Consider the following 72,089-nt stretch of genomic DNA (forward strand, 5'->3'; position numbering starts at 1 on the left):
CCGTCGAGGCTCATGGTACGAAGAAGCGCAAGCACCCCGCCGAGACTACCACAGACAAGCTCAAAGCCATCGCCATGTCCAAGCCCCCCTCTCCGGGATCCCTCATTAAGCAAGTCCAGGTAATATCTCTTCTTGACGATCTTTTTCTCGATCTTGATCGTGTTTTTTCATCTAACACGCAGTACTAGTACTAGTAGTACAACTTTCTAGGTGATCTTGCATGTGATTTTTGTGTGCCAAATGGCGGTTCTAAATTCCTCTTTTGACCAAAACATGTGAGAGGTTGACACTGATTTCTTATAGATTATTTTCAACTACTTTATGAACATCAATGCTACCTTTGAAGAGGGTATATTTGCATCAGTAACTTGTGTTATCGATATTGCAAGTAATCCCTCTGCTCTCATGCCTTTGAAGACATGTTCTAGTGTCTTTGTTAACTCATTTTTGTGCGTATATGTAGTCATATATGGAGTAAAATATCAAAAATCATCTTATATTTCTGAATGGAGGTAGTAATAAAATATTTGGTTTATGTTTGAATTAGAACCAGGTCCGCGGTGGAGATGAAGTTCTCAAAGTCATGCCGTGTGAACTGGAAGAACTGAGGATGAGTTCTACTGCTAGACTATCCAGCTGCTGTGTCCTTGTCGCCACGTGTCCTGAACTAGTGTTTTCCTATAGCATTGTTGTCAGGCGTGTTCTCGAGGCTGTACTTGACCACAACAATTTCCTGGCTATGCCTTCGATTATGAAGGGTGTGGTTCTTGTAAAGCTTCCCGACAAATCTGATGCGACCTGTCTTCATCGTCATGTTTATGAGTGGAAAGACCACTCTGTTAGGTTCTCCAAGGTTGAGGAGATGGTGATGGTGCTGGTAGACATCTCTCACGAAGTCCATGGCCTAGTCAGTTATGCGGGGTTCATCCGTAGGTTGGTGGCAAGAAATAGTCTGCAGAGTTTAATTAGTGCAACTTTGCTTGTCTGTAGTAAGTACTATTGTTCAGTACTTGATTTGTGTTTGTGAACCCTGTATTGTTTAGTACTGCCACTTTTGGTGTGTGGTGAGTCCTGAGAACAGTCTATGTTAATGTCTGTCCACTCAATTTAGTCTGTATATTTTGAAGTATCCATATCATCTTTTTTGTGAGGACGGTTTATCAATTATGGTTACACTCCAATATCTGTATGCATTGCAGGGTTTATCGCACCCACCAGGATTTCCAGTCCCATGGATGTTCGGTCCATACGATGTGTCACGACCTTTGGACTGTCCTGCTTGTGGGAGTATGCGGGGGCCCTGCATGCCACGCGTAGTTGGATGACCAATCTTCTGTTTAGTACTTCAACATAGTGATTTTCTGGTAAGGATTCACTCGTGTCACATCAAGTAAATCTTATTGATTTACTATCTAAATCTTATTGATTTAATGTCATGTTTTCTTTCTTTTGCTGCAATTTTACGATGCAGGTTTTGCCATGTGGCATTCATCACAGAATAAACCGTTTGGTTTGCTCTACGATGGATATTTTTGCAGGTTTCACTTCTTATGTCGTGTCAGTAATGAAGGCAGTGTCCATCACTTATATTACTGGAAAAAATTGGATCAGTCTGTTGTCTGAGTACAAGCTGAATCCCTATGATGAACTGCAGTTTGGTTTAACAAACACGCCACAATTAGTCCTTCCCGCATTTAAAAGAAAGTAAGAAAAAGACTGGATCACGGTCACGGAGCCTAGTCAAGTTAGAAAGCTGATCATAGCAGATCAGAAACGATCGCCGCTGTCTCGCACATCGGTACCACCTTCAGCAACGAATTGAGCACCGCCAGTTGCTCTTGCACTGACAGCGGCAGCAGCTCAGTCTGATCCATCTGAGGATTGGGCACGGACCACGTCAGCGGATCAGGCTGATCTACCAGAGGATCGGGCATCGACACTGGCACCTGCTCCGACACCGGCACCAACTCTATAAGGAGCACCATCTCCGGCAGCGGCAGCGGCACTACCAGTCGCACCAGCACGGGCACCGGCAATGGCCTCGGCACCTGCACCAACACTTGCACTTGCATCTACTCCGGCCCATGCAGCGGCAACGGAACCAGCAGTTGCACCGGCAACAGACTGGGTTGCAGTTCGCACTTCATATACCAAAGTCCTTACAAAAACCGACAGGTCCACCTTCTTGGTAAGCATTGGCCGCCCAAGTGCTTCGTTCTTTTTTCTTTCCATGTTGTTTCACATGATTCACTGTGTTGATCTAACTGTTTGTGTATGTCTTCTTGTTTGCAAACAAAGAATTCCTAGAGCAACGAGGGAGTCGTTCAACAATCCGGGCGACCGTGGCCAAGTTTCTCTTACCATGCGCAGCCTTGGTGTGAATGAACCTGCTCAATATACTGTAAGTACAAAGAATGGTCGCATGATGATTGATGCTAAAGGATGGTCAAGTTTCAAATCTAAATCATATCTTGCGGTAGGGGATGATGTCAAAATCAAACTTTCTCGGCAAGGAGAGCTGGTCCAAATCAACTTTGAAATTCTTCAGTAGCAGCACGCAACTGCCGAACTGATCTATCCTCCAAGAGATTTTGATGTAATACTCTGGCATGGTGAAACAAGTGTCCTGTGTGTATAAGTAGTACGATAGTATCGTTGATAGAATTGCAACTCTGATTGCTTGTTAGGAACTGTCATTTGATTTCATTCCAACAGCTGTCGTGCTTTATTCAATTTTGTGTATTCGCCTTGCGACATCATCTAAAACCAGCGCCGTACCGACCGCTTGCAATATGAAAAGCGCTGAGGTAGAACACATGGGCCCCAAACATGCAGGCCCACCGGCCTGTGGCCCAAAGTCCAGAACCGTGAGCCTGTCTGTGTATTTCTCAGCTGAACGCCCATAATGCCCGTGCATTGCACGTAACATCAAGATGCATTTGTATGAGTATTTTATCTTGTGAGAGAAAAGGATGAATGAGGGAAGGCCTTATTTGCAAATGTGGAGAGGTGTGTGGGTACCTTTTTGCAAAATTGCCATAGTTTCCTTCCTATCCGTCAATTTTTTATAATTATATATGTTATATATATTCCCCTTGATTTTTCTTATGTATAAAGTTGTGATATAAAAGATCTTTATATTTCTTTACAGAGGGAGTATCTCTCTGTCAAAAATATATTTATGTGTAACTAGTTACTCCTGTCTTTCTACTTCCTTTCACTGATATATGGGGCATCCGGCAACGGGGTCCACGTGCCATATGCAGCAAATTAGAGTGCACAACTGCATGGTAGACACACCCCGGTCGTAGCGCCGCAGTAATGCCCAATGAGCCGTCAAATCACAAAACCCGCACCTTTCCAGCTTTAGCAGTAAGCTGGACGAACGCAACGGCAATATTTCACTGGGCCTGAATCCCCTTCTCCATCGTCTGCTTGTTCAGAGAAAACCCCCGCTCGGCGATTGCTTAGGGTTTTCTCATGGAGAACCTGGTACGAATTCTTCATCCATCCCCGATAAATCCAAGTCCCTTGGTCGCGGGTACTTCTAGGATGGCAGCCGCCACTGTTGATGCATTTTTCTTCCTACTGAATCTAGTGTGTTTCATTTATAGTACCCAAAGTGCGAGGACCCTACAGGTTTCTGCGCCCTCGGCGAGACAGCACACTTGTTCCTTCTCATCCTAACACAGGATTTTAAAACACGCACAGTATGTTCCTAGAATCCTCTTTTCTATCCGGGAGGGTGGGGTTTTTTGAACATGCTGTCGACTAATTTGGAAATTTGGATTGCTATATTTGGATAAAAGGTACTAGTACCATGGTCAACACTGACGTGAAGGAGGAAATTATTTCTAGATTTGGATATAGGGAATACATTGTGTTCTCACATTATTTTTCCTGCAGTGCATTCCTTGCTCTGCCAGAACACATCTACTCAAGATGCTCGGCCTTGCCATAACTGAATACACCAGTTTAATGGCCACAGTGAAGACAAGCCATGGATATAAGTTTCGAGTTGGGTTCATGAACCAAGAAGATCGCTGCTTTTTTTAGGCCGAACTTGGATAAACTTTCTCAAGTGTTACGGACTGAAAGTTGGCGCACGAATGTTGATGGAAATAGCAGAACCTGGTCTCATCTTCACCGCGATCTTCCACCCCGACGTCATTCCAATTGTTCATCCATGTTAGTTTTGTATCCGGTTCTTGCTTCTTGCCTCGATTACTTCTTAATCCACCTATTCTGTCTAACTAATCACAATTTAACTTTAGAAGTAGCAACGAATCTCTCACGAAGATGCTACTTCTAACTAACACTTTCTTATAATTGGTAGCACGTGTAGGTTTTTTCAGAGTTAAGCAGGCTACTCATTTGTTATTCTATAAGAACTCGGCTGTTACTCATGGCACTGAAGTTGACTTGGATGACATCCACAAGTTCCTACACTTTATTGATTGTCTTGAGGTCCTTGTGGGGCATTTCAATGGTGGAAGGCCACGTGGGATATGTGTGCCACTGCTGCACACGTTGAACAGGTCTAACTGTGTTGAGAAACTTATGGTACGAGCTGTTTTCTGTTATATATGTTGTTTATAAACTCTTACTTATGCACAGTTTTACAGTTGTGATCTTCTTGAAACAGGAACTGCTCAGGTCTATTGTTCCTATACAGATGGCTGACCATGGTCGGGTCAGACTTGCGCTTGGTCACAACATGATGTTTATGTCGACCTACTCCATTCCCCTTGGAGGTGAAAAGATACTTATTCATGGGTGGTCTCAAATAATGAAGGCCCGTCCATCTTGGAGAATAGGACAAAAGATTATGTTCCTGCTTTTCCATGGCTCTAAAGCGAATATCCTCTTTATTGACCACATTGCGAGATGAAGCTGCTTTCAGAAGGTTGTCGATGCGCGGGGTGGCGCCTGGGCCTTGTCCTGGGGCTTGGCGGCCTCACCCTTTGGTTAACTGTAGGCAAAGTAGCACTGTTCGAGGCATGCTTTGTACGGTTGAACCTGTATAAGTACTCATACTGCTTTCAGCTATGGTTGTTAAGTGCCCCTGCTGGTTTCAGTTAAGGTTGTTAAGTACTCCTGCTGCTTTTACAGTCTGTCGTGTTTCTTCAGTCCTGTCTTCCTCCAGCCGCCAAAACCAAACCAGCGCCGGCAGGGCCGCCTGCTTCTGCCTCCCACGGCTGGCTGCGCCTCAGCGCATGCATTGCCGCCCCACTGTCTCCTAAATCATTAACGCCAACCTCCGAGGCCTCACCATCGTCCTCCGCGCGCTTTGCTGCGCTCGCCGCGGCGCCGCCCTCTCGTGTTGTCAACATGGTCAACAAACAAGAGGAATCGGCAGAGGACTGTACGTGGAGAGGATGACATTAGGGGGCCACCATGTCCATGGCCGGACGCAAGGAAGTTCATCATTTTTTGTTATATATATACTCCATTGTCAGCGTATGGAAAAACAAAATGCTTCCTACTAGTGGTTTCCTGACATATGGGACCCACGACATTGTCAGCGTATATAGTCAATAGACAAGAGAACAACACAAGATCGGCTGACACCTGGGACATAGCTACTCGAGCAAATTTTTTTGTTATTGTTGAGATGGAGCAGGGTTTCAACTGGGCTGTGGCCCGTTTAGCCCAGGCTTATATTTTATGTTCACCACATGACCAGCCCAGCTATTTTTTGTTTGTGAAAATTAGCCCAGTTTATTTTTTCTGGAGAATACCCAATCCAGGCCTACTTATTTTTCTACGCCCTGATGGGCTGTAACTCTTTCAAGACGCCTGCAAATCTTGAAAGTAATATGAAATGGGCTGTAAATATAAAAAATAGATGACAAATTGGCAATTACTTTATAATTTCTGAATTTTTTCACATTTTCATATTCCAATTTCGCTGGGCTTTAATCTAATTCAAATATATATTCAAAGTACTTTAAATCTGGCTCGACATTTTGGTATTAAAAATAGTTTGGAACCCACAGAAATATGCGAAATTTCGTTTAAATTTTTAACCCTGGACCTGGCCAACAAAAAAAACGGGCTGCAATAAATTGCATAAGAAGTTGCGATGAGCTATATATAAATTATTAAAAAAATAGGGAATGGTCTGACTTGTGGGCCTATTAAGTTGACGTGTATGCAATATTTTTTTACTTATTATATACGACAACAAACGATTCTAGCAGATGTAACTATTGGATGTTAATCCAACGGCCGTCGTGTTTCTTCAATCTCTGATCTTCTTGCTCCAGCCGCCAAATCCAGCGCCTGCAGGACCGCCTGCTCCCGCCTCCCGTGGCCGGCTGTGCTGCCGCGCAGGCCTCACTGCCCCCTACTACTCCCACCGCTGACCAGGCCATCCCTCTACTCACCCACATCCCTCCACTGCTGTGGCTTCGCCGCCTCCGGGTCATTCCCTTCCTGGGTCTCGCCGTCGTCCATCGCGTTGGTGCTCTCGGCACGGCGTGGTTAACGTTGTCAACAAACGACAACATCAGAAGAGGGACATACATGGAGAGGCTGACAGTTGGGACCCACATGGTCCATGGTCGCACGCAAGCAAGTACCTCCTTATTACACCAAAAAGAATGAATACTCCCGCTAACAGCTCGGACCCACCAGTTATATCTTCGCACGCAAGGAAGTGCCTCCTTATTACACAAAAAAAGGATACTCCCCCTGCTAGCTGGGACCCACCAAAAGTGGGAGGCTGACTTGTGGGCCTACTAAGTTGACGCGTACGGAGGGCTTTGTCAACTTAGTAAACAAACGATTCTATCACCAGTGACCGTTGGATTGTTAACATCCAATGGTCGTCCTGCTTCTTCAACCTCTGATTTTCTTGCTCCAGCCGTCCAAACCACCGCGTGCTCTTGCCTCCCGTGGCCAGCTGTGCTGCCGCAGAGGCCTCACCGCCCCCTACTAGTCCCACCGCTGGCCAGGCCCTGTGGCGACGGCAGCTTCACACCGCAGCCGAACAGTGAACCCTCGTACTCCTCTCCGCATGGGCATCCACTGTCGCGTCTTCCCGGGCTCCGTGTCGTTCCCTTCCTAGGCCTCGCCGTCGTCCACCGCCTTGGTGCTCTCGGCATGGCGTGGTCAATGTGGTCAACGAACGACTTCCATCGGAAGAGTACTGTACGTTGAGAGGCTGATAGCTGGGTCCATGGCCGCAGCAAGGAAGTGCCTCCTTATTACGCGCAAAATAATTATTCCTCCACCTGACAGCAGGGACCCACCGGACGGGCCACTGTATTTCGCGAAAAAAATGTTTCCCCCCTGACTGCTGGGACCCACCAGCTACATCTTCGCACGCAAGGAAGTGCGTCCATATTATGGGCAAAAAAATGATTCGCCCTCCTGACTGCTGGGACCCACCTGCTACATCTTCGCACGCAAGGAAGTGCCTGACAGTCGGGACCCACCCGGTCAAAGCGTACGTAGTGTTGTCATTCTGGTCGCGAACGTGTATGTACATATTGGTCGATCGGTCTGTCTGCAGGCTGCAGTGATGAACCATGGCCGTGTAAGGAAGGGCACGTGTCGTAGTAGAGGCGCGCACGTAGCATGTACACGTATGTACAGCGGCCAGGGTGCAAGAAAGTAAATACGTCCACATACGTACATACGGGCGGGGTCTCGAACGCCTACTCGTGCATACGTACGGCCAGGGCTCGTATACATGGCTGGGTCGAAATGGAGAAACTGCGTCGTCATCGTGTTCATGGGGAGGCAACGGAATGCATCGTGTTCATCGGGAGGCAATGGAACGCGTGCTGTTCATCGGGAGCCAACCGGCTTGGACGGAACGGCCGATGGAAACGAGGCCTGGCGTACCGCAGAATGGAGGAAACGGCCTTGTGTTCGACCGGCCACAGTCGAAATGGGATCCTGTTCATCGGGAGGGGTCTGGCGTACCGCAAAACGGAGGAAACGGACCTCCTACGGTCGAAACAGGGTCCTGTTGATCGGGAGGGGTGTGGCGTACCGCAAAACGGAAGAAACAGACTTGTGTTGGAGCGCTGCGGTCGAAACGGGGGTCCTGTTCATCAGGAGGGGTGTGGCGTACCGCAAAACGGGACTCCACGGGATACTGTTCATGTCCACCGTCGACCTCCTCCAGCCTCCACGGGCTACTGTTCATCAACCGTCGGCCTCCTCCAGCCTCCACCTGCGACTGTTCATCCATGGGCTCCTATTCATCCAGCCTCCACCACGCGCTCCACCGGCTACTGTTCAACCGGCCCTCTCCACGGGGTCCTGTTCAACCACCCCTTGACGGGCTACTCTTCATCCAGCCCTCCATCGGCTACTGTTCAACCAGCCCTCCACCGGCTACTGTTCAACCAGGCCTCCACGGGGTCCTGTTCATCCAGCCCTCCACGGGGTCCTGTTCATCCACCGGCTCGATCGATCGGGGTACTGTTCATCCAGCGGCAACGACCTCTACTACCACGGGGTCCTGTTCATCCAACCAACTGTTCATCCAAACCGCCTCAACAACGCTCACTATTCATCCAGGGAAGGAGGCAGCAGTGTTCGATCGGTTTCAGTTAGCAGCAGTAGCAAAGGAATCACTCGGGTTCAGTTAACAACAAGGGATCGATCGATCGCTCGGGTTCAGTAACATGTAGCCTGCAGTGCAATGGCTCGGGTTCAGTTAGAGCCCAACACCTCGCACACATGCGCATACGTACGAGAGAAACGTGCATCACTCGGCCCCCGACCACCCACCGTAACTGGGAACTCCCCGATATTTTCCTCACCCTCGCTTCTACCATGTTTTTTCCGTCATGGACGACCCAAAGAATGTCATGCAGCTGCGTCTCCGGCCCGCCCAGGATGAAAAGCCCATTTTCTGTCATGATTTTTTGTCATAGAAGTAGGACCCCACCACATCTATGATGATACTGGGTTTTGTCACAATTATCGTCATAGAAGTGTCATAAATATGACAGAAAAAAATTCGTTCGGCCAAAAATGTCACGGATGTGTCTTTTTTTTGTAGTGCATGGCCGGTGTGTCACCGCCTAGCCTTCTATGAGCACTGACACTGGCAGCGGGAAAACGATGGGAGAAGAGGCGGGAAACCGATGGGAGGAGTGGCGGTAAATGGTAGCGTGTTTGGATATATAACAACATTAATATGGAAAACTTAGTAGAGAAGGAAGTGTGAGCCAGGACGCCGGTACGGTTGTAATCCATTCCCATTCCTTGCATACATTAATAGCCAACGAAGTCCTTTTGAAACAAATATCTGACACGTTTTTATCGCAAACGGTTGTATTATATGAACCGTGTGTTCCCGTAACCATTTAAGTGCGGCCACACGTCCCTCTATTCTTATGGGATAGTACCACCTCCGTCCTCGTTCATTGGTCATCTTTGTATTTTGTGCCAAAATTTAACCATACTCGGTGGCGTGCGCGCAACTGTTTCATTAGATGGGACGAGCGCGAGAAGTCCGTCGTGTAGGCTCGACGAGACGCGTGCGAGCAGTCCACCGCGCAGGCTCGATGGGACGCGTGCATCCTGTCCACCTCGCAAGCTCGACGGGACACGTGTGAGCAGAAAGGCTGCCCATGCTCACCGGGAAGCGAGCTATTTGACCTCCATCCATCAACCTCCCGCCCCGCTCACAACTTCTCCATTAATGGCGGCCGAGTCGCTGCTTAACACACGGTTAATTAAAGCACCTGGACGAAGGGTGTTTGCTTGTGATCCTATGGCCCCGCTCAATGTTAGCATTTGCTTTGTTTGTGTTTTCAACTCGCGTTTCAGCCTAATTTAAAATGCCACATAGGGCAACGGATAATACGACGACAAATAAAATGGCAACGGATAATACGACGACAAGTTTACAATGGCGTGGATAATAATTGTCTTACATATCCCGGATAATTTAAAATTCCACATGCGGCAAAGCCTGGAAGACATGGGGGCAAGAGAGGAAGAAAATCGCAAACAACGATCTGGGTCGCTACTATCTCTACTCCTCGATGGATCGCCGGGCGACGACATCCTCCAGCTCCTTCTTCAATTCCTCACGACTTTGCTTGACAGCAGCCACAGATTCCTCCACCTCCTGCTTGCGCTCGATCCGGAGCTTCCTCAAGTTACCCATCAGTTCCTCGATGATCGCTTTCAGCATCATCCCTGAGGCACTGCTCTGCTCATGCAGCATCTTCCAGCTGGCGGCCTCCTCCTCCTTCTCGACGAGCGTCTTGAGGAGCTTCGCATTGTCACCCATGAGTTGCTCGATGAGGCCAGTCGCCTTCTCAACCGAGGCATCGCTGATCTCGAGCAGCTTCATCAAGTCGTCGACCAACTCCTACTGCTTAATGAGGCCAGCGAGAATGTCATCGTCGCCGGCCAAGGACTTCAGCAATGCCAGCTCGTCACGATCGCTGACGCGGTGAGTGCGCTTGTGAGAGCCCTCGCGTGCCAGTGAGAGCTCGTTCGAGGGCTCCGCGGCGCACCGGGACATCCCTGCTGCGGCTGCCGCATGACGGTGGGACCTCTCTAGTGCTTCCGTGGCCTTGGTCTATGCTCCCTGGTTATATGTCCACCCGAAACTCCTCCTACCGGTCATGGTGAAACAACTTGACAGGAAAGACCAGTTTTGTGGGTGATGAGGAGAGGTAATGTGAAGTAATTTTCGAGTGTGTAGTTTTTATAGCCCGGTGCTAAGTGTGAACGCATATTGGTTTGATCAGTGTGAACATATTTGCAATTACTTATTTAGTTGTAATCTGCAATGTGACGAGAAACAAGGTCAAAATTTAGTGATGGTTCTGGGCCTACAAAGCCCGTTTCTGTTGTTCTGACTCATGCAAATAGTTCTTATGGATCAACCGTATGCCACTCATTGGAAGCCCGAAACGGTCCTCGGATGGCGTACGTGGGCCCGCGTTCTTGGATGTATGTGTACGTGTCTGCCCACTATCACACACAATCAAGATATCACCATCGTGTCTGATGGATGCGCCGTCGTGCCTCCCATGGGGTGCCAGAAGGTTGACCACGTGGTTGCTCACTGTTGAGGTGGCCGTGGCGCGCTCTGCTCATCGTTGAGGGGGGCGCAGCGTGCTACGCTCTAGCGTCCATGCGCGCGCTCTAGTCGCTGTTGAGGCAAATTTATAATGGCAACGGTTAATAATTGTCTTAAATGTTCAGGATAATTTAAAACGCGCCCAAAACACTCATGACCTACATATGCATACCATTATAATAAAATATAGGCTAAAAGGCTGAGTTGGCGGCCTTCCGACGACGGTCTTCTCGGACTCCATGATCAGCATAGCACCTTTGCGGCCGTTCATTCCAAGTGTCCCGACCCGCCTCCGCCTACGGAGCTGCTAGGGCTGGGAGGCTCTTGGGGATACTGGGACTCTTCCAGAAGAGCTTGACAACGTGCAATCGCGTGCATGACATCTCCATGGAACCGCTCCATTTCCATGTCTCTGGCCTGGTAACAAATTCTGTCCATCACCTGCATCCTCAAGATACGACGTTGGCGATGTTCTACTTTGTCAGGGACATCAACTTCGCCAAGGATGCGCTCGAGCCTGGCCACCACATCGTCGGCATCGAGGTTGACACGGCCACCGCCGGCAATGGTGAGGACGCTGGCTGGCTGTGTCTTGACTGAATCGCAGAGGTCCTCTGCCCATTCCTTGCGGGGCATCAGGCTCTCGATGAGCACTGGTGACGGCGGCTCTTCGGGTGGATCGTCGATCATGCCGTCGAGCAGCTATGTATCTTTTGCACGGTGGATGGCAAACTGCTCATCACACTTCCTCTGCAATATGTCGATTGTGCGCCCAAGGACTGTCATGCTGATATCGGTCCCGATGGGCCATGGTGCCTGCACCGGCCGATGAAGCTCTTGCTCCCCGACCTGCTCCGGCTTGTTCTCCTCGCCGAAGATGTAACACATGTAGGGGTCGACGTCGAAGCTTTGGTCGTTGTCTGGCATGCTTGGAATAACTAATAGTGGATGGGTGAGGACTAGATATGCACACAGTGTCGCAACGGTGCGTTGCCGCCTGGGTTATATGCAGCAAGCCATTAGCTGGTGGCGGGAAACCGATGAGGGAAGAGGCGGGGATTTTACAATTCACCCATGTGGAGCGCGGGAAGACTAAGAGGAGCACACAACCCGAATACCGCATGCCATGCCATGTGTTATCTGTCACACACGTGTTAACATAAGGAAACATATGTGTAACTTAATAATCATCGCACACGAGTACTCGCAGACACATCGTGTGCGATACTCCTAGCCACCGCAAGCAACTAGTTTGCATTTTTCAAAGTTTTTTGTACACACAGATGTTGGGGAACGTAGTATTTCAAAAAAGTTTGCCTACGATCACGCAACATCTATCTAGGAAAAGCATAGCAACAAGCGGGGAGAGTGTGTCCACATACCCTCATAGACCGAAAGCGGAAGCGTTTAGTAACGCGGTTGATGTAGTCGAACGGCTTCACGATCCAACCGATCCAAGTACCGAACGCATGGCACCTCCGCGATCTGCACACGTTCAGCTCGGTGACGTCCCTCGAACTCTTGATCCAGTTGAGGCCGAGGGAGAGTTTCGTCAGCACGACGGCGTGCTGACGGTGATGATGAATTACCGGCGTAGGGCTTCGCCTAAGCACTACGACAATATGACCGAGGTGTAAAACTGTGGAGGGGGGCACCACACACGGCTAAAGATTAACTTGTGTTGTTTATGGGGTGCCCCCTTCCCCGTATATAAAGGAGGGAGGAAGAGGAGGCCGGCCCTAGAGGGGGCGCACCAAAAAGGGGGAGTCCTACTTGGACTCCCGGTCCAAGTAGGATTCGGCCCCCCTTTCCTATTCCAACTAGGAGAAGGAAGGGAAGGAGGAAGAGGGGACAAGGAAGGAGGAGGGCGCCGCCCCTTCCTAGTCCAATTCGGACCAGTCCATGGGGGGGGGGCGGCCACCCCTTGAGACCCTTCTCTCATTTCCCGTATGGCCCATTAAGGCCCAATACTTCCCCCGGCGAATTCCCATAACTCTCCGGTACTCCGAAAAATACCCGAATCACTCGGAACCTTTCCGATGTTCGAATATAGCCTTCCAATATATTGATCTTTACCTCTCAACCATTTCGAGACTCCTCGTCATGTTCGTGATCTCGTCCGGGACGCCAAACAAACTTCGGTCATCAAATCACATAACTCATAATACAAATCATCATCAAACGTTAAGCGTGCGGACCCTACGGGTTCGAGAACTATGTAGACATGACCGAGACACATCTCCGGTCAATAACAAATAGCGTAACCTGGATGCTCATATTGGCTCCTACATATCCTATGAAGATCTTTATCGGTCAAACCGCATAACAACATACGTTGTTCCCTTTGTCATCGGTATGTTACTTGTCTGAGATTTGATCGTCAAGTATCATCATACCTAGTTCAATCTCGTTACCGGCAAGTCTCTTTACTCATTCTGTAATGCATCACCCCGCAACTAACTCATTAGTCCAATTGCTTGCAAGGCTTATAGTGATGTGCATTACCGAGAGGGCCCAGAGATACCTCTCCAATACACGGAGTGACAAATCCTAATCTCGATCTATGCCAACCCAACAAACACCTTCGGAGACACCTGTAGAGCGTCTTTATAATCACCCAGTTATGTTGTGATGTTTGATAGCACACAAGGTGTTCCTCTGGTATTCGGGAGTTGCATAATCTCATAGTCAGAGGAACATGTATAAGTCATGAAGAAAGCAATATCAATAAAACTCAATGATCATAATGCTAAGCTAACGTACGGGTCTTGTCCATCACATCATTCTCTAATGATGTGATCCCGTTCATCAAATGGCAACACATGTCTATGGTCAGGAAACTTAACCATCTTTGATTAACGAGCTAGTCTAGTAGAGGCATACTAGAGACACTTTGTTTTGTCTATGTATTCACACATGTATCAAGTTTCCGGTTAATACAATTCTAGCATGAATAAAAAACATTTATCATGATATCTTTCTCTAATAATAAAGCGATTATCGCTTCTGCCCCCCTGCTCACCGTCGTCACGTTTTTGCTAAATAGTCCCTGTGGGTTTTGATTATTCAACCCGCAGTCCCTCTTTTAGTGGAGGTCTGAAAAATGATTTGTTTTTTTAAAGTAAAAACTGCGTCTTATCCAGACGCCGGCACTTCCCTTCCAGCCATGGAGGAGCAGGAGAAGTTGAGGGGCGGGTGGAGCACTAGAAGTTGATGGGCGGCGCGGCAGAGGAGAAGTTGAGGGGCGGGCGGAGCAGGAGAAGTTGATGGGCGGTGCGGCAGATCAAGAAAAGTTGAGGGGCGGCACGTTGATAGCAGCGACAGCTTTGGGTGGGCTCGTGGGCGAGCGTGCTGCAGGAAAAATTAGGTCCCCGCCAGCGACGAGCTTGCTGGAGCCGATGAAGGGACCCGTGCGCGTTGGCCGGCCTTGCTCTGGCGGAGGAGCTCGAGGGCGTGCCGGCTGCTGCACGTGGCGGAGCTGCTGCTCCTGCTTTTCCGCTGCGTCGGCCGACCTTCAGTGGCGGCGGCGCCGGCCTTGCTATGGCGACCGAGCTCGAGGGCGTGCCGGCTACTGCACGTGGCGAAGCTGCTGCTCCTGATGTTCCCCCGCCGTCGGCCGACCTTCAGTGGCGGCGGCTCGAGCTCCTGGGCATGGCCAGCGGCTGCTCCAGTTGCTGGGCGCGGCAGCCGGAGCAGCACGCACCAGTTCTTCCTGCAGCCTTGTCGCCCACGTTCCCGAAAACCACCGTCTGCCATCGCCGATGAACCCAGTGCTCTCGAGCCCCTCGGCTTGCTCCCGCAGCACCAACATGCTCCTGATCTAGAAGAATTGCCGACGCGTCTAGGGTGGGACTGCTCTCCAATACGGACTCCAGGTCATTCTTGGACTGAAAGAATTCCAGGTGTTTATTTAGCTGAACTGAATCCCGAGATTTGGACATGCTGTTTTATGTGATGCTATTAGAAACGGCTAGAAAAAGATAAATTAGTAGAAACTGGAAAAATGAATACTTGCGGAAGGTCTACAATAGCTGATTGTATTCATTGTAGAAAAAGCATTTAACCTCTTTAATTTATTAATTGATCCTGGAGCTATGGTGCAGATAGTGGCCATGGTGGACGGATGATATGAGGTGATCTGGGTGCTGCATTTGATGTCCATGATCTGTTTGCTGCAGGCCAACTCCCTGCTTGTGGCCTCTGAAGGTTGGGAAACTATAACTCAAATGTATCTGAAGACATGGTCAGCACGTTTAGGCACTTATGAATTCGAAATGTTATTTTTTTTGTTGTGCACTGAAGTTTTTTTGTTCATAGTACTTCACGCCGATAGCTGATAAGGCATTGATTTTTTGCCAATGTATACATAGAAAAGACATGTAATGTAACATCCCAAATTTTTCAATTTGGAATGTTATACATAGATCATTCATGCATATCATATTTTATTGCATTTCGTTTCGCAATCCTCGAAATCCTAAGCAACTCAAGGACCCTCGGAGAGAGTTGGGGATTTCCCTGTTTTCATATTTGAGTTTTATCAAATATTGAAACAAGGATTATTGGTTTTAATTATTTTTCTCTCCAAAAATATTTCATATTAAAATATATGAGAGGAGATAATATGACTTCTCCAAAATAATTGAAATATTGAAGGAAAAATATTAAAATAAAATATTTGATTTTATTCGGATTTTATTACTATTTTATTTGCATTAGAAAAATTGCACGTTTTTCAAAATTGCATTTTAGGGCCAAGAAAATGTTCATCTCGTTCTAATATTTTATTTAGACGGTGAAAATTTGTTTTGGTATTTTTAGATTTTTATTTATTTTTCTAGGATTTATTTATGTTTCGGCGAAATTATTAAAAAAAAATCTTCTCTTCGCCGACTGGGCCGAAGCCCAGCCAGCCGGCCCAGCCCGCCCAAGCCCTCCGCCTCGTCCTTGACCGGGAAACCGCCGCCGCCCGCGACGCCGAGTCCGGCCAGGACTCTCCCCGTGCCGCCTTGCCCCCTCCCCCAAGCTAGCCCCCCCTTTAGATACGCCGCCCTCGGACCCCCTGACCACCACCCGAAGCCCGTCGCTGCCGTCGCCGCCCCGCCGCCTAGCCCGCACCGTCGCTGCCGCCGCCGCCCCGCCGCCTAGCACCGTGCCGCCGCCTGCCGTTGCCGCCCGCGCCGCCGCCTGCCGTTGCCGCCCGCGCACCCCGCCGCCGCAGCCCACCTCGCCGGAGCCGCCCCGCCTCGCCGGACCTCGCCGGAGGTATAAGCCGCCGTTGCCGCCGTTCGGTTTTATTTTGAAACCGATCCGGTTCTTTTAGAAAACCCTAGGTTCGTTTTTTGGATAGATCGGTTTTATTTTTTTCTGGTTTAGTTTATTTAGCGGACGTTCGTCCGTACGTTCGTTTTAACGAACGGTGTTCACTCGTTAGCCGCAGACAGCGAACGTTCGTTCGTTAGCCTGTTCGTCAGTTTTTCTTTTTCTCGGATTTTTTGCGATTATTTTCGATTGCGATTTCTGATCCGATTTTCGTTTCAGTTTATCTTTTCGCTCGTTTATCGGAATCAGGCGATTCAAGCGCCTAGATCTTCGTCTCGAAACCCTCTTTCTGTTTAATCAACTTGAACAAGATTTTGGTACTATAAAATTTTACTTTAGTTCAGATTAGTAAACGGATCTTGTTTTTTTCGCAGTTTGAGTTTCGTTGCTCCATTTGATTTGATTCTTTTCGCAAACTGGAGTTCTTAAGTTGAACTTTCTGGTCAATTCTTCTTATTTGAGTTTTGCCCGTGCATCTTTGCTTGAATGCTTATGTATGCTATTGTTTGTTTGCGATAGAATTCCCGGAGTGCGAAGCGTGCTACTACGAGTCCCTTGGTTTTGCAGATCGTCAACAAGGCAAGTAACACATTGATCATACTCCTTTCATACCCACTTTTTATGCATTAGTTCCAATCCTCAAACATTGCATGACTAGGATGTGATTAACTTGTGGGTATTGGGAAGTAGTTGATGAGGTAGAACCTATTGCCCTGTTATATTCAAACCATTGGGAGTTACTTCTACGTATTGCTTATATTGCTATGCTATGCTCGTAGACGTGGTTTGGGTGAGTGAATCCATGACATATGTGAGATGATTTAATTAATGGTTCAACTTAAGGTGGCAACTTTAATACACATATGGGTGGATTGCTTGTCGGTCACCTAGAGAATCCAGTGTTGTCCTAGGATATCCCGGAGTACCCGTGTGATAATCCTAAGGTCCGCCACCCAGGCTCAAAGGGAACTGAGATATTTTCATGCTAGAAACTTCCGTGTGCAGCCACAAGCTATTATGGGCTCTAGCATAGTTGAGTAGGTTGCATGAGCTCTTGAAGAGGTGGATCAGCAGGTAGAGGGATGTAGGTTGGTATGGTCGGCCCGGAGTAAAGAGTTAATGTTTCTGAAAGACTGTGTCTCGGTCATCCGTTTCTCAAACACCATGTAGTGCGAGAAAACCAACGGAGGAGATCGAGTCTTGTGGGGAAAAGTGCGCAAACCTCTGCAGAGTGTACAATCTAATCATGGTTAGCCGTGTCCCCGGTTATGGACATCTTGAGTATCTAGTACTTGGATTATCCTAAGTATCTCATCACTCTAAACTAATATTGTTGGGTTGATAATTACTTTTAATTGGATTGAGTTGGAGGAACCTTCTCAATGATGTTTCAACTACCATGATAGTTAAAATAAAACTTATTCCTTTGTTGTAGGGAAAAATTGGCTTTTCGCAAAACTATAACCATAGAGCTTTCCACCAGCCAAATATGCATGTAGGATAGCATTATTCTGTTCTTGCTCTACTGTGTATATTGCCAGCATATTCCATGTGCTGACCCGTTTCCGGGCTGCAACGTATTATGTTGCAGACTTTTCAGACGAGGAGTAAGGTTCGTTAGGTCGTTGCCGTGCAGCTCAGCTATGCCGTTGGAGTTGATGGACTCACTTTATCTTCCAAGCCTTCCGCTGTTATCGTACTAGATGGCCTTAAGCCATATTTATTGTAGTAAGTTCTCTTTTGAGACATTCGATGTAATAAGTGTGTGATTGCTACTCTGTTATAAATCCTTCGAGTACTGTGTGTGTCAGCATTACCGATCCAGGGATGACACTGAAGCACAGAGACTTGACCGTTTGAGGTCGGGTCGCTACAAGATGGTATCAGAGCACACGCTGAGTGTAGGACACGACCACTAAGATAAGCCATAGGTCACTCTTCTCTACCCATTTCTGACTCCTCTCCATTTTCTACTCTTTAGGATGGCGGATTTGAAGAACAAGTTTGCACAACCGGATGAAGACACACCCTTTGGACGCCACTTGAAGGAAGTCACTAGGTACCTGAACATCAGAATACCAAGCTTCACCGGGACTTACAACGCCACTTGGCCAGAAGAGGAGCGCTGGATGATTCTAGTTCAAGTTCCAGGAAGGACGTTCTCGCCAACCACTAAGCCCATAGAATTTTTTTTGAAGCACCCACCTGGAGTCTAGGCAAGAGCATGGCAGCCCACATTACCATGGGATGCATTGGAGAAGTCTACAACAAGGATCTCAAGGACACTATCTATCAGATATGTGGGCGCCGAGATGAGCAATGGGAGATGATCAGCACCAAGAAGGACAAATCCATTGCAGCTTTCATCCAGGAGTTAAACCAGCACATTCGACGCCAGGAGAATCAGATGTGCGCAGACATGATATATTTGAAGAAAGCAAAGACAAGGATCATCGAGCTGGAAGAAGAACTCAAGTTTACACGCGATGGATATGAGGAGGAAATTGCAACACTATTGGAGAAGAATGACGACCTGATAAAGAAGATCGGAGTATTCATGGGCGACCCCGCGCCAGGAGGAGAGGACGACGATTCCACTTGCTCGGAGAACTACATCATCATCGACGACACCGACTCTGACCCCAGTGAAGATGACTTTGAAGACGAAGTTGGAGCAGAGTATATATAGTAGTATTCCCCCATGTATATATAGTAGTAGTTGAGCACTTTCAACAATAGTTCTAGACCGTTTGTATGCCTTGCTTGATTGATTGAGTGAAATGATTGTGTTTGTCTCATGTGCTTTCTCACTAGACCCCTTTTCTATTCTAATCTCTCCCCTCTAAACCCACCAGATGCCACCGAGACGTGACACCGGATTTGCCTTCCCGCCAGAGCTTACTCAGTTGATCCAGCAGCAGAATGCCTTGATGCAATTGTTAGTCCAGAACCAAGGCAATAACAACAACAACAACCCGCCTCCAGTTGACAACTTAGCTCGCTTTCTGAGGTTGCAGCCGCCGGTGTTTTCCAGTAGCACCGAGCCTATAGTTGCTGATGATTGGCTACGCGGTATTGGAAGGGAGGTGACCACCGTAGGTTGCATAGATGCTGAGAAGGTGCGCTTTGCCGCACATCAATTGGATGGACCAGCAGCCTCATGGTGGGAGAATTATACGACCACTTTCCCCATAGCCAACGTCACTTGGGATCAGTTTCAGCAAGCTTTTCGCACAGCCCATGTCTCAACTGGAGCTATGAGCATGAAGAAGCATGAGTTTCGCAACTTACGCCAGGGGAACCGTACTGTGGCTCAGTACATGGATGAGTTTAGCAAGTTATCTCGCTATGCCCCTGATGATGTGGCCACAGATGCCGCGAAGCAGAGTTTATGGAAGGGCTGAATGATGAGATGAGCATGCAGTTGATGGTGGAAACATTCAACAACTACCAGGAGTTGGTAGATAAGGCTCTTATGATTGAAGGGAAGCAGCAGCAGATTGAGAGCCGTAAGAGGAAATATGGACAAGGGAGGTATAACTCAGGAGCTCAGCAGAAACCTCGCCTAACCCCGAACTCGGGAGGACTTGTTCATAACCATGGAGGTCATAACCACACCGGAGGAAGTTCGCATAACCACAATGGTTCTAAGAATGGGACTGGGAACGGAACAAGCAACAATCAGAACTGCTCCAATCCAGCCACACCCGCCAAGAGAGATCTAAGGCACATTACTTGCTTTAAGTGCGGGAAGACTGGACACTATGCCACGGAGTGCCCTGAAGCGAAGAATGGAAACGGCAATGGGAGTGCTGGGAAGAAGCCCAATCCATTCAACAAAGGACAAGTGAACCACGTTAATGTGGAGGAGGTTGAAGATCAGCCAGACGCGGTTATCGGTAAGTTTTTGGTTAAGTCTTTTAGCGCCCTTGTTCTTTTTGACACTGGTGCATCGCATTCATACATATCAAGGGGATTCGTGGATAAGTTTAAACTACCAACCCAAACCCTTAGGACCCCTCTGTTAGTGAGTTCACTTGGATCAGAGTATATGGCTAGTCGATGGTGCGACCAGATACCCCTAACCATTGATAGCCATGTTTTCCCGTCAGACCTAATAATTTTGGAGTCACAAGGATTGGATGTGATATTAGGCATGGACTGGATGTCAAAGTATGGAGCAAGCATTGACTGTGCTAGTAAGTCGATTTATCTCACCACCCCGGAGGGAAAAAGGATTAAGTATGTATCTTAGCATGCGCCTAGGAGGAGCCAAGTAAATACCCTCACGGGAGTTGTTCAGGAGGAAGTGCTTGTAGTGAAGGATTACCCGGATGTTTTTCCAGAGGAGTTACCAGGCATGCCACCGGATCGTGACATCGAGTTTTTGATAGATCTATTGCCAGGTAGAGGGCCAATATCAAAGAGACCCTACCGGATGCTCGCAAATAATCTGGAGGAGATTAAGAAGCAGATCAAGGAGTTATTGGAGAAAGGTTACATTCAGCGGAGTTCATCATCATGGGGAGCCCCAGTGCTTTTGGTTGAGAAGAAGGATAAGTCTCTAAGAATGGTTGTTGATTATCGTGCGTTAAATGAGGTGACGATCAAGAACAAATACCCACTGCCGATGATCAATGATTTGTTTGACCAACTGCAAGGAGCTAAGGTGTTTTCAAAGATCGATCTGCGATCAGGATATCACCAGCTGAAGATTCGAGAGAAGGATATACCAAAGACAGCATTCACCACACGGTATGGGTTGTATGAATGTACGGTCATGTCATTTGGACTGACTAACGCCCCTGCCTATTTCATGAGCATGATGAACAAAGTGTTCATGGAATATTTGGATAAGTTTGTTGTGGTGTTCATTGATGATATAATGGTATACTCGAAGAATGAGGAGGAGCACGAAGAGCATTTGCGTTTAGTGCTCGAGAAACTCAGGGAACACCAGTTGTATGCCAAGTTCAGCAAATGTGAGTTTTGGTTGAAGGAAGTCGGATTCCTTGGACATGTTATATCAGGAGAAGGTATAGCAGTAGACCCCACCAAGGTTCAGTCAGTCACTGAATGGTTGGCACCCACTTCAGTTAGCAAGATCCGCAGTTTTCTTGGATTCACAGGATACTATCGAAGATTCATTGAGAATTTTTCCAAGATTGCAAAGCCAATGACGGAGTTATTGAAGAAGGATACCGAATTTAAATGGACGGAAGAACGTGAGGCAAGTTTTCAGGAGTTAAAGAAACGTTTGACTACATCCCCAGTGCTGATTCTGCCGGATATCCGCAAGGATTTCCAAGTGTATTGCGACGCCTCTCGCCTAGGACTTGGAAGTGTGCTTATGCAGGACGGAAGAGTTGTTTCGTATGCCTCACGACAACTAAAACCGCACGAATTGAATTATGCCACGCATGATTTGGAGTTAGCAGCAGTAGTGCATGCGCTCAAGACTTGGAGACATTACCTTATTGGAAATCGTGGTGATGTGTACACGGATCATAAGAGTTTGAAGTACATTTTCACACAAAAGGAGCTGAACCTTAGGCAGAGGAGATGGTTGGAGCTTATAAAAGATTGTGACATGAAGCTGCACTATCATCCAGGCAAGGCCAATGTCGTAGCAGACGCCTTGAGTCGGAAGAGTTATGCTAACACCCTAGTGAGCACGGGATTGCCAAAGGAGTTAGCAGAAGATCTCAGGGAACTTCGATTGGAGATTGTTCCTAGAGGTTTTGTTGCAACAATGGAAGTTCAGTCTACATTGTTAGGAAAGAGTCGGGAAGCTCGGAAGGATGACAAAGAGATTGCCGAGATAAAAGAAAGAATGAGAAAAGGAAAGGCCAAAGGTTTTCGTGAGGATGAGCACGACACCTTATGGTTTGAGGACCATGTTTATGTGCCCAATAACACAGAGATCAGGAAGTTAATACTTCAGGAGGCTCATGACTCACCATACTCGATACACCCCGGAAACACCAAGATGTATTTGGATTTGAAGGAACGTTTCTGGTGGACTGGTATGAAGAAGGATATTGCTGAGTATGTAGCCGTATGTGATGTATGTCAGAGAGTGTACAGCCTATGCCGATACCCGAATGGAAGTGGGATAAACTTGGCATGGATTTCATCACTGGATTGCCCAGGACCAAATCAGGATATGATTCTATATGGGTAGTAGTTGATCGCTTGATCAAAGTGGCTCACTTTATCCCAGTGAAAACAACCTATACAAGTGCGAAGTTGGCCAAGATATATATGACCAGGATCGTATGTCTGCATGGAGTTCCGAGGACCATCGTATCAGATAGAGGAACACAGTTTACCTCAAAGTTTTGGCATCAACTGCACCAGACTTTGGAAACGAGATTGGAGTTCAGTACAGCATTTCACCCACAGACGGATGGACAGACCAAGAGAGTCAACCAGATTCTGGAGGATATGTTGAGGGCTTGTGTGCTGGATTATGGATCTAGTTGGGATGACAATTTGCCCTACGCAGAGTTCTCATACAACAATAGCTACCAAGCCAGTTTGAAGATGGCACCGTTCGAAGCCCTGTATGGACGAAGGTGCAGAACACCGTTGATGTGGGATGAAGTTGGAGACCGGCAGTTGTTTGGACCAGACTTGATCAATGAGTCTGAAGAGAAAGTTAAGCTGATCCGAGATAGACTGAAGGTAGCTCAGTCCAGGCAGAAGAGTTACGCAGATTTGAAACGCAAGGAGGTAACCTATGAAATTGGAGACAGAGCATATCTGCGAGTGTCACCCTTGCGAGGAGTGCAACGTTTTGGAGTCAAGGGAAAGTTAGCCCCAAGATTTGTAGGACCGTATCGTGTTTTGGAACGTATGGGAGAAGTTGCCTACAAGTTGGAGTTACCTGAAGGACTGTCAGGAGTTCATGATGTGTTTCATGTTTCACAGCTGAAGAAGTGTCATGCTGAGATGGCTGATATACCGTTAAGAGATACAGTACCCTTGGAGGCGATTCAGTTGGACAGTGATCTGACCTATGAGGAGAAGCCAGTCAGGATTCTTGAATTTGCCAGCCGAGTCACCCGCAGCAAGGTTATCAAGTTTTGCAAAGTTCAGTGGAGCCACCATACCGAGGATGAAGCCACCTGGGAATGAGAGGATGATCTTCGCAAAGACCACCCACACCTATTTTCTAGCCAACCCGAATCCCGAGGGCGAGATTCATCTTAAGGGGGTAGGTTTGTAACATCCCAAATTTTCAATTTGGAATGTTATACATAGATCATTCATGCATATCATATTTTATGGCATTTCGTTTCGCAATCCTCGAAATCCTAAGCAACTCAAGGACCCTCGGAGAGAGTTGGGGATTTCCCTGTTTTCATATTTGAGTTTTATCAAATATTGAAACGAGGATTATTGGTTTTAATTATTTTTCTCTCCAAAAATATTTCATATTAAAATATATGAGAGGAGATAATATGACTTCTCCAAAGTAATTGAAATATTGGAGGAAAATATTAAAATCAAATATTTGATTTTATTCGGATTTTATTGCTATTTTATTTGCATTAGAAAAATTGCACGTTTTTCAAAATTGCATTTTAGGGCCAAGAAAATGTTCATCTAATTCTAAATATTTTATTTAGACGGTGAAAATTTGTTTTGGTATTTTTGGATTTTCATTTATTTTTCTAGGATTTATTTAAGTTTCGGCGAAATTATTTTAAAAAAAATCTTCTCTTCGCCGACTGGGCCGAAGCCCAGCCAGCCGGCCCAGCCCGCCCGAGTCCTCCGCCTCGTCCCCGACCGGGAGATCGCCGCCACCCGCGACGCCGAGTCCGGCTAGGACTCTCCCCGCGCCGCCTTGCCCCCTCCCCCAAGCTAGCCCCCCTCCTTTATATACGCCGCCCCCGGACCCCCTCACCACCACCCGAACCCCGCCGCCCGCCGAACGCCGCCGCTGCCATCGCCTCCTCGCCGCCTAGCCCGCGCCGCCGCTGCCGTCGCCGCCCCGGCACCTAGCGCCGCGCCGCCGCCGCCCGCGCACGCCGCCGCCGCATCCCACCTCGCCGGAGCCGCCCCGCCTCGCCGGACCTCGCCGGAGGTATAAGCCGTCGTTGTCGCCGTTCGGTTTTATTTTAAAACCGATCTGGTTTTTTTTAGAAAACCCTATGTTCATTTTTTTGATAGATCGGTTTTATTTTTTTCCGGTTTAGTTTATTTAGCGGACGTTCGTCCGTATGTTCGTTTCAACGAACGGTGTTCACTCGTTAGCCGTAGACAGCGAATGTTCGTTCGTTAGCCTGTTCGTCAGTTTTTCTTTTTCTTGTATTTTTCGCGATTATTTTCGATCGTGATTTCTGATCCGATTTTCGTTTCAGTTTATCTTTTCGCTCGTTTATCGGAATCAGGCGATTCAAGCGCCTACATCTTCGTCTCGAAACCCTCTTTCTATTTAATCAACTTGAACAAGATTTTGGTACTGTAAAATTTGACTTTTGTTCAGATTAGTAAACGGATCTTGTTTCTTTCGCAGTTTGAGTTTCGTTGCTCCGTTTGATTTGATTCTTTTCGCAAACCTGAGTTCTTAAGTTGAATTTTCTGGTCAATTCTTCTTATTTGAGTTTTGCCCGTGCATCTTTGCTTGAATGCTTATGTATGCTATTGTTTGTTAGCGATAGAATTCCCGGAGTGCGAAGCGTGCTACTACGAGTCCCTAGGTTTTGCGGATCGTCAGCAAGGCAAGTAACACATTGATCATACTCCTTTCATACCCAGTTTTTGTGCATTAGTTCCAATCCTCAAACATTGCATGACTAGGATGTGATTAACTTGTGGGTATTGGGAAGTAGTTGATGAGGTAGAACCTATTGCCGTATTATATTCAAACCCTTGGGAGTTACTTCTACGTATTGCTTATATTGCTATGCTATGCTCGTAGACGTGGTTTGGGTGAGTGAATCCATGACAGATGTGAGATGATTTAATTAATGGTTCAACTTAAGGTGACAACTTTAATACACATCTGGGTGGATTTCTTGTCGGGCACCTGGAGAATCCAGTGTTGTCCTAGGATATCCCGGAGTACCCGTGTGATAATCCTAAGGTCCGCCACCCAGGCTCAAAGGGAACTGAGATATTTTCATGCTAGAAACTTCCGTGTGCAGCCACAAGCTATTATGGGCTCTAGCATAGTTGAGTAGGTTGCATGAGCTCTTGAAGAGGTGGATCAGCAGGTAGAGGGATGTAGGTTGATATGGTCTGCCCGAAGTAAAGAGTTAATGTTTCTGAAAGACTGTGTCTCGGTCATCCGTTTCTCAAACACCATGTAGTGCGAGAAAACCAACGGAGGAGATCGAGTCTTGTGGGGAAAAGTGCGCAAACCTCTGCAGAGTGTACAATCTAATCATGGTTAGCCGTGTCCCCGGTTATGGACATCTTGAGTATCTAGTACTTGGATTATCCTAAGTATCTCATCACTCTAAATTAATATTGTTGGGTTGATAATTACTTTTAATTGGGATTGAGTTGGAGGAACCTTCTCAATGATGTTTCAACTACCATGATAGTTAAAATAAAACTTATTCCTTTGTTGTAGGAAAAAATTGGGTTTTCGCAAAACTATAAGCATAGAGCTTTCCACCAGCCAAATATGCATGTAGTGATAGCATTATTCTGTTCTTGCTCTACTGTGTTATATTGCCAGCATATTCCATGTGTTGACCCGTTTCCGGGCTGCAACGTATTATGTTGCAGACTTTTCAGACGGGGAGTAAGGTTCGTTAGGTCATTGCCGTGCAGCTCAGCTATGCCGTTGGAGTTGATGGACTCACTTTATCTTCCAAGCCTTCCGCTGTTATCGTATTAGATGTCCTTAAGCCATATTTATTGTAGTAAGTTCTCTTCTGAGACATTCGATGCAATAAGTGTGTGATTGCTACTCTGTTATAAATCCTTCGAGTAGTGTGTGTGTCAGCATTACCGATCCAGGGATGACACTGAAGCACAGAGACTTGACCGTTTGAGGTCGGGTCACTACATGTAACTGTATATTTTTTAAGACAGCTAGCTACTTGGATTACGCATCAGCAAGTGATATGCTTCCAACGTATCTATAGTTTTTGATAGTTCCATGCTATTATATTATCTGATTGGGATGTTTAATGGGCTTTATTATGCACTTTTATATTATTTTTGGGACTAACCTATTAACCGTAGGCCCAGTGCAAATTGATGTTTTTTTTTGCCTATTTCAATGTTTCACAGAAAAGGAATATCAAACGGAATCAAACCTTCACGAGAATCGTTTTTGGAACGAACGCTATCCAGGAGACTTCGAGTGGACGTCAAGGAAGCAACGAGGCGGCCACGAGGCAGGGAGGTGCGCCCCCCACCCTCGTGGGCCCCTCGTGGATCCACCGACCTACTTCTTTCGCCTATATATACTCATATACCCTGAAAACATTCGAGAGCACCAGGAAACCCTATTTCCACCGCCGCAACCTTCTGTACCCGTGAGATCCCATCTTGGGGTCTTTTCCGGCGCTCCGCCGGAGGGGGAATCGATCACGGAGGGCTTCTACATCAACACCATAGCCTCTCCGATGATATGTGAGTAGTTTACCACAGACCTTCGGGTCCATAGTTATTAGCTAGATGGCTTCTTCTCTCTCTTTGGATCTCCATACAAAGTTCTCATCGATCTTCTTGGAGATCAATTCGATGTAATTCTTTTTGCGTTGTGTTTGTCGAGATCCGATGAATTTTGGGTTTATGATCAAGATTATCTATGAACAATATTTGATTCTTCCCTGAATTCTTATATGCATGATTTATTATCTTTGCAAGTCTCTTCAAATTATTAGTTTGGTTTGGCCTACTAGATTGATCTTTCTTCCCATGGGAGAAGTGCTTAGCTTTGGGTTCAATCTTGCGGTGTACTTTCCCGGTGACAGCAGGGGCAGCAAGGCACGTATTGTATTGTTGCCATCAAGGATAAGAAGATGGGGTTTATAACATATTGCTTGAGTTTATCCCTCTACATCATGTCATCTTGCCTAATGCGTTACTCTGTTCTTATGAACTTAATACTCTAGATGCATGCTGGATAGCGGTCGATGTGTGGAGTAATAGTAGTAGATGCAGAATTGTTTGGGTCTACTTGTCACGGACGTGATGCCTATATACATGATCATGCCTAGATATTCTCATAACTATGCCTTTATCGCGTTGGTTGCAAGGTTCTTGATTGTTTGTGCAGGTACTAGGTGACTTGCGCGTTGTCTCCTACTGGATTGATACCTTGGTTCTCAAAAACCAAGGGAAATACTTATGCTACTTTGCTGCATCACCCTTTCCTCTTCAAGGGAAAACCAACGCATGCTCAAGTGGTAGCAAGAAGGATTTATGGCGCCGTTGCCGGGGAGATCTACGCACAAGTCAAGACATACCAAGTACCCATCACAAACTCTTCTCCCTCGCATTACATTATTTGCCATTTGCCTCTCATTTTCCTCTTCCCCACTTCACCTTTGCTGTTTTATTCGCCCACTTTTTCCGCTCGTCTCTTTTCGCTTGCTTCTTGTGTGCTTGTGTGTTGGATTGTTTGTCACGATGGCTCAAGACAATACTAAATTGTGTGACTTTTCCAATACCAACAACAATGATTTTATTAGCACTCCGATTGCTCCTATTACCGATGCTGAATCCTGTGAAATTAATGCTGCTTTGTTGAATCTTGTCATGAAAGATCAATTTTCTGGCGTTCCTAGTGAAGATGCCGCTACCCATCTAAACAACTTTGTTTATTTGTGTGATATGCAAAAGAAGAAAGATGCGGATAATGATATTGTTAAATTTCTGTTTTCACTTAGAGATCAGGCTAAAACTTGCTTTTCTTCTTTGCCTAAAAATAGTATTGATTCATGGAATAAGTGCAAAGATGCTTTTATCTCTAAGTATTTTCCTCCCGCTAAGATCATCTCTCTTAGAAACGATATTATGAATTTTAAGCAACTTGATCATGAGCATGTTGCACAATCTTGGGAGAGGATGAAATTAATGATACGTAATTGCCCTACACATGGTTTGAATTTATGGATGATTATACAAAAAATTTATGTTGGATTGAATTTTGCTTCTAGAAATCTTTTAGATTCTGTTGCGGGAGGCACTTTTATGGAAATAAATTTAGGAGAAGCTACTAAACTCCTAGATAATATTATGGTTAATTATTCTCAATGGCACACCGAAAGATCTACTAGTAAAAAGGTTCATGTGATAGAAGAGATTAATGTTTTGAGTGGAAAGATGGATGAACTTATGAAATTGTTTGCTAATAAGAGTGTTTCTTATGATCCTAATGATATGCATTTGTCTACTTTGATTGAGAATAATAATGAATCTATGGATGTGAATTTTGTTGGTAGGAACAATTTTGGTAACAACGCGTATAGAGGAAACTTTAATTCTAGACCGTTCCCTAGTAATTCCTCTAACAATTATGGTAATTCCTACAACAACTCTTATGGAAATTTTAATAAGATGCCTTCTGATTTTGAGACTAGTGTTAAGAATTTATGATTTCGCAAAAGAATTTCAATGCCTTGCTTGAAGAAAAATTGCCTAAGATTGATGAGTTGGCTAGGAACGTGGATAGAATTTCTCTTGATGTTGATTCTTTGAAACTTAGATCTATTCCTCCTAAGCATGATATCAATGAGTCTCTCAAATCTATGAGAGTTTCCATTGATGAGTGCAAAGAAAGAACCGCTAGGATGCGTGCTAAAAAGATTGCTTTGTAAAAGCGTGTTCTTCTAGTTTTCATGATAATAATGATGAAGATCTAAAAGTAATTGATGTGTCCCCAATTAAATCTTTGTTTTCCAATATGAATCTTGATAGAGATGGGACTGGAGATGAGTGAACTTTAGTTAAAAGGCGTCCCAATGATTCGAAGTTTTTAGATCTTGATGCAAAAATAGGTAAAAGTGGGATTGAAGAGGTCAAAACTTTAGGTAGCAATGAACCCACTATTTTGGATTTCAAGGAATTTAATTGTGATAATTGTTCTTTGATAGATTGTATTTCCTTGTTGCAATCCGTGTTAAATTCTCCTCATGCTTATGATCAAAATAAAGCTTTTACTAAACATATCGTTGATGCTCTAATGCAGTCCTATGAAGAAAAGCTTGAATTGGAAGTTTCTATACCTAGAAAACTTTATGATGAGTGGGAACCTACTATTAAAATTAAGATTAAAGATCATGAATGCTATGCTTTATGTGATTTGGGTGCTAGTGTTTCCACGATTCCAATTTTTTTGTGTGATGTGTTAGGTTTCCGTGAATTTGATGATTGTTCTTTAAATTTGCATCTTGCGGATTCCACCATTAAGAAACCTATGGGAAGGATTAATGATGTTATTATTGTTGCAAATAGGAATTATGTGCCCGTAGACTTCATTGTTCTTGATATAGATTGCAATCCTACATGTCCTATTATTCTTGGTAGACCTTTCCTTAGAACGACTGGTGCAATTATTGATATGAAAGAAGGAAATATTAGATTACAATTTCCATTAAGGAAAGGCATGGAACACTTTCCTAGGAACAAAATTAAATTACCTTAAGAATCTATTATGAGAGCCACTTATGGATTGCATACCAAAGATGATAATAGCTAAATCTATTCTTGCTTTTATGCCTAGCTAGGGGCGTTAAATGATAGCGCTTGTTGGGAGGCAACCCAATTTTATTTTTGTTTCTTTTTAGTAATAAATAATTCATCTAGCTTCTGATTAGATGTGTTTTTTTGTTTTAATTAGTGTTTGTGCCAAGTAGAACCAATAGGATATTCTTGGGTGATAATTGTTTGATTTTGCTGAAAAAGACAGAAACTTTGCGCTCACGAAAATAATTGTTAAAATTCACCGGAACATGATAAATTGCTAATTCTTTTTGAAGTAGAACAATATAAAAATTATACAGGTTTTCCTAGTTTTTCATAATTTTTGGAGTTACAGAAGTATTCGAACAAATCAGATTCCTACAGACTGTTCTGTTTTTGACAGATTCTGTTTTTCATGTGTTGTTTGCTTATTTTGATGAATCTATGGCTAGTATCGGGGGGTATGAACCATAGGTAAGTTGGAATAAAGTAGGTTTAACACCAATATAAATAAAGAATGAGTTCATTACAGTAACTTGAGGGGGTGATTTGTTTTCTTATACTAACGGAGCTCATGAGATTTTCTGTTGACTTTTGTGTTGTGAAGTTTTCAAGTTTTTGGTAAAGATTTGATGGATTTTGGAATAAGGAGTGGAAAGAGCCTAAGCTTAGGGATGCCCAAGGCACCCCAAGGTAAAATTAAAGGACAACCAAAAGCCTAAGCTTGGGGATGCCCCGGAAGGCATCCCCTCTTTCGTCTTCGTCCATCGGTAACTTTACTTGAGGCTATATTTTTATTCACCACATGCTATGTGTTTTGCTTGGAGCGTCTTGTATGATTTGAGTCTTTGTTTGTTAGTTTACCACAATCATCCTTGCTGTACACACCTTTTGGAGAGACACACATGAATTGGAATTTATTAGAATACTCTTTGTGCTTCACTTATATCTTTCGAGCTAAATAATTTTTGCTCTAGTGCTTCACTTATATCTTTTAGAGCACGGTGGTGGTTTTATTTTATAGAAATTATTGATCTCTCATGCTTTATTATATTATTTTGAGAGTCCTTTAGAACAGCATGGTAATTTGCTTTGGCTATAAAATTGGTCCTAATATGATAGGCATCCAAGATGGGTATAATAAAAACTTTCATAAAAAGTGCATTGAATACTATGAGAAGTTTGATACTTGATGATTGTTTTGAGATATGAAGGTGGTAATATTAGAGTCGTGCTAGTTGAGTAGTTGTGAATTTGAGAAATACTTGTGTTGAAGTTTGCAAGTCCCGTAGCATGCACGTATGGTAAACGTTGTGTGACAAATTTGAAACATGAGGTGTTCTTTGATTGTCATCCTTATGAGTGGCGGTCGGGGATGAGCGATGGTGTTTTCCTACCAATCTATCCCCCTAGGAGCATGCGCGTAGTGCTTGGTTTTTGATGACTTGTAGATTTTTGCAATAAGTATGTGAGTTCTTTATGACTAATGTTGAGTCCATGGATTATACGCACTCTCACCTTTCCATCATTGCTAGCCTCTTCGGTACCGTGCATTGCCCTTTCTCACCTTGATAGTTGGTGCAAAGTTCGCCGGTGCATCCATACCCCGTGATACGATACGCTCTATCACACATAAACCTCCTTATATCTTCCTCAAAACAGCCACCATACCTACCTATTATGGCATTTCCATAGCCATTCGAGATATATTGCCATGCAACTTTCCACCGTTTCATTTAGTGACACGCCTCATCATTGTCATATTGCCTTGCATGATCATGTAGTTGACATCGTATTTGTGGCAAAGCCACCATGCATAATTTTTTCATACATGTCACTCTTGATTCATTGCCTATCCCAGTACACCGCCGGAGGAATTCATATAGAGTCATATTTTGTTCTAGTATCGAGTTGTAATCATTGAGTTGTAAATAAATAGAAGTGTGATGATCATCATTAATAGAGCATTGTCCCAAAAAACAGAAAGGCCAAAAAAGGCCCCAAAAAGGGAGAAAGGAAATAAAAGGGACAATGCTACTATCCTTTTTCCGCACTTGTGCTTCAAAGTAGCACCATGATATTTATAATAAAGAGTCTCTTATTTTGTCACTTTCATATACTAGTGTGAATTTTTCATTATAGAACTTTGCTTGTATATTCCAACAATGGGCTCCCTCAAATGCCCTAGGTCTTCGTGAGCAAGCAAGTTGGATGCACACCCACTTAGTTTCTTTTGTTGAGCTTTCATACATTTATAGCTCTAGTGCATCCGTTGCATGGAAATCCCTACTCCTTGCATTGACATCAATTGATGGGCATCTCCCTAGCCCATTGATTAGCCGCGTCAATATGAGACTTTCTCCTTTTTTGTCTTCTCCACACAACCCCCATCATTATACTCTATTCCACCCATAGTGCTATGTCCATGGCTCACGCTCATGTATTGCGTGAAAGTTGAAAAAAGTTGGAGATTACTAAAGTATGAAACAATTGCTTGGCTTGTCATTGGGATTGTGCTTGATGAGAGCATTCTTGTATGACGAAAATGAAGCATAGCCAAACTATATGATTTTGTAGGGATAAGCTTTCTTTGACATGTTATTTTGAGAAGACATAATTGCTTAGTTAGTATGCTTGAAGTATTATTATTTTTATGTCAATATTAAACTTTTGTCTTGAATCTTTCAGATCTGAACATTCATGCCACAATAAAGAGAATTACTTAGAAAATTATGTTAGGTAGCATTCCACACAAAAAGTTCTGTTTTTATCATTTACCTACTCGAGGACGAGCAGGAATTAAGCTTGGGGATGCTTGATACGTCTCCAACGTATCTATAATTTTTTATTGTTCCATGCTATTATATTATCTGTTTTGGATGTTTAACGGGCTTTATTATGCACTTTTATATTATTTTGGGGACTAACCTATTAACCGAAGGCCCAGTGCAAATTGCTATTTTTTTGCCTATTTCAGTGTTTCACAGAAAAGGAATATCAAACGGAATCCAAGCGGAATGAAACCTTCGCGAGGATTATTTTTGGAACAAACGCAATCCAGGAGACTTGGAGTGGACGTCAAGGAAGCAATGAGGCGGCCACGAGGCAGGGAGGCGCGCCCAGGGGGGTAGGCGCGCCCCCACCCTCGTGGGCCCCTCGTGGCTCCACCGACCTACTTCTTTCGCCTATATATACTCATCTACCCTGAAAACATCTGAGAGCACCACGAAACCCTATTTCCACTGCCGCAACCTTCTGTACCCATGAGATCCTATCTTGGGGCCTTTTCCGGCGCTCCACTGGATGGGGAATCGATCACGGAGGGCTTCTACATCAACACCATAGCCTCTCCGATGATGTGTGAGTTGTTTACTGCTACCTCTTGAGCACTGCGTTGGTTTTCCCTTGAAGAGGAAAGGGTGATGCAGCAAAGTAGCGTAAGTATTTCCCTCAGTTTTTGAGAATAAAGGTATCAATCCAGTAGGAGACTACACGCAAGTCGCCTTGTACCTACACAAACAAATAAGAACCTTGCAACCAACGCGATAAAGGGGTTGTCAATCCCTCCACGGCCACTTGCAAAAGTGAGATCTGATAGAGATAATAAGATAAATATTTTTGGTATTTTTATGATATAGATTGAAAGTAAAGATTGCAAGTAAAATAAATTGGAAACTTATATGATGGAAAATAGACCCGGGGGCCATAGGTTTCACTAGTGGCTTCTCTCAAGATAGCATCTACGGTGGGTGAACAAATTACTGTCGATCAATTGATAGAAAAGCGCATAGTTATGACAATATCTAGGCATGATCATGTATATAGGCATCATGTCCGTGACAAGTAGACCGAAACGATTCTGCATCTACTACTATTACTCCACGCATCGACCGCTATCCAGCATGCATCTAGAGTATTAAGTTCATAAGAACAGAGTAACGCATTAGGCAAGATGGCATGATGTAGAGGGATAAACTCAAGCAATATGATATAAACCCCATCTTTTTATCCTCGATGGCAACAATACAATACCTGCCTTGCTGCCCCTGCTGTCACTGGGAAAGGACACCGCAAGGTTGAGCCCAAAGCTAAGCACTTCTCCCATTGCAAGAAAGATCAATCTAGTAGGCCAAACCAAACTGATAATTCGAAGAGACTTGCAAAGATATCAAATCATACATAAAAGAATTCAGAGGAGATTCAAATATTGTTCATAGATAATCTTGATCATAAACCCACAATTCATCGGATCTCGACAAACACACCGCAAAAAGAATTACATCGAATAGATCTCCAAGAGAATCAAGGAGAACTTTGTATTGAGATCCAAAGAGAGAGAAGAAGCCATCTAGCTAATAACTATGGACCTGAAGGTCTATGGTAAACTACTCACACATCATCGGAGTGGCTATGGTGTTGATGTAGAAGCCCTCTGTGATCGATTCCCCCTCCGGCGGAGCGCCGGAAAAGGCCCCAAGATGGGATCTCACGGGTACAGAAGGTTAAGGCGCTGGAAATAGGGTTTTGTGGTGCTCTCGGATGTTTTCGGGGTATATGAGTATATATAGGCGAAAGAAGTCGGTCAGCGGAGCTACGAGGGTGGGGGCGCCTACCCCCCTAGGAGCGCCTCCCTGCCTCGTGGCTTCCTCGTTGCTTGCTTGACGTCCACTCCAAGTCTCCTGGATTGCGTTTGTTCCAAAAATCACTCTCCCGAAGGTTTCATTCCGTTTGGATTCCGTTTGATATTCCTTCTCTGCGAAACACTGAAATAGGCAAAAAACAGCAATTTGCACTGGGCCTCCGGTTAATAGGTTAGTCCCAAAAATAATATTAAAGTGTATAATAAAGCCCATTAAACATCCAAAACAGATAATATAATAGCATGGAACAATCAAAAATTATAGATACATCGGAGACGTATCAAGCATCCCCAAGCTTAATTCCTGCTCGTCCTCGAGTAGGTAAATGATAAAAACAGAATTTTTGATGTGGAATGGTACCTAACATAATTTTCTAAGTAATCCTCTTATTGTGGCATGAATGTTCAGATCCGAAAGATTCAAGACAAAAGTTTAATATCGACATAAAAATAATAATACTTCAAGCATACTAACTAAGCAATTATGTCTTCTCAAAATAACATGGCCAAAGAAAGTTCATCCCTACAAAATCATATATTTTGGCTATGCTTCATTTCCGTCACACAAAAATGCTCTCATCATGCACAACCCCAATGACAAGCCAAGCAATTGTTTCATACTTTAGTAATCTCAAACTTTTTTCAACTTTCACGCAATACATGAGCGTGAGCCATGGACATAGCACTATGGGTGGAATAGAATATAATGATGGGGGTTGTGTGGAGAAGACAAAAAAGGAAGAAAGTCTCACATTGACGCGGCTAATCAACGGGCTAGGGAGATGCCCATCAATTGATGTCAATGCAAGGAGTAGGGATTGCCATGCAACAGATGCACTAGAGCTATAAATGTATGAAAGCTCAACAAAAGAAACTAAGTGGGTGTGCATCCAACTTGCTTGCTCACGAAGACCTAGGGCATTTGAGGAAGCCCATTGTTGGAATATACAAGCCAAGTTCTATAATGAAAAGTTCCCACTAGTATATGAAAGTGACGAAACAAGAGACTCTCTATCATAAAGATCATGGTGCTACTTTGAAGCACAAGTGTGGAAAAAAGGATAGTAGCATTGTCCCTTTTTATTTCTTTTTTGGGCCTTTCTTCTTTTCTTTTTTTGGCCGTTCTCTTTTTTTTGGGGGGGGGGGGCAATGCTCTATTAATGATGATCATCACACTTCTATTTATTTACATCTCAATGATTACAACTCGATACTTCGAACAAAATATGACTCTACATGAATGCCTCCGGCGGTGTACCGGGATGGGCAATGAATCAAGAGTGACATGTATGATAAATTATGCATGGTGGCTTTGCCACATATACGATGTCAACTACATGATCATGCAAGGCAATATGACAATGATGAAGTGTGTCATAATAAATGAACCAGTGGAAAGTTGCATGGCAATATATCTCAGAATGGCTATGGAAATGCCATAATAGGTAGGTGTGGCTGTTTTGAGGAAGATATAAGAGGGTTTATGTGTGATAGAGCATATAGTATCACGGGTTTGGATGCACCGGCGAAGTTTGCACCAACTCTCAAGGTGAGAAAGGGAAATGCACGGTACCGAAGAGGCTAGCAATGATGGAAAGGTGAGAGTGTGTATAATCCATGGACTCAACATTAGTCATAAAGAACTCACATACTTATTGCAAAAATCTACAAGTCATCAGAAACCAAGCACTACACGCATGCTCCTAGGGGGATAGATTGGTATAAAAAGACCATCGCTCATCCCCGACCGCCGCTCATAAGGATGACAATCAAAGAACACCTCATGTTTCAAATTTGTTACATAACAGTTACCATACGTGCATGCTACGGGACTTGCAAACTTCAACACAAGTATTTCTCAAATTCACAATTACTTAACTAGCACAACTTTAATATTACCATCTTCATATCTCAAAACAATCATCAAGTATCAAACTTCTCATAGTATTCAATGCACTTTTTATGTAAGTTTTTATTATACCCATCTTGGATGCCTATCATATTAGGACTAATTTTATAACCAAAGCAAATTACCATGCTGTTCTAAAGGACTCTCAAAACAATATACGTGAAGCATGAGAGATCAATAATTTCTATAAAATAAAACTACCACCGTGCTCTAAAAGATATAAGTGAAGCACTAGAGCAAAACTATCTAGCTCAAAAGATATAAGTGAAGCACATAGAGTATTCTAATAAATTCCGATTCATGTGTGTTTCTCTCAAAAGTTTTGTACTGCAAGGATGATTGTGGTAACTAAAAAGCAAAGACTCAAATCATACAAGACGCTCCAAGCAAAACACATATCACGTGGTGAATAAAAATATAGCATCAAGTAAAGTTACCGATAGATGAAGACGAAAGAGGGGATGCCTTCCGGGGCATCCCCAAGCTTAGGCTTTTGGTTGTCCTTGAATTTTACCTTGGAGTGCCTTGGGCATCCCCAAGCTTAGGCTCTTTCCACTCCTTATTCCGTAATCCATCAAATCTTTACCCAAAACTTTCAAACTTCACAACACAAAACTCAACAGAAAATCTCATGAGCTCCGTTAGTATAAGAAAACAAATCACCACTTTAAGGTACTGTAATGAACTCATTATTTATTTATATTGGTGTTAAACCTACTGTATTCCAACTTCTCTATGGTTCATACCCCCCGATACTAGCCATAGATTCATCAAAATAAGCAAAGAACACACGAAAAACAGAATCTGTCAAAAACAGAACAGTCTGTAGCAATCAGATTTGTTCGAATACTTCTGGAACTCCAAAAGGTCTAAAAAACTAGGACAACCTGTACAATTTTTATATTGATCTACTGCAAAAAGACTTGGTATTTTATCACGTTCTGGTGAATTTTAATAATTATTTTCGTGAGCGCAAACTTTCTGTCTTTTTCAGCAAGATCAAACAACTATCTCCCAAGAAGATCCTATTGGTTCTACTTGGCACAAACACTAATTAAAACATAAAAACACATCCAAACATAGGCTAGATGAATTATTTATTACTAAATAGAAACTAAAATAAAATTGGGTTGCCTCCCAACAAGCGCTATCGTTTAATGCCCCTAGCTAGGCACAAAGGCAAGAATATATCTAGGTATTATCATCTTTAGTAGGCAATTCTTCAATTGAACACTTATAACCCTTAGGAGTTTCCTTCTTTTTATTAATGATCAAACTCCTAGGCAAGAAATCGAGAAAATCATTTGTAGCAAAAGGTTCCTTAATGATAGCGAAAAAGTTGGGGTGAACACTTATGGATTTGAGATCCGCATTTTCCTTACTAGAAGATTCACCCTTATTTTTAGGAACATACATAAATTTGGCAACTTTGGTAGTTGGAGGATTTGAAGTATTTCTCACGGCGGAAAAAGCAGAACCTAAGTTGGTAATGATATCCTCAAGTTTATCAATTCTTGTGGAATCTTGATCTATCTTTTCGTTAACTATGGGTTCTTTTTCTTTAAAAAATTTCAGAGTAACTCCTACCTTAGATCCATATTGGGTAATCTGGTTGTGGATCTTTTTATCCAAATTCTCAATCAACTCTACAGTGGCAACTTTATTTTCAATAATTTCAAGCCTTTGCATCACATGTTCCAAAGTTAAAATAGTTTCATTAACCAAAAGAGGTGGTGGGCCAAACAAATCTATCATAGCATTATAAGAATCAAAAGTATGGCTACCCAAGAAATTCCCTCCGGTAATGGTATCAAGAATATATCTATTCCAAGGGGTGATGCCTACATAAAAATTGCGAATAAGAACGGAAGTAGATTGCTTCCTAGTAGATCTATTCTGAGCATTGCAAATTCTATGCCAAGCATCTTTTAGATTTTCTCCCTCCCTTTGTTTAAAATTAAGAACTTCATGATCGGGATTAGTAACAATGATAGAAGGACTAGCCATGACAGCAAAGCAAACGATCTAACGCACGGACACACAAGAAGCAAGCGGAAAGAGACAAACGGAAAAAAGAAGGCGAATAAAACGGCAAAGGTGAAGTGGGGGAGAGGAAAACGAGAGGCAAATGGAAAATAATGTAATGAGAGGGATAAGAGTTTGTGATGGGTACTTGATGTGTCTTGACTTGTGCGTAGACTCCCCGACAACGGCACCAGAAATCGCACATTGGCGGGAGATCAAATCTTGACTTGACTTGGTGTAAGCCTCCCCGGCAACGACGCCAGAAATCCTTCTTGCTACCTCTTGAGCACTGCGTTGGGTTTCCCTTGAAGAGGAAAGGGTGATGCGGCAAAGTAGCGTAAGTATTTCCCTCAGTTTTTGAGAATAAAGGTATCAATCCAGTAGGAGACTACACGCAAGTCGCCTTGTACCTACACAAACAAATAAGAACCTTGCAACCAACGCGATAAAGGGGTTGTCAATCCCTTCACGGCCACTTGCAAAAGTGAGATCTGATAGAGATAATAAGATAAATATTTTTGGTATTTTTATGATATAGATTGAAAGTAAAGATTGCAAGTAAAATAGATTGGAAACTTATATGATGGAAAATAGAGCCGGGGGCCATAGGTTTCACTAGTGGCTTCTCTCAAGATAGCATGTACGGTGGGTGAACAAATTACTGTCGAGCAATTGATAGAAAAGTGCATAGTTATGAGAATATCTAGGCATGATCATGTATATAGGCGTCACGTCCGTGACAAGTAGACCGAAATGATTCTGCATCTACTACTATTACTCCACACATCGACCTCTATCCAGCATGCATCTAGAGTATTAAGTTCATAAGGACAGAGTAACGCATTAGGAAAGATGACATGATGTAGAGGGATAAACTCAAGCAATATGATATAAACCCCATCTTTTATCGTCGATGGCAACAATACAATACGTGCCTTGCTGCCCTTGCTGTCACTGGGAAAGGACACCGCAAGATTGAACCCAAAGCTAAGCACTTCTCCCATTGCAAGGAAGATCAATCTAGTAGGCCAAACCAAACTGATAATTCAAAGAGACTTGCAAAGATATCAAGTCATACATAAAATAATTCAGAGGAGATTCAAATATTGTTCATAGATAATCTTGATCATAAACCCACAATCCATCGGATCTCGACAAACACACCGCAAAAAGAATTACATCGAATAGATCTCCAAGAGAATCAAGGAGAACTTATTGAGATCCAAAGAGAGAGAAGAAGCCATCTAGCTAATAACTATGGACCCGAAGGTCTGTGGTACACTACTCACACATCATCGGAGAGGCTATGGTGTTGATGTAGAAGCCCTCCGTGATCAATTCCCCCTCCGGCGGAGCGCCGGAAAAGGCCCCAAGATGGGATCTCACGAGTACAGAAGGTTGCGATGGTGGAAATAGGGTTTCGTGGTGCTCTCGGATGTTTTCAGGGTATATGAGTATATATAGGCGAAAGAAGTCAGTTAGGGGAGCCACGAGGGGCCCACGAGGGTGGGGCGCGCCTCCCTGCCTCGTGGCTTCCTCGTTGCTTGCTTGACATCCACTCCAAGTCTCCTGGATTGCGTTTGTTCCAAAAATCACTCTCCCGAAGGTTTCGTTCCGTTTGATATTCCTTTTCTGCGAAACACTGAAATAGGCAAAAAAACAGCAATTTGCACTGGGCCTCCGGTTAATAGGTTAGTCCCAAAACTAATACAAAAGTGTATAATAAAGCCCATTAAACATCCAAAACAGATAATATAATAGCATGGAACAATAAAAAATTATAGATACGTTGGAGACATATCATTTACCACAGACCTTCGGGTCCATAGTTATTAGCTAGATGGCTTCTTCTCTCTCTTTGGATCTCTACAAAGTTCTCCTCGATCTTCTTGGAGATCTATTTGATGTAATTCCTTTTGCGGTGTGTTTGTCGAGATCCAATGAATTGTGGGTTTATGGTCAAGATTATCTATGAACAATATTTGATTCTTCTCTGAATTCTTATATGCATGATTTAATATCTTTGCAAGTCTCTTCGAATTATCAGTTTGGTTTGGCCTACTAGATTGATCTTTCTTGCCATGGGAGAAGTGCTTAGCTTTGGGTTCAATCTTGTGGGTCCTTTCCCAGTGACAGCAGGGGCAGCAAGGCACGCATTGAATTGTATTGTTGCCATCGAGGATAAAAAGATGGGGTTTATAACATATTGCTTGAGTTTATCCCTCTACATCATGTCATCTTGCCTAATGCGTTACTCTGTTCTTATGAACTTAATACTCTAGATGCATGCTGGATAGCGGTCGATGTGTGGAGTAATAGTAGTAGATGCAGAATTGTTTGGGTCTACTTGTCACGGACGTGATGCCTATATACATGATCATGCCTAGATATTCTCATAACTATGCGTTTTTCTATCAATTGCTCGACAGTAATTTGTTCACCCACCGTAGATGCTATCTTGAGAGAAGCCACTAGTGAAACCTATGGCCCCGAGTCTATCTTCCATCATATTAATCCTTCGTCAACTAGCTATTTCTTTCTCCATTTATTTTTGCAATCTTCACTTTTCAATCTATACAACAAAAATACCAAAAATATTTATCTTATTATCCCTATCAGATCTCACTTTTGCAAGTGGCCGTGAAGGGATTGACAACCCCTTTATCGCGTTGGTTGCAAGGTTCTTGATTGTTGGTGCAGGTACGAGGGACTTGCGTGTAGTCTCCTACTGGATTGATACCTTGGTTCTCAAAAACTGAGGGAAATACTTACGCTACTTTGCTGCATCACCCTTTCCTCTTCAAGGGAAAACCAACGCATGCTCAAGAGGTAGCAGCAAGTACTCCCACAGATACAATTAGAACTGGGTTTGCTCTTAATTAAGCAGCTCACTAGATAACTTTTAAGGATTTTCCCCAAATCAAAATAATAACCTTGAAGTTCAGATCTTCTACTGAAAGTCCTTTTCTATCTATGAACATCAGGAGACAATGATATGTCTCCGTCGTATCTACTTTTCCAAACACTTTAGGGGATCACAACAGTTTTCGAGGGTAGAGTATTCAACCCAAATTTATTGATTCGACACAAGGGGAGCCAAAGAATATTCTCAAGTATTAGCAGCTGAGTTGTCAATTCAACCAGACCTAGATAACTTAGTATCTGCAGCAAAGTATTTAGTAGCAAAGTAGTATGGAAGTAACGGTAACGGTGGCAAAAGTAACATTGATAGGTTTGTAGTGATTGTAACAGCAGCAACGGAAAAGTAAATAAGCGAAGAACAATATGTGAAAAGCTCGTAGGCATTGGATCGGTGATGGAGAATTTTGCCGGATGCGATTCCTCATGCAATAGTTATAACATACGGTGACACAGAACTAGCTCCAATTCATCAATGTAATGTAGGCATGTATTCCGAATATAGTCATACGTGCTTATGGAAAAGAACTTGCATGACATCTTTTGTCCTACCCTCCCGTGGCAGCGGGGTCCTATTGGAAACTAAGGGATATTAAGGCCTCCTTTTAATAGAGTACCGGACCAAAGCATTAACACTTAGTGAATACATGAACTCCTCAAACTACGGTCATCACCGGTAGTGCTCCCGATTATTGTCACTTCGAGGTTAATGGATCATAACACATAATAGGTGACTATAGACTTGCAAGATAGGATCAAGAACTCACATATATTCATGGAAACATAATAGGTTCAGATCTGAAATCATGGCACTCGGGCCGTAGTGACAAGCATTAAGCATAGCAAAGTCATAGCAACATCAATCTCAGAACATAGTGGATACTAGGGATCAAATCCTAACAAAACTAACTCGATTACATGGTAAATCTCATCCAACCCATCACCGTCCAGCAAGCCTACGGTGGAATTACTCACGCACGGCGGTGAGCATCATGAAATTGGTGATGGAGGATGGTTGATGATGACGATGGCGACGGATTCCCCTCTCCGGAGCCCCGAACGGACTCCAGATCAACCCTCCCGAGAGATATTCGGGCTTGGCAGCGGCTCTGTGTCGTAAAACGTGATGAATCCTTCTCTCTGATTTTTTTCTCCCCGAACACGAATATATAGAGTTGGAGTTGAGGTCGGTGGAGCACCAAGGGGCCCACAAGGCAGGGGGGCGCGCCCCCCACCCTCGCGGACAGGGTGTGGGCCCCCTGGCCTTGATTCTTTCGCCAGTATTTATTATTAATTCCAAAAATAATCTCCGTTGATTTTCAGGTCATTCCAAGAAATTTTATTGCTGCACAAAAATAACACCATGGCAATTCTGCTAAAAACATCGTCAGTGCGGGTTAGTTCCGTTCAAATCATGCAAGTTAGAGTCCAAAACAAGGGCTACTTGTGGGTTATCAAGACTATTTTCTGGCGCTATTGCCGGGGAGCATAGCTCTATTCTTTGAGTCAGTTGGGATTTATATCTGCTGGTCACTATGAGGAACTTGAAAGACGAAAGAACCAAGATTTTTCCCTCAACTATGAGGGGAGGTAAGGAACTGCTATCTAGCTCTGCACTTGATTCACCTTCTATTTTGAGTAAGATTGCGACACCTAAACCTGTTTCTGCTATTAATTATGATATGTCGCATGTTATTGATGATGCCACTTCTGCTATGCATGATACTTATGATGAAACTACTTATATGCTTGATACTACTGTGCCACTAGGTGAATTTCTTGATGAACAACTTGCTAGGGCTAGAGAGAATGAAATTATTGAAACTGATAATATTGATGAGAGTGATGATGAAGATTCTCCCCCTAGATATGAATTGCCTGTTGTGCCTGAGGGTTATGTTATGGATGAAGAAACTGCTAGAGACTTTCTTGCTTGCAATGATAGGAGTGATCTTAAGAAATTATTAGCTAAGCTGAAAGAAAAATCTGTGAATGCTAGAATGAAATATGACCCTGCTTTTGCTACTTCACCTATCTTTGTTACTGATAAGGATTATGATTTCTCTGTTGATACTGAGATAATTACTTTGGTTGAATCTGATCCTTTTTATTGCTATGAATCTGAAACTGTTGTGGCACATCTTACTAAGTTAAATGATATAGCCACCCTGTTCACTAATGATGAGAAAACTCGCTACTACTATATCCTTAAATTATTTCCGTTCTCATTAAAGGGTGATGCTAAAATATGGTTTAATTCTCTTGATCCTGGTTGTGTGCGTAGTCCCCAGGATATGATTTATTAATTCTCTGCTAAATATTTCCCCACTCATAAGAAACAAGCTGCTTTAAGGGAAATATATAATTTTGTGCAAATTGAAGAAGAGAGTCTCCCACAAGCTTGGGGGAGGCTTCTCCAATTACTTAATGCTTTGCATGATCATCCTCTCAAGAAAAATGAAATACTTGATATCTTTTATAATGGACTAACCGATGCTTCCAGAGAACACCTGGATAGTTGTGCTCGTTGTGTTTTCAGGGAAAGAACAGTTGATCAAGCTGAATTGCTATTGAATAATATGTTGACTAATGAACATAATTGGACACTTCCTGAACCAACTCCTAAGCCAACTCCAAACAAAAGGGGTATTCTATTTCTCAGTCCTGAAGATATGCAAGAGGCAAAGAAATCTATGAAAGAAAAGGGTATTAAAGCTGAAAATGTTAAGAATTTACCTCCTATTGAAGAAATACATGGTCTTAATTTGCCGCCTGTTGAACAAATACATGGTCTTGATAACCCGACACAGGTAGTAAAGGTAAATTCTCTTTATAGATTTGATGAAGGTAATATTCCTCGTTATAAGTCTGCTAGCCTATGCTTTGATGAGTTTGATCATTTTATTGTCAAACAAGAAAACTTCAATGCTTATGTTGGTAGAAAATTGAAACACAATACTGATATGCTTGAACACTTGAGTGATTATATGTCTAGAGTTAAAGGTGAACTTAAACTCATTAGTAAACATGCTTCTATGGTTACGACTCAAGTAGAACAAGTGCTTAAAGCTCAGAATGATTTGCTCAATGAATTAAATAATAAGAAAAATGACTTTGCTGTTAGAGTTATGACTAGAGGGGGTAAAATAACTCAGGAACCTTTGTATCCTGAGGGTCATCCTAAGAGAATTGAGCAAGATTCTCAGGGAACTAATGTTGATGCACCTAGTCCTTCTAAGAAGAAGAAAAAGAAAAATGATAGGACTTTGCATGCTTCTAGTGAATCTGTTGTAGACACACCTGAGAATCCCAATGATATTTCTATCTCTGATGATGAAACACAATCTGGTGATGAACATGAACCTAGAGATAATATTAATGATGATGTTCATGTTGATGCTCAACCTAGTAATAACAATGATGTAGAAATTGAACCCGCTGTTAATCTTGATAACCCACAATCAAAGAATCAACATTATGATAAGAGAGACTTCGTTGCTAGGAAGCACGGTAAAGAAAGAGAACCATGGGTTCAGAAATCCATGCCTTTTCCTCCCAAACCATCCAAGAAAAAGGATGATGAGGATTTTGAGCGCTTTGCTAAAATGATTAGACCTATCTTTTTGCGTATGTGTTTTACTGATATGCTTAAAATGAATCCTTATGCTAAGTATATGAAAGAAATTGTTACAAATAAGAGAAAGATGCCGGAAGCTAAAATTTCCACCATGCTTGCTAATTACACTTTTAAAGGTGGAATACCACAGAAACTTGGAGATCCAGGAGTACCAACTATACCATGCTCCATTAAAAGAAACTATGTTAGAACTGCTTTATGTGATCTTGGAGCCGGTGTTAGTGCTATGCCTCTCTCTTTATATCGTAGACTTGATTTTAATAAGTTGACACCTACTGAAATATCTTTGCAGATGGCTGATAAATCAACTGCTATACCTGTCGGTATTTGTGAGGATGTGCCTGTTGTGGTTGCAAATGTTACTATTTTAATGGACTTTGTTATTCTTGATATTCCCGAGGACGATAGTATGTCAATTATCCTTGGTAGACCCTTTTTGAATACTGCAGGGGCTGTTATTGATTGCAATAAAGGCAATGTCACTTTTCATGTTAATGGAAATGAGCATACGGTACACTTTCCGAGGAAACAACCTCAAGTCCACAGTATCAATTCTATTGGAAAAATCCCATCGATTACTATTGGAGGTTTTGAATTTCCTCTTCTTACTGTCAAAAAGAGATATGATATTCTTATTGTTGGGGATGTGCATATCCCCGTTGAGGTAACATAGTGTTATTCGAAATTTCTCCGGTTCCATGTTATTCGGAATGAGTTTGTTAACAAGACTTGATCAACCTTGTTAGTGGATTCCTTTTGATGAGCATGAGATGGATGAAGTTAGAAAGCACAACCTTCTGTACCCTCCTTTTACTTTCTGTTATTTAGATTAAATAAAGCAAAAATAGTATATTCTGTCAGTTTTCTGAATTATCCGTGCAATAAAAAATACCCCGAAAATAAAAGTTCTCCAAATGCCCCGAAAATGAAATATGATTTTTCTGAAATATTTGAGAATATCTGGCACTGAGAACACTCAAGGGGAGCAAGCACCTGGCCACGAGGGTCCAGGGCGCGCCCACCCCCCTGGGCGTGCCCCCTGCCTCGTGGGCCCATGGTGGCTCCCCTCCACTTATTCCAGCCACCACACACTCCTTCTTCCTCCCAAAAAATTCACCAACCAGCTCAAGCACGAGTTCTAGCTCAGTTTACTGCGATTTTCGATCTCCTAGCTCAAAGCTCCACTCACAAAACTGCTTTGGGGGATTGTTCTTCGGTATGTGACTCCTCCAATGGTCCAATTAGTTTTTGTTCTAGTGCTTTATTCACTGCAAATTTTTGCTGCTTAGGTGACCCTGTTCTTGAGCTTGCATGTCAAATTTATTTGGTCCCAAGTAGTTCTAATGCATGATATAGTCTCTAGGCACTTGTGGGAGTAGTTGCTATCAATTTTGTTGAGTTTGGTTCACTTTAATTTTAAGTTACTAAAATTTTTGGAAATTTTTCATAAGAAGAAATATGTTTAGGAAAATGTACCAAGGTGGTTCTTCAAGGAAGCAAGGACCCAGGCCCGCAATACGTGAGCCAGACCATGAACCACCAAGAGAAGCTCAAGTGCGGCCTTGTGAATGGCCGTCAGAAGATTTCATGGTTTGAGCAGGAAGTAAGGAGGAATTTGATGCATGTGTGCGTAATGCTGAACTCGAGGGCTTCATGCTAGATAAGTGCCCTCAATACTATCACCTAACTGATTCCTTTGTGAGAAGGTTCAAATTTTCATCTTCACGTAATTCTCACACTGTCCTATTTGATATCTATGGCCAATCTTATACTATGGACTTAGAGGGTTTTAGTACTGCTTGCAAACTTCCACAATGGGGTAGTGTTAGTGAACCTCGCAAATATGAGTTTAGAGATTTTCTTGCTAGTATTATAGTGCGGGAATCTAGAGATGTAACACAAGCTACCATAGGGAGCATTCATTTTCCTGCTATACATTATTTTGCTCTCTTCATAGGTAGGTGCATAAATGGTAAGGATGAAGCATGTCACATGTGTGTCCCTGATCTTAGCGTTCTCAAGAGTGCTGTTTTAGGAGATAAACATTATAACTTGGGAGCCATTGTTGCACGGAGGTTGCATAATAATGGTTTAAGTGGAGACTTTTTTGGTGGAACTTATGCAACCCGTGTGGCTAATTTCCTTGGGATACCCATACATGAAAGTGATATGGAATTGCCTCCCACTTATCTAGGATATGAGGCTATGGTTCGCCATCAGTTTATTGAGAGAAACGAACAACCTCTCCAGTACTAACTAATGTTTGACAGGCGCCACATTTTCCATGTTGCTCTCCCTGCTCCTACTTTCTTAGACTTTCAGACAAAAGGAAGATTTATTACAACCAGGGAGGAGGCGAACGAGTATAAGAGGAGGACAGAGACAGCTCGCCTCCAAGCGGCAGCTCATGAGGCAATAGCTGCTGCATCATAGTTCGACCCCAACTACAACTTTGGATATCCGCCAGGCCAGCCGTGGCAGTAGACCAACTTAGGCCAAAAGCCTAAGCTTGGGGGAGTACGTATTTCTCACCGAAATTACATTCATATTCACACACTCATGCTAGTTGTCGGTGCTCATACTTTTTCATTGTAATATCCATGCTAGTTTATTTTCTTTTTCTCGCTTTCTTCTTGTGTGTTTGATAAACCTTAAGAAAAACAAAAAAAATTAGTTGTAGCTCTTAGCTAGTTTACTTTCCTTGCTTGTAGTAGTAATAATTAAAAGAAAACCCAAAAAGATTTCCTGTACTTCTTTTGTTTGTTGGGAGCTTTCCCGTGTAAATAGTTTTATTTCTTTTCTTTTCTTTGGGGGTCGAGAGGAGAAGACCATAATGAAAATGTTGAAGTGGCTCTTATATGCATTATTGTTGATTTAACCAAGAGCCAATATTACCTTGTATTCTCCTTTGTACTGAATGCCTGCAGATTCCAGCTTAGTCCAATGCACGTGCACTATTATTATTATCCACATCGTTCGATCGTGCAAGTGAAAGGCAATAATGACGATATATGATGGACTGTCTGAGATGAGAGAAGCTGGTATGAACTCGACCTCTCTTGTTTTTCTAAATATGATTAGTTCATCGTTCCTGATTCAGCCTATTATGAATAAACATGTTTGCAATGACAATTGGAGATTATAGTTGCTTATGCCATGCTTAATTAGCTAGGAGTTTATAATGGTTTACCTTGCGTGCCAACATGCTATTAAAATGGTTGTGATGTGGTATGATAGGGTGGTATCCTCCTTTGAATGATTCGAGTGACTTGACTTGGCACATGTTTACGCATGTAGTTGAAACAAAATCAACATAGCCTCCATGATATTTATGTTCATGGTGGATTATATCCTACTCATCTTTGCACTCAATGTTTATTAATTTTAATGCATGTTCATGACTATTGTTGCTCTCTAGTTGGTCGCTTCCCAGTCTTTTTCTAGCCTTCATTTGTACTAAACGGGAATACTGCTTATGCATCCACTTCCATAAACCCCAAAGTTATTCCATATGAGTCCACCATACCTTCCTATATGCGGTATCAACCTGCCGTTCCAAGTAAATTTGTATGTGCCAAAGTATAAACCTTCAAATGAAATTCTGTTTTGCATGCTCGAATAGCTCATGTATCAACTAGGGTTGTCTGTATCTTCCATGCTAGGTGGGTTATTCTCAAGAGGAGTGGACTCCGCTCCTCACTCATGAGAAAATGGCTGGTCACCGGGATGCCCAGTCCCATGCTCTAAGCAAATCAAATCGAAATAATTGCAAACAAAACTCCCCCGGGACGCTTGTTAGTTGGAGGCACTCGTTGTTTCGAGCCAGCCATGGATTGATGCTTGTTGGTGGAGGGGGGTATAAAGTTTACCATTCTGTTTGGGAACCGCCTATAATGTGTGTAGCATGCAATATATCGAGATCTCTCCGTTGTTATGTTGACAATGAAAGTATGCCGCTCAAAATATTATTTATCTCTATTTCAAAATCGAGCTCTAGCGCCTCTACAAATCCCTGCTTCCCTCTGCGAAGGGCCTATCTATTTACTTTTATGTTGAGTCATCACCCTCTTATTAAAAAGCACCAGCTGGAGAGCACCGCTGTCATTTGCACCCATTACTATTAATTTATATTGGGTATGACTATGACTGGATCTTTTTTACCATGAATTACGATGTTTAGTCAGTCCTTGATCTTCAAAGGTGCTCTGCATTTATGTTTTGCGGTCTCAGAAAGGGCTAGCGAGATACCATCTTGTTATATCATATTATGATTGTTTTGAGAAAGTGTTGTCATCCGAGATTTATTATTATTGCTCGCTAGTTGATTATGCCATTGATATGAGTAAACATGAGACCTAAATGTTATTGTGAATATGGTTAGTTCATAATCTTTGCTGAAAACTTGAATGCTGGCTTTACATATTTACAACAACAAGAGCAAACAGAGTTTGTAAAAGTTTTTCTTTATCACTTTCAGTTTATCAACTGAATTGCTTGAGGACAAGCAAATGTTTAAGCTTGGGGGAGTTGATACGTCTCCGTCATATCTACTTTTCCAAACACTTTTGCCCTTGTTTTGGACTCTAACTTGCATGATTTGAATGGAACTAACCCGGACTGACGCTGTTTTCAGCAGAATTGCCATGGTTATTTTTGTGCAGAAATAAAAGTTCTCGGAATGACCTGAAAATCAACAGATATTATTGTTGGAATTAATAAAAAATACTGGCGAAAGAATGAAGGCCAGGGGGCCCACACCCTATCCACGAGGGTGGGGGGCGCGCCTACCCCCTGGGCGCGCCCCCTGCCTCGTGGGGCCCCTGGTGCTCCACCGACCTCAACTCCAACTCTATATATTCATGTTTGGGGAGAAAAAAATCAGAGAGGAGGATTCATCACGTTTTACGATATGGAGCTGCCGCCAAGCCCTAATCTCTCTCGGGAGGGCTGATCTGGAGTCCATTCGGGGCTCCGGAGAGGGGAATCCATCGCCATCGTCATCATCAACCAATCCTCCATCACCAATTTCATGATGCTCACCGCCGTGCGTGAGTAATTCCATCGTAGGCTTGCTGGACGGTGATGGGTTGGATGAGATTTACCATGTAATCGAGTTAGTTTTGTTAGGGTTTGATCCCTAGTATCTACTATGTTCTGAGATTGATGTTGCTATGACTTTGCTATGCTTAATGCTTGTCACTAGGGCCCGAGTGCCATGATTTCAGATCTAAACCTATTATGTTTGCATGAATATATGTGAGTTCTTGATCCTATCTTGCAAGTCTATAGTCACCTATTATGTGTTATGATCCGTAAACCCCGAAGTGACAATAATCGGGAGCACTACCGGTGATGACCGTAGTTTGAGGAGTTCATGTATTCACTAAGTGTTAATGCTTTAGTCCGGTACTCTATTAAAAGGAGGCCTTAATATCCCTTAGTTTCCAATAGGACCCCGCTGCCACGGGAGGGTAGGACAAAAGATGTCATGCAAGTTCTTTTCCATAAGCACGTATGACTACATTCGGAATACATGCCTACATTACATTGATGAATTGGAGCTAGTTCTGTGTTACCCTATGTTATAACTATTGCATGAGGAATCGCATCCAGCATAATTCTCCATCACCGATCCAATGCCTACGAGCTTTTCACATATTTTTCTTCGCTTATTTACTTTTCCGTTGCTACTGTTACAATCACTACAAAACTATCACTGTTACTTTTGCCACCGTTACTGTTGCTTCCATACTACTTTGCTACTAAATACTTTGCTGCAGATACTAAGTTATCCAGGTGTGGTTGAATTGACAACTCAACTGCTAATACTTGAGAATATTCTTTGGCTCCCCTTGTGTCGAATCAATAAATTTGGGTTGAATACTCTACCCTCGAAAACCGTTGTGATCCCCTATACTTGTGGGTTATCAGACAACTTCCGGTTCCAGTAGACCTATCCGATAGAATTCTCGAAGCTATTAGCCTGCAAGCTCTCAATCAGGTATTGTATTCGCAACTTAGCATATTTTTTACTGAAGTTTGGTGCCTAACTCCCAAACATCTTTTGTCAATGGTAAGGATGTAGATGTTGACTACTTGACATAAATTTTATGCCTTCTGCAAGAAGAGTGGTATCAATATTAATAGAGAAGTAGACATTGTTCAAATTATTCTCGATTATTTGTGTTATGTTAATAGCTGCCTGCTCTATTCTTAACTGTGTATCCTTGCTTCTTGGTCCCCTCTCAACTGTACAAAAGGTAATTTATCAGAATCTTATAGCCTTTTAGCTGCACCTAAGCCTATGAGGTTCCTTAGTTTCACCACTGAACATGAAGCCACTCAAGTCTGAAGTCTGAAACGATTGTCGGCGATCGCAGTATGAATTCAAAATTGAGAAAATGATGCACTATCAATAAAATAATTACAACTAGTGTCGATTTGAACCGATGAATGTGCTTACTTCCATGGTGCTATAGTATATACAATCCCAATGATTTGTATTCCTTGTGCCATAAAAATTTCTGCCGATGCAACTGTGAGCTCAGGGGCAATTTGTTTTATATTTTATATAGTTGCAATAAAATGCTACGGTTGCGTGTTGGCTTTGCATGTCTGATTAGCTGGCTGATGAATATTGTTACTCAATTAAAATGATCTCGGATCTTTTCATGCCAATAAATACTCTCTGAATTGTTTGTGTTTTGCACACAGTTCATGTAGCAAGAAATGTGATGTCTGAACGGATGCACATGTCTCCTTGGTAAAAAAAAAAGACCGCAATTAACACAAATCCAATGCATCAAGGTCACCAAATCCATATTTTTATGACCGGGAGTGTACCACTTCATGCATGCACTTTGTTTTATTGTTGATAACACGCCCGATGCTTTGGGAAATGTCTGAATGAGAAAGAAAGAAAGAAAGATAGATAGATAGATAGATAAACAGATAGATAGGTAGAGATAGAGAGTATGTAAGTGATGGAGCATCATGTGGTCTTGATGCACGGACATTCGTATCTACTCCTACTTACTTGAATCTTCTATTCCCAGTTAATTAGAATTTTTTTATTTGTGGTCATCTCCTAAGTACGCACATTACTTTTGTGTTAAAGAGCAGTACGTTCTGTTTTCATTTGTGACCTAAAGGTCAGCAACGTAAAGCTTGCATGCATCTAAAGGCATGTTCCATCCTTGAATATATACTAATATAAAGGCATGTTACAATTGTGGGCAGGTAGAAAATTCATCATTTTATACAAGGACTATGGAGTTAAAGTTTGGTTGGTTGCTATCGACTTTCACCATTTGGCCAGCTCTATCTCTTTCACACCTCTTCCTCTATGACAAAGGGATGAAGCTATTGGTTTTGAAATTTGAAATAGAGGCCTGAAGTCGGCACCAACGCTCCAACGCAAATTTGATACATCAAGGTTAGCTTTTACATAGCTTTTGTTACTGAAAATATATCAGAGAAGCACTTCCGAATCAAGTATCGGTGTTTAAAATATATTTTTAGATATCATGGAGCATACATAATCCCGGCATCAACTTTTGTGTAGCGCTTGATATATGTTTATAATCATTTGCAAGACTGCGTTAAGAAAATGATGTGAAATATTTAGATTGGTACGCTGCGAGGAGTGGGCTGGAATGACATGTTTCCTCTCTCTATATTGTCATAGTGGTGGAGGTACATGCAGATCTGACGCCATTTTTACATATTTATATATCAATGGTCAATTTTTTCTCTGTTTTCCTACTGACATTTACATACTACTTTGCGTTTTAAAAGCTACAAACAGTTTTCTCTGTGCAGACCATGAAGAGATGCATCTCAGAGGACAAGCAATGCCATGTTTTCATTGTACTGAAAACACTTAGTTTCCTGGTCAATTTTGTTAGTAATCTATATATAACTATATTTCTTATTGATTTTCTCTGTGCAGACCATAAAGGGATGCCTGCTGGGACAAGCATTGACGTATTTTCATTGTACTAAAAAACATAATTTCCTGGTCATTTTTGTTATTAATCTATACATAACTATATTTATTATTATGAGGTGAAAATATTCTGAGGATGCTTTCAGGTACATAAAGATATTTAATGTATTCAGCTTCTTCTTACACTTTAGTTCAATGTGTCCATTACCTCATACCACCAGGAGTGTCAGTTTTGCTTACTTCCATTAATAGCCATGTAGGGATTAATCCTGCCCTGTTATGTCCTGTCCAATTACGTATTTATTCCTTTTCTTTGGAGTTAGATTAATTAGATATTGTATTATGAGACTAGAGACATGTTATTGGTAATTTGAGCATTAGAATTCATCGTTGTTAGTTGCCAGTCATGCATCGAGTCTACCAGCGCCAATCAGCTACTCATGGAAAAGGGTCCAATTATATTTCCTTTTTACAATTTCATGTAACTAGGATGGATAAGAAAAAGCTTGAATGATGCAGTTGATTAGAATGTGGAGTGCATATTTGCTGTAATTAAATATAGAGCCATTTTTTGTCTCCCGTTGCAACACACGGGCATCTTTGCTAGTAAGGAAATAAAATAATAACTTTATTATTGCCTCTAGGGCATATTTCCTTCAGTCTCCCACTTGCACTAGAGTCAATAATCTAGTTCACATCGCCATGTGATTTAACATCAATAGTTCAAATCGTCATGTGATTTAACACTCTATAGTTCACATCGCCATGTGACCAATACCCAAAGGGTTTACTAGAGTCAATAATCTAGTTCACATCGCCATGTGATTAACACCCAAGTGTACTAAGGTGTGATCATGTTTTGCTTGTGAGAGAGGTTTAGTCAATGGGTCTGCCACATTCAGATCCGTATGTATTTTGCAAATTTCTATGTATACAATGCTCTGCACTCTAGCTAAATGCTCCCATTTTCAATATGTATCCAGATTGAGACTCAGAGTCATCCAGATCGGTGTCAAAGCTTGCATCAACGCAACTCTTTATGATGAACTCTTTATCACCTCCATAACCGAGAAATATCTCCTTAGTCTTATAAGGATAATTTTGACCGTTGTCCAGTGATCTACTCCTAGATCACTATTGTAATCCCTTGCCAAACTCAGGGCAGGGTATACAATAAGTCTTGTACACAACATGGCATACTTTATAGAACCTATGACCGAGGCATAGGGAATGACTTTTCATTCTCTTTCTATTTTCTGCCGTGGTCGGGTTTTTGAGTCTTTACTCAACTTCACACCTTGCAATACAGGCAAAAACTCCTTCTTTGACTGTTCCATTTTGAACTACTTCAAAATCTTGTAAAGGTATGTACTCATTGGAAAAACTTATCAAGCGTCTTGATCTATCTCTATAGATCTTGATGCTCAATATGTAAGCAGCTTCACCGAGGTCTTTCTTTGAAAATCTTCTTTCAAACACTCCTTTATGCTTTCCAGAAAATTCTACATCATTTCCGATCAACAATATGTCATTCGCATATACTTATCAGAAAAGTTGTAGTGCTCCCACTCACTTTCTTGTAAATACAGGCTTCACCGCAACTCTGTATAAAACTATATGCTTTGATCAACTCATCAAAGCGTATAATCCAACTCCGAGATGCTTGCACCAGTCCATAGATGGATCGCTGGAGTTTGCACACTTTGTTAGCACCTTTAGGATTGACAAAACCTTCTTGTTGCATCATATACAACTCTTCTTTAAGAAATCCATTTAAGGAATGTAGTTTTGACATCCATTTGCCAGGTTTCATAAAATGTGGCAATTGCTAACATGATTCGGACAGACTTAAGCATCGCTACGATTGAGAAAATCTCATCGTAGTCAACACCTTGAACTTGTCAAAAACCTTTTTCGATAATTCGAGCTTTGTAGATAGTAACACTACTATCAGCGTCCGTCTTCCTCTTGAAGATCCATTTATTCTCAATGGCTTGCCGACCATCGGGCAAGTACACCAAAGTCCACACTTTGTTCTCATACATGGATCCTATCTCAGATTTCATGGCCTCAAGCCATTTTTCAGAATCTGGGCTCATCATCGCTTCCTCATAGTTCGTAGGTTCATCATGGTCTAGTAACATGACTTCCAGAACCATTTACCGTACCACTCTGGTGCGGAACGTACTCTGGTTGACCTACGAGGTTTGGTAGTAACTTGATATGAAGTTTCATGATCATTATCATTAGCTTCCTCACTAATTGATGTAGGCGTCACCTGGAACTGATTTCTGTGATGAACCACTTTCAATTCAGGAGTAGGTACAATTACCTCATCAAGTTCTACTTTCATCCCACTCACTTCTTTCAAGAGAAACTCCTTCTCTAGAAAGGATCCATTCTTAGCAACAAATATCTTGCCATCAGATCTGTGATAGAAGGTGTACCCAACAGTTACTTTTGGGTATCCTTTGAAGACGCACTTCTCCAATTTGGGTTCGAGCTATCAGGTTGAAGCTTTTTCACATAAGCATCGCAGCCCCAAACTTTAAGAAACGATAGCTTAGGTTTCTTGCCAAACCACAGTTCATACGGTGTCATCTCAACGGATTTAGATGGTGCCCTATTTAATGTGAATGCAGTTGTGTCTAATGCATAACCCCAAAATGATAGCGGTAAATCAGTAAGAGACATCATAGATCGCATCATATCTAATAAAGTGCGGTTACGACGTTCGGACACACCATTACGCTGTGGTGTTTCGGGTGGCGTGAGTTGTGAAACTATTCTGCATTGTTTCAAATGAAGACCAAACTTGTAACTCAAATATTCACCTCCATGATCAGATCGTAGAAATTTTATTTTCTTGTATACGATGATTTTCCACTTCACTCTAAAATTCTTTGAACTTTTCAAATGTTTCAGACTTATTTTTCATTAAGTAGATATACACATATCTGCTCAAATCATCTGTGAAGGTCAGAAAATAACGATACCCGCCGCGAGCCTCAACACTCATTGGACCGCATACATCAGTATGTATTATTTCCAACAAGTCCGTTGCTCGCTCCATTGTTCCGGAGAACGGAGTCTTAGTCATCTTGCCCATAAGGCATGGTCCGCAAGAATCAAGTGATTCATAATCAAGTGATTCGAAAAGCCCATCAACATGGAGTTTCTTCATGCGCTTTACACCAATATGACCTAAACGGCAGTGCCACAAATAAGTTGTACTATCATTATTAACTTTGCATCTTTTGGCTTCAATATTATGAATATGTGTATCACTACGATCGAGATTCAATAAACCATTTATATTGAGTGTATGACTGTAGATGGTTTTATTCATGTAAATAGAACAACAATTATTCTTTGACTTAAATGAATAACCATATTGCAATAAACATGATCCAATCATATTCATTCTCAACGCAAACACCAAATAACATTTATTTTAAGTTCAACACTAATCCCTAAGGTAAAGGGAGTGTGCGATGGTGATCTTATCAACCTTGAATCACTTTCAACACACATCATCACCTCGCCCTTAACTAGTCTCTGTTTATTTTGCAACTCCCGTTTCGAGTTACTACTCTCAGCAACTGAACCAGTATTATATACCAAGGGGTTGCTATAAACACTAGTAAAGTACACATCAATAACATGTATATCAAATATACTTTTGTTCACTTTGCCATCCTTCTTATCCGCCAAGTATTTGGGGTAGTTTCGCCTCCAGTGACCATTCCCTTTGCAGTAGAAGCACTCAGTTTCGGGCTTAGGTCTAGCTTTGGGTTTCTTTACGGGAGTGGCAACTTGCTTGCCATTCTTTGAAGTTCCCTTTCTTTCCCTTGCCCTTTTACTTGAAACTAGTGGTCTTGTCAACCATCAACACTTGATGCTTTTTCTTGATTTCTACCTTCGCTGATTTCAGCATCGCGAAGAGCTTGGGAATTGTTTCCGTTATCCCTTGCATATTATAGTTCATCATGAAGTTCTAGTAACTTTTTGATAGTGACTAGAGAACTCTGTCAATCAGTATCTTATCTGGAAGATTAACTCCCACTTGATTCAAGTGATTGTAGTACTGAGACATTCTGAGCACATGCTCACTGGTTGAGCTATTCTCCTCCATCTTGTAGGCAAAGTACTTGTCAGAGGTCTCATACCTCTTAAAATAGGCATGAGTCTGAAATACCAATTTCAGCTCTTGGAACATATTGTATGTTTTGTGGCGTTCAAAACGTTTTTGAAGTCCCGGTTCTAAGCCGTAAAGCATGGCGCACTAAACTATCAAGTAGTCATCTTATCGAGCTTTGCCAAACGTTCACAACATCTGCATCTGCTCCTGCAATAGGTCCGTCACCTAGCGGTGCATCAAGGACATAATTCTTCTGTGTAGCAATGAGGATAATCCTCAGATTATGGACCTAGTCCGCATCATTGCTACTATCATCTTTCAACTTAGTTTTCTCTAGGAACATATCAAAATTAAACGGGGAGCTTCATCGCGAGCTATTGATCTACAACATAGTTATGCAAATACTCTCAGGACTAAGTTCATGATAAATTAAAGTTCAATTAATCATAGTACTTAAGAACTCCCACTTAGATAGACATCCCTCGAGTCATATAAATGATCATGTGATCCAAATCAACTAAACCATGTCCGATCATCACGTGAGATGAAGTAGTTTTCAATGGTGAACATCTCTATGTTGATCATATCTACTATATGATTCACGTTTGATCTTTCGATCTCAGTGTTCCGAGGCCATATCTGCATATGCTAGGCTCATCAAGTTTAACCCGAGTATTCTGTGTGTGCAAAACTGGCTTGCACCCGTTGTATGTGAACGTAGAGCTTATCACACCCGATCATCACGTGGTGTCTCAGCACGAAGAACTGTCGCAACGGTGCATACTCAGGGAGAACACTTATACCTTGAAATTTTAGTAAGGGATCATCTCATAATGCTACCGTCATACTAAGCAAAATAAGATGCATAAAAGATAAACATCATATGCAATCAAAATATGTGACATGATATGGCCATCATCATCTTGTGCATTTGATCTCCATCTCCAAAGTCCCGTCATGATCTCCATCGTCACCGGCATGACACCATGATCTCCATCATCTTGATCTCTATCAACATGTCGTCACATGGTTGTCTCGCCAACTATTGCTTTCGCAACTATTGCTATCGCATAGCAATAAAGCAAAGCAATTATATGGCGCTTGCATCTTATGGAATAAAGAGACAACCATAAGGCTCCTGCCAGTTGCCGATAACTTTAACAAAACATGATCATCTCATACAACAAATTATACCACATCATGTCTTGACCATATCACATAACAACATGCCCTGCAAAAATAAGTTAGACGTCCTCTACTTTGTTGTTGCAAGTTTTACATGGCTGCTACGGGCTTCTAGCAAGAACCGTTCTTACCTACGCATCAAAACCACAACGATTTTTCGTCAAGTGTGATGTTTTAACCTTCAACAAGGACCGGGCGTAGTCAAACTTGATTCAACTAAAGTTGGAGAAACAGACACCCACTAGCCACATGTGTGTGAAGCACGGCAGTAGAACTAGTCTCATGAACGCGGTCATTTAATGTCGGTCTAGGCCGCAACAATACCGCCAAATCAAAGTATGACATGCTGGTAAGTAGTATGACTATTATCGCCCACAACTCTTTGTGTTCTACTCGTGCATATAACATCTACGCATAGACCTGGCTCGGATGCCACTGTTGGGGAACGTAGTATTTCAAATTTTTTGCCTACGATCACGCAAGATCTATCTAGGAGAAGCATAGCAACGAGCGGGGAGAGTGTGTCCACATACCCTCGTAGACCGAAAGCGGAAGCATTTAGTAACGCGGTTGATGTAGTTGAACGTCTTCGCGATCCAACCGATCCAAGTACCGAACACACGGCACCTCCATGATCTGCACACGTTCAGCTCAGTGACGTCCCTCGAACTCTTGATCCAGTTGAGGTCGAGGGAGAGTTTCGTCAGCACGACGGCGTGGTGACGGTGATGATGAAGTTACCGGCGTAGGGCTTCGCCTAAGCACTACGACGATATGACCGAGGTGTCTAACGGTGGAGGGGGGCACCGCACACGGCTAAAGATTAACTTGTGTTGTCTATGGGGTCCCCCTCTCCCCTGTATATAAAGGAGGGAGGAAGAGGAGGCCGGCCCTAGAGGGGGCGCGCCAAAAAGGGGGAGTCCTACTTGGACTCCCGGTCCAAGTAGGATTCGGTCCCCCTTTCCTATTCCAACTAGGAGAAGGAAGGGAAGGAGGAAGAGGGGAGAAGGAAGGAGGAGGGCGCCGCCCCTTCCTAGTCCAATTCGGATCAGTCCATGGGGGGCGCGCGGCCACCCCTTGAGGCCCTTCTCTCCTTTCCCGTATGGCCCATTAAGGCCCAATACTTCCCCCGGCGAATTCCCGTAACTCTCCGGTACTACGAAAAATACCTGAATCACTCGGAACCTTTCCGATGTCTGAATATAGCCTTCTAATATATCGATCTTTACCTCTCGACCATTTAGAGACTCCTCATCATGTCCGTGATCTCATCCGGGACTCCGAACAAACTTCGGTCATCAAATCACATAACTCATAATACAAATTGTCATCGAACGTTAAGCGTGCGGACCCTATGGGTTCGAGAACTATGTAGACATGGCCGAGACACATCTCCGGTCAATAACCAATAGCAGAACCTGGATGCTCATATTGGCTCCTACATATTCTACGGAGATCTTTATCGGTCAAACCGCATAACAACATACGTTGTTCCCTTTGTCATTGGTATGTTACTTGACTGAGATTCAATCATCGGTATCATCATACCTAGTTCAATCTCATTACCGGCATGTCTCTTTACTCGTTCCGTAATGCATCATCCCGCAACTAACTCATTAGTCACATTGCTTGCAAGGCTTATAGTGATGTGCATTACCGAGAGGGCCCAGAGATACCTCTCCGATACACGGAGTGACAAATCCTAATCTCGATCTATGCCAACCCAACACACACCTTCGGAGACACCTGTAGAGCATCTTTATAATCACCCAGTTACGTTGTGACGTTTGATAGCACACAAGGTGTTCCTCCAGTATTCGGGAGTTGCATAATCTCATAGTTAGAGGAACATGTATAAGTCATGAAGAAAATAATATCAATAAAACTCAACGATCATAATGCTAAGCTAACGGATGGGTCTTGTCCATCACATCATTCTCTAATGATGTGATCCCATTCATCAAATGACAACACATGTCTATGGTCAGGAAACTTAACCATCTTTGATTAACAAGCTAGTCTAGTAGAGGCATACTAGGGACACTTTGTTTTGTCTATGTATTCACACATGTATCAAGTTTCCGGTTAATACAATTCTAGCATGAATAATAAACATTTATCATGATATAAGGAAATAAAATAATAACTTTATTATTTCCTCTAGGGCATATTTCCTTCAACAGAATCACACACGAATTAACTGTAGTAACCATCTGTGTTATAATTTCTCATCGCAAACTGTTCATCCGTGTGGGCTGTTTCCGCGTATCACACACATCTTTTTACACAAATCATTTGTGTTCATTTGGCTCATTGCAAACAGTTCATCTATGCGAACTGTATGCCGCATATCACACACATCTTGTTAAGTTGAACCGTTTTTGTTCTGTTCCCTAATCGAAAACAGTTCGTCCGAGTGAACCGTATGCCATATATCACACACACCTTGATATGGCTGACTGTTTCTGTTGTGTTGCCTAATCACAAACAGTTCATCAGAGCAAACTATATGCCATATATCGTACACACCTTGATATGGTTGCCCGTTTTTGTTGTTCTGTCTCATCGCAAATAGTTTGTATGGATCAACCGTATGCCCTGCATCACACACGCAACTAAAATCTGAACCGTGTTTGGTGTCTCTGTCATCACAAACATTTTGCATCTTTGACGGATTTTTACATCATTGTTTGCGATTAATGCATCGCACACAGTTTCGTCAAAGGGTCTCTGATCGTAGTGTCGCGTTAGCAGCATCCAACAGTAGTGATGGAGTCCTTGCTGAGGAGGGCACTCATTCTTAGTTCTCTTGTCTTAGTGCTCATTCTTATAATGACATGCCTGAGAGCAAGCATCGGTGCCTTCTTGAGACGGCTCATGCGTTGATGGTCGCTGCCTCTCTTCCTCCTCACTTTTGGGCTAAGACTATCTCCACTTCCACCTATCTCATCAATCTTCAACCATCCGCTACTTTGCAGGGTGCCATTCCTTTCGAGCATCTATTTTATCATTATCTTGATTATTTGATGCTTCATTTATTTGGTTGTGTTTGCTGTGTACTTTTTGCCCCCACGAACGCACTGAAATTGACCGCTCAATCTATTGAGTGTGCCTTTTTAGGATACATCGATGAGCATAAGGGATATAATTGATGGGATCTGTCGGGGAATTTATTCAAGCTACGGGGAAACCTCTAATAACCCACAAGTATAGGGGATTGCAACATTTTTCGAGGGTAGAGTATTCAACCCAAATTTATTGATTCGACACAAGGGGAGCCAAAGAATATTCTCAAGTATTAGCAGTTGCTACTTCTTGAGCTTGCGTTGGTTTCTCCCTTGAAGAGGAAAGGGTGATGCAGCAAAGTAGAGATAAGTATTTCCCTCAGTTTGAGAACCAAGGTATCAATCCAGTAGGAGACAACGCACAGATTACCGAATACCTACACAGACAATCAAACAACTTGCACCCAACGCAATAAAGGGGTTGTCAATCCCTTCACTATTACTTGCAAAAGTGAGATCTGATAGAGATAGATAAACGATAAGGAAAATATTTTTGGTTTATAGATCAAAAAGTAAAAGATTGCAAAATAGTAGATCGGAAACTTATATGATGGAAACCCAGGGGCCGTAGGTTTCACTAGAGGCTTCTCTCAAGATAGAAAATAATACGGTGGGTGAACAAATTACTGCCGAGCAATTGATAAAAAAGCGCAAAGTTATGACGATGTCAAGGCAATGATCATGAATATAGGCATCACGTCCGTGTCAAGTAGACTGAAACGATTTTGCATCTACTACTATTACTCCACCCATCGACCGCTATCCAGCATGCATCTAGAGTAGTAAGTTCATAAAGAATGGAGTAACACATTAAGTAATATGACATGATGTAGAGGAATTAACTCAAGCAATATGATGAAAACCCCATATTTTTATCCTCGATGGCAACAATACAATACGTGCCTTTTGCCCCTACTGTCACTGGGAAAGGACACCGCAAGATTGAACCCAAAGCTAAGCACTTCTCCCATTGCAAGAAAAAACAATCTAGTTGGCCAAACCAAACCGATAGTTCGAAGAGAATTACAAAGATATCAAATCATGCATAAAAGAACCAGAAAAAATTCAAATAATATTCATAGATAAGCTGATCATAAATCCACAATTCATCGGATCTCGGCAAACACACCGCAAAAAAGTATTACATCGAATAGATCTCCAAGAACATCGAGGAGAACATGACACTGAGAATCAAAGAGAGAGAATAAGCCATTTAGCTACTAGCTATGGACCTATAGGTCTATGGTAAACTACTCACGTTTCATCGGAAGGGCAATAGTGTTGATGTATAAGCCCTCCATGATCGAATCCCCCTCCAACAGGGTGCCGGAAAAGGTCCCTAGCGATCTCACGGGTACAGAAGGTTGCGGCGGTGGAAAAGTGTTTTAGTGGATGCCTCCTGTGGTTTGGGGATATTTAGGTGTTTTCGTGGATGCCTCTGGTGGTTTGGGGATATTTGGGAATATATTGTGGCACCCCGGCTCAGAGAAACCGGAACGCCCCGTATTCCAACCCAGAGATCAAGGTGAAGTCTTCTGGAATATGGCACTGCTTAGCATAGAACAAACCAGCTCTCTATTACAACACAAATACGAATACAAGGTCTCCGATATTACAAGGAATAACACCGGCACGGCGACGCTACGCCAAGCACAGTTGCTCTATGCAAGCAGCATAACAACTCGAGGCAGCGGAACCTCTACTGGCAGCGGAACAACGAACGTCGATGATGGACTCCATGAAGGAAATATGCCCTAGAGGCAATAATAAAGTTATTATTTATTTCCTTATTTCATGATAAATGTTTATTATTCATGCTAGAATTGTATTAACCGGAAACATAATACATGTGTGAATACATAGACAAACATAGTGTCACTAGTATGCCTCTACTTGACTAGCTCGTTGATCAAAGATGGTTACGTTTCCTAGCCATAGACATGAGTTGTCATTTGATTAACGGGATCACATCATTAGGAGAATGATGTGATTGACTTGACCCATTCCGTTAGCTTAGCACTCGATCGTTTAGTATGTTGCTATTGCTTTCTTCATGACTTATACATGTTGCTATGAGATTATGCAACTCCCGTTTACCAGAGGAACACTTTGTGTGCTACCAAACGTCACAACGTAACTGGGTGATTATAAAGGTGCTCTACAGGTGTCTCCAAAGGTACTTGTTGGGTTGGCGTATTTCGAGATTAGGATTTGTCACTCCGATTGTCGGAGAGGTATCTCTGGGCCCACTCGGTAATGCACATCACTATAAGCCTTGCAAGCATTGCAACTAATGAGTTAGTTGCGGGATGATGTATTATGGAACGAGAAAAGAGACTTGCCGGTAACGAGATTGAACTAGGTGTTGAGATACCGACGATCGAATCTCGGGCAAGTAACATACCGATGACAAAGGGAACAACGTATGTTGTTATGCGGTTTGACCGATAAAGATCTTCGTAGAATATGTGGGAGCCAATATGAGCATCCAGGTTCCGCTATTGGTTATTGACCGAAGACGTGTCTCGGTCATGTCTACATAGTTCTCGAACCCGTAGGGTCCGCACACTTAAAGTTCGATGACGGTTATATTATGAGTTTATGTGTTTTGATGCACCGAAGGTTGTTCGGAGTCCCGGATGTGATCACGGACATGACGAGGAGTCTCGAAATGGTTGAGACGTAAAGATCGATATATTGGACGACTATGTTTGGACACCGGAAAGGTTCCGGAAGGATTCGGACATTTATCGGAGTACCGGGGGTTACCGGAACACCCCCCCCCCCCCCCCCCCCGGAACTAACGGGCCTTGTTGGGCCCTAGTGGAGAGAGAGAGGGGCCGGCCAGGGCAAGAGGCGCCCCCCTTGCCTTTCCCCTCTCCCACTCCTTCCTTCCCCCTCCTTCTTGACTAGGAAAGGGAGGGGCAAACCTACTTGGAGTAGGTTTCCCCCTCCTAGGGCGCGCCACCCCCTTGGCCGGCCCTCTCCTCCTCCCCCCCTTAATATACGGAGGAGGGGGGCACCCCATAGACATAACAATTGATCTCTTGATCTCTTAGCCGTGTGCGGTGCCCCCTCCACCATAATCCATCTCGATAATATCGTAGCGGTGCTTAGGCGAAGCCCTGCATCGGTAGAACATCATCATCGTCACCACGCCGTTGTGCTGACGGAACTCTCCCTCAAAGCTCAGCTGGATCGGAGTTTGAGGGACGTCATCGAGCTGAACGTGTGCTGAACTCGGAGGTGCCGTACGTTCGGTACTTGGTCGGTCGGATCGTGAAGACGTACGACTACATCAACCGCGTTGTGCTAACACTTCCGCTTTCGGTCTACGAGGGTACGTGGACAACACTCTCCCCTCTCGTTGCTATGCATCACCATGATCTTGCGTGTGCGTAGGAAAATTTTGAAATTACTACGTTTCCCAACAGTGGCATCCGAGCCAGGTTTTATGCGTTGATGTAATATGCACGAGTAGAGCACAAGTGAGTTGTGGGCGATATAAGTCATACTGCTTACCAGCATGTCACACTTTGGTTCGGCGGTATTGTTGGATGAAGCGGCCCGGACCGACATTACGCGTACGCTTACGCGAGACTGGTTTTACCGCCGTGCTATGCACACAGGTGACTAGCGGGTGTCAGTTTCTCCAACTTTAGTTGAACCGAGTGTGGCTACGCCCGGTCCTTGAGAAGGTTAAAACAGCACTAACTTGACAAACTATCGTTGTGGTTTTGATGCGTAGGTAAGAACGGTTCTTGCTCAGCCCGTAGCAGCCACGTAAAACTTGCAACAACAAAGTAGAGGACGTCTAACTTGTTTTTGCAGGGCATGTTGTGATGTGATATGGTCAAGGCATGATGCTATATTTTATTGTATGAGATGATCATGTTTTGTAACCGAGTTATCGGCAACTGGCAGGAGCCATATGGTTGTCGCTTTATTGTATGCAATGCAATCGCCCTATAATGCTTTACTTTATCACTAAGCGGTAGCGATAGTCGTAGAAGCAATAGTTGGCGAGACGACAACGATGCTACGATGGAGATCAAGGTGTCGCGCCAGTGACGATGGTGATCATGACGGTGCTTCGGAGATGGAGATCACAAGCACAAGATGATGATGGCCATATCATATCACTTATATTGATTACATGTGATGTTTATCTTTTATGCATCTTATTTTGCTTAGATCGATGGTAGCATTATAAGATGATCTCTCACTAAATTTCAAGGTATAAGTGTTCTCCCTGAGTATGCACCGTTGCGAAAGTTCTTCGTGCTGAGACACCACGTGATGATCGGGTGTGATAGGCTCTACGTTCAAATACAACGGGTGCAAAACAGTTGCACACGCGGAATACTCAGGTTAAACTTGACGAGCTTAGCATATGCAGATATGGCCTCGGAACACTGAGACCGAAAGGTCGAGCGGGAATCATATAGTAGATATGATCAACATAGTGATGTTCACCATTGAAACTACTCCATCTCACGTGATGATCGGACATGGTTTAGTTGATTTGGATCACATGATCACTTAGATGATCAGAGAGATGTCTATCTAAGTGGGAGTTCTTAAGTAATATGCTTAATTGAACTTAAATTTATCATGAACTTAGTCCTGGTAGTATTAGCATATCTATGTTGTAGATCAATAGCTCGCGTTATTGCTCCCCGTTTATATTTTGATATGTTCCTAGAGAAAACTAAGTTGAAAGATGTTAGTAGCAATGATGCGCTTGGTCCGTGATCTGAGGATTTTCCTCATTGCTGCACAGAAGAATTATGTCCTTGATGCACCGCTAGGTGACAGACCTATTGCAGGAGCAGATGCAGACGTTATGAACGTTTTGACAAAAGCTCGGTATGATGACTACTTGATAGTTTAGTGCACCATGCTTTACGGCTTAGAACCGGGACTTCAAAAATGTTTTGAACGCCACAGGGCATATAAGATGTTCCAAGAGTTGAAATTGGTATTTCATACTCATGCCCGTGTCGAGAGGTATGAGACCTCTGACAGTACTTTGCCTACAAGATGGAGGAGAATAGCTCAACCAGTGAGCATGTGCTCAGATTGTCTGGGTACTACAATCACTTGAATCAAGTGGGAGTTAATCTTCCAGATAAGATAGTGATTGACAGAATTCCCTGGTCACTATCACCAAGTTACTAGAACTTCGTGATGAACTATAATATGCAAGGGATAACGGAAACAATTCCCAAGCTCTTCATGATGCTGAAATCGACGAAGGTAGAAATCAAGAAAAGCATCAAGTGTTGATGGTTGACAAGACCACTAGTTTCAAGAAAAGGGCAAAGGGAAGAAGGGGAACTTCAAAAAGAACGGCAAGCAAGTTGCTGCTCAAGTGAAGAAGCCCAAGTCTGGACCTAAGCCTGAGACTAAGCGCTTCTACTGCAAAGGGACTGGTCATTGGAAGCGGAACTGCCTCAAGTATTTGGCGGATAAGAAGGATGGCAAAGTGAACAAAGGTATATTTGATATACAGATTATTGATGCGTATTTTACTAGTGTTCATAGCAACCCCTCGGTATTTGATACTGGTTCAGTTGCTAAGAGTAGTAACTCGAAACGGGAGTTGCGGAATGAACAGAAACTAGTTAAGGGCAAGGTGATGAGGTGTGTTGGAAGTAGTTCCAAGATTGATATGATCATCATCGCACACTCCCTATATTTTCGGGATTAGTGTTGAACCTAAATAAGTGTTATTTGGTGTTTGTGTTGAGCATGAATATGATTTGATCATGTTTATTGCAATACGGTTATTCATTTAAGTTAGAGAATAATTGTTGTTCTGTTTACATGAATAAAAACCTTCTATGGTTATACACCCAATGAAAATGGTTCGTTGGATCTCGATCGTAGTGATACACATATTCATAATATTGAAGCCAAAAGATGCAAAGTTAATAATGATAGTGCAACTTATTTGTGGCACTGCCGCTGAGGTCATATTGGTGTAAAGCGCATGAAGAAACTCCATGCTGATGGGATTTTGGAATCACTTGATTATGAATCACTTGATGCTTGCGAACCATGCCTCCTAGGCAAGATGACTAAGACTTCGTTCTCCGAAACAATGGAGCGAGCAACATATTTGTTGGAAATCATACATACTGATGTATGTGGTCCGATGAACATTGAGGCTCGCGGCGGGTATCATTATTTTCTGACCTTCACAGGTGATTTGAGCAGATATGGGTATATCTACTTGATGAAACACAAGTCTGAAACATTTGAAAAGTTCAAAGAATTTCAGAGTGAAGTGGAGAATCATTGTAACAAGAAAATAAAGTTTTTCTGCGATTTGATCGCGGAGACGAATATTTGAGTTACGAGTTTGGCCTTCATCTAAAACAATGTGAAATAGTTTCACTACTCACGCCACCTGGAACACCATAGTGTAATGCTGTGTCCGAACATCGTAACCGTACTTTATTAGATATGGTGCGATCTATGATGCCTCTTACCGATCTACCACTATCGTTTTGGGGTTATGCATTAGAGACAGCTACATTCATGTTAAATAGGGCACCATCTAAATCCGTTGAACGACACCGTATGAACTATGGTTTGGCAAGAAATCAAAGTTGTCGTTTCTTAAAGTTTGGGGTTGCGATGCTTATTAGAAAAGGTTTCATCCTGATAAGCTCAAACCCAAATCGGAGAAATGTGTCTTCATAGGATACCAAAAGGAGACAGTTGGGTACACCTTCTATCACAGATCCGAAGGCAAGATATTCGTTGCTAAGAATGGATCCTTTCTAGAGAAGGAGTTTCTCTCGAAATAAGTGAGTGGGAGGAAAGTAAAACTTGATGAGGTAATTGTACCTAATCCCTTATTGGAAAGTAGTTTATCACAGAAATTTGTTCCTGTGACTCCTGCACCAATTAGTGAGGAAGCTAATGATGATGATCATGTAACTTCAGATCAAGTTACTACCGAACCTCATAGGTAAACCAGAGTGAGATCCGCACCAGTGTGGTACGGTAATTCTGTTCTGGAGGTCATGTTACTTGACCATGACGAACCTACGAACTATGAGGAAGCGATGATGAGCCCAGATTCCTCGAAATGGCTTGAGGCCATGAAATGTGAGATGAGATCCATGTATGAGAACAAAGTGTGGACTTTGATTGACTTGCCCGATGATCGGCAAGCCATAGAAAATAAATGGATCTTCAAGAGGAACACGGACGCTGATAGTAGTGTTACTATCTACAAAGCTAGACTTGTTGAAAAAGGTTTTTGACAAAGTTCAAGGTGTTGACTACGATGAGATTTTCTCACTCGTAGCGATGCTTAAGTCTGTCCGAATCATGTTAGCAAATTGCCACATTTTATGAAATCTGGCAAATGGATGTCAAAACTACGTTCCTTAATGGATTTCTTAAAGAAGAGTTGTATATGATGCAACCAGAAGGTTTTGTCGATCCTAAAGGTGTTGACAAAATGTGCAAACTCCAGCGATCCATCTATGGACTGGTGCAAGCATCTCGGAGTTGGAATATACACTTTGATGAGTTGATCAAAGCATATAGTTTTATACAGACTTGCGGTGAAGCCTGTATTTACAAGAAAGTGAGTGGGAGCACTACAACATTTTTGATAAGTATATGTGAATGACATATTGTTGATCGAAAATAATGTAGAATTATTCTGCAAATCATGAAGGAGTGTTTGAAAGGAGTTTTTTCAAAGAAAGACCTCGGTGAAGCTTCTTACATATTGAGCATCAAGATCTATAGAGATAAATCAAGACGCTTGATAAGTTTTTTCAGTGAGTACATACCTTGACAAGATTTTGAAGTAGTTCAAACTGGAACAGTCAAAGAAAGAGTTCTTGCCTGTGTTACAAGGTGTGAAATTGAGTAAGACTCAAAGCCCGACCACGGCAGAAGATATAAAGAGAATGAAAGTCATTCCCTATGCCTCAGCCATAGGTTCTATAAAGTATGCCATGCTGTGTACCATATCTATTGTATACCCTACACTGATTTTGGCAAGGGAGTACAATAGTGATCTAGGACACTGGACAACGGTCAAAATTATCCTTAGTGGAATAAGGATATGTTTCTCGATTATGGAGGTGACAAAAAGGTTCGTCGTAAAGGGTTATGTCGATGCAAGTTTTGACACTGATCTAGATGACTCTAAGTCTCAATCTGGATACATATTGAAAGTGGGAGAAATTAGCTAGAGTAGCTCCGTGCAGAGCATCGTTGACATAGAAATTTGCAAAATACATACGGATCTGAATGTGGCAGACCCGTTGACTAAACTTCCCTCACAAGCAAAACATGATCACACCTTAGTACTCTTTGGGTGTTAATCACATAGCAATGTGAACTAGATATTGACTCTAGTAAACCCTTTGGGTGTTGGTCACATGACGATGTGAACTATGGGTGTTAATCACATGGTGATGTGAACTATTGATGTTAAATCACATGGCGATGTGAACTAGATTATTGACTCTAGTGCAAGTGGGAGACTGAAGGAAATATGCCCTAGAGGCAATAATAAAGTTATTATTTATTTCCTTATTTCATGATAAATGTTTATTATTCATGCTAGAATTGTATTAACCGGAAACATAATACATGTGTGAATACATAGACAAACATAGTGTCAGTAGTATGCCTCTACTTGACTAGCTCGTTGATCAAAGATGGTTATGTTTCCTAGCCCTAGACATGAGTTGTCATTTGATTAATGGGATCACATCATTAGGAGAATGATGTGATTGACTTGACCCATTCCGTTAGCTTAGCACTCGATCGTTTAGTATGTTGCTATTGCTTTCTTCATGACTTATACATGTTCCTATGACTATGAGATTATGCAACTCCCGTTTACCAGAGGAACACTTTGTGTGCTACCAAACGTCACAACGTAACTGGGTGATTATAAAGGAGCTCTACAGGTGTCTCCAAAGGTACTTGTTGGGTTGGCGTATTTCGAGATTAGGATTTGTCACTCCGATTGTCGGAGAGGTATCTCTGGGCCCACTCGGTAATGCACATCACTATAAGCCTTGCAAGCATTGCAACTAATGAGTTAGTTGCGGGATGATGTATTACGGAACGAGTAAAGAGACTTGCCGGTAACGAGATTGAACTAGGTGTTGAGATACTGACGATCGAATCTCGGGCAAGTAACATACCGATGACAAAGGGAACAACGTATGTTGTTATGCGGTTTGACCGATAAAGATCTTCGTAGAATATGTGGGAGCCAATATGAGCATCCAGGTTCCGCTATTGGTTATTGACCGGAGACGTGTCTCGGTCATGTCTACATAGTTCTCGAACCCGTAGGGTCCGCACACTTAAAGTTCGATGACGGTTATATTATGAGTTTATGTGTTTTGATGTACCGAAGGTTGTTCGGAGTCCCGGATGTGATCACGGACATGATGATGAGTCTCGAAATGGTCGATACGTAAAGATCGATATATTGGACGACTATGTTTGGACACCAGAAAGGTTCCGGAAGGTTTCGGACATTTATCGGAGTACCGGGGGTTACCGGACCCCCCCCCCCCGGGAACAAATGGGCCTTGTTGGGCCCTAGTGGAGAGAGAGAGGGGCCGGCCAGGGCAAGAGGCGCGTCCCTCCCCTTGAGTCCGAATAGGACAAGGAAGGGGGGGCGGCGCCCCCCTTGCCTTTCCCCTTTCCCACTCCTTCCTTCCCCCTCCTTCTTAGACTAGGAAAGGGAGGGGCAAACCTACTTGGAGTAGGTTTCCCCCTCCTAGGGCACGCCACCCCCTTGGCCGGCCCTCTCCTCCTCCCCCCCTTTATATACGGAGGAGGGGGGCACCCCATAGACATAACAATTGATCTCTTGATGTCTTAGCCATGTGCGGTGCCCCCCTCCACCATAATCCACCTCGATAATATCATAGCGGTGCTTAGGTGAAGCCCTGCGTCGGTAGAACACCATCATCGTCACCACGCCGTCGTGCTGACGGAACTCTCCCTCAAAGCTCGGCTGGATCGGAGTTCGAGGGACGTCATCGAGCTGAACGTGTGCTGAACTCGGAGGTGCCGTATGTTCGGTACTTGATCGGTCGGATCGTGAAGACGTACGACTACATCAACCGCGTTGTGCGAACGCTTCTGCTTTCGGTCTACGAGGGTACGTGGACAACACTCTCCCCTCTCGTTGCTATGCATCACCATGATCTTGCGTGTGCGTAGGAAAATTTTGAAAGTACTACGTTCCCCAACACTCCAATCCGCAGGGACTCTGGCTGGAAAGTTTATTCTAGCTCGCGAACATAGGAACCACACCAAAAAAGCAAGCAATCCAGGCACAACCTGCAAACTGGAATGACATGCCAGGTCAGTACATTGAATGTACTTGCAAGCTCACAATTAACCAAAAACAGTCGAGACAAACAACAACATGGCATTAGCAGGTTAAAGCAATCATGAACATGATACATGGCATGCACAAACTGAACATGATACAGCTAGAATAACATTAGCAGGGCATGAGCATATGATCATGATGATTCTACATGCAACTGGTAAACCATATCA

This window comes from Aegilops tauschii, chromosome 6 (genome assembly GCF_002575655.3).
Source record: "Aegilops tauschii subsp. strangulata cultivar AL8/78 chromosome 6, Aet v6.0, whole genome shotgun sequence".
NCBI lineage: Eukaryota > Viridiplantae > Streptophyta > Magnoliopsida > Poales > Poaceae > Aegilops > Aegilops tauschii.